Source organism: Canis aureus, chromosome X, assembly GCF_053574225.1.
Source record: "Canis aureus isolate CA01 chromosome X, VMU_Caureus_v.1.0, whole genome shotgun sequence".
Lineage (NCBI taxonomy): Eukaryota > Metazoa > Chordata > Mammalia > Carnivora > Canidae > Canis > Canis aureus.
Genome location: NC_135649.1, coordinates 49,675,491 through 49,747,579, shown reverse-complemented (window position 1 = coordinate 49,747,579; position 72,089 = coordinate 49,675,491). Strand labels below are relative to the sequence as shown.

Genomic DNA, 72,089 nt, shown 5'->3' with positions numbered 1-72,089 from the left:
TTCAGATTCAGCACAATTATTTTAAACAAGTTTCCTAATGATGTTGATGCTTCTAGTCCAGAAATAACACTTTGAGTACTGTGTTAATCTTCTCTATACATTTTACAGATAAGGACATTGAGTCCCAGAGAGAAATAACATCTTCACTTTGATGATGTGAAAACTAATGAGCAATTTAGTTACTTGCCCAAGGATACACAACTAGTAAGTAGTACTGACTTAAAATGTGGCAGTCTGGGATGCCTGGGTAGCTCAGTGGTTTAGTGCCTGCCTTCGGCCCAGGGCGTGATCCTGGAGTCCTGGGCTCAAGTCCCACTTTGGGCTCCCTGCATGAAGCCTGCTTCTCCCTCTGCCTGTGTCTCTGCCTCTCTCTCTCTCTCTCTCTCTCTCTCTCTGTGTGTGTGTGTGTGTGTGTGTCATGAATGAATGAATAAAATCTTTTAAAAAATCTGGCAGCCCAATGCTAGTCTCAACCTTTCACTATGCTAATGCTATCTCTATCAGAAAGGGAGACAGAACATAAAGACTCCTAACTCTGGGAAATGAACTAGGGGTGGTGGAAGGGGAGGAGGGCGGGGGGTGGGGGTGAATGGATGACGGGCACTGAGGGGGGCACTTGACGGGATGAGCACTGTGTGTTATTCTGTATGTTGGCAAATTGAACACCAATGAAAAATAAATTTATTATAAAAAATGCTATCTCTAAGGGTATGGCTTTTGGAGTCAATGTTCAAGTCCTAGCTCCACCATTTCCTAGCTATATGACCTTGGGTAGGTTACTCCATACATAAAATAGAGATAATAATGATGCTTATTTCCTGAGATTATTGTGAGAATGCAATTAGAGAATATATGTAAAAATACACGTGTAGACACTTTGCTCCATGCCTCACCATAGTAAGTGCTTAATAAATGGCAGTTGCTATCATCATGGCTCAATTTGTTTGTTGTTAGTTAAAGAAGGCTGGGGACACCCTTTCTCTTGACTTCCATGTTCCCAAGTGGAGAAATATCAATTAGCCTAACACTGTTGACCTCTCAACACTCTCTCATTTTTTCCCTCTCAGGAGGAAGGAATTCTGATTGGTAGATTTGGGAGCAGGAACAGTGTAGCCAGTAGGGATGTATCTGTTTTTAGAGGGAATGAGCACAGTTCTATTTGCTGCCACAAAATCCCCTTTCTGGGCAAGACCTACAGCTTTCTTGAATTTCTTTATTCTGGGTGGGTATCTCTGCCTAATTCTGAAGTTCAGAATTAAGAAGCCTACTTGGTAAACATATCTAAATCACTTTCTCTAGCACTTCCACCAGAAATAAAGCTATTTTGATCGCCTGCTTTACTTCTTTGTCTCTATCACCTCAGAACTGAAGGAAGAAAAGATGTAATTTATTGGGCTACTTCAAACCCCTGCATTATTATTATTCATTCATGTGAGTTAGTGGAAGAGCTTATACTGGACCTAAGTCTCTAAACTCCTACTGCAGTGCCTATTAACTATCCTGGATTTATTATATTGAAAATGCCTTCAAGATTCCATTTCTTTTAGTTCACATTTTGTAGAATTTTATTGAGGTATAATATAAACATAAAAGAACACAAATCATAATTGTACAGCTCACTGAATTTTCACAAATTGAACATATTCGTGTAACCAGTATGCAGATCAATTACTACCATAGCCTCTCACTGCACTTTCTAGGTACAAACACCTTATTTCCTTCTATTTTTCTAATAGGAAGATGAAGTCTTCCACCATTGAGCAAAAAATTTACATATCCTACAATCGCATAGTCTTGGGTTGATTTAAGAAATCAAATCAGTCCTCTCAATCTTTGTTTGAATAAACAATCTCCTCTCCACAAGCTATGTAATTCGAGCACCATGTAAATGCTTCCAGCATCATGTAAATATATCCTGTGCATTCACTGGAATTGCCAATGCAAGATTCAAATCCATGCAAACATCTTCCCTTCTTTTTCACTGGAAGACATCATTTCACTCAGGAGGGACGCAGGGAGGTAGACCAAGAAATAACCACAGGCACCAAGGAAAAGTGCTTATGGTTCCTTAAGCTGGAGATGAGACTGGCTGAGGACTGCTGAGGTCTGTGGGTATTCCCACCCACCTCCTGACCTTCCAGGTCTTGTAGTCATGCATACCACACTTATCTCTACATTCTACACACACACACACACACACACACACACACACACACACACAGATAAGGTAGCAACTACTGAACTGAAACCTTGTGCTATATACAAATTGGCATTTAATAACTTGTTTTTGTCATGAAGGATATTGATTAATTCTGAGAGGTAGCTAAGATTTACACTCAGAATCTGTAATCACCAAGTTTATTATCAGAAAATCCTTCCATTAAAACCTGGGTGGGGGTACCTGGGTGACAGTCTGTTACGTGTCTGCCTTCAGCTAAGGTCATGATACCAGGGTCCTGGGATTGAGCCCCACATCGGGCTCCCTGCTCAGTAGAGAGCCTGCTTCTCCCTCTCCTTCTGCTGCTTCCTGTGCTTCTCTCTCTCTCTCTCTCTCTCAAATAAATAAAATCCTTTTTAAAAGAAGACCTGGGTGTAAAAAGTAGTTGAGGATACTAGTGACTCACCATCATTCTTAGAATAAAAGCTAAATCCTTCATTATGATCTAGTTATCTATATCTCCTTCTCTCTTTCTCTCCTCTCCAGTTAAGCTGGCTCCCCTCCTATTTCTTGCTGTACTCCTGTCTGAAATTTCCTTTTTTCCTATCTTTGCAGGCGAGTTCCTGAGTTATTCTAGAGTCAGCTTCAATGGCACTTTCTCAGAGAAACCACCTATGACCACCTCCCAATTTCTCCCTATTTAATTTTCTTCAAAACACTTATGGCTACCAGAAAATTATATTTGGCTACTTGCATACTTTTTAATTATCTGATTCCCTCACTAGGAGGCAGGTTTCTAGGATGCAAAAGTAGGTATTTCTTCTGACTTGTTCACAACTGTATCCCAGTATACAGAACATCTCTTGGAACATGTTAGATACACAATAAATATTTCTTGACTGAGTGCATGAATGAATTGTTTTAAACTATCTATATGCCATGAAATCACCAAAGGTAATTTATGACATTATTCTTTAGCAGTCTCTGGAAAGTATAGACTTTGAAACTAGCTAAACCTAGATTCGCATGCTGTTTTTTTCCTTTACTGATAAACCTGAGTGAACTTGGACAAGTTTCTTAGCCCCTCTGAGCCTGTTTCCTCTTCTTTAAAATTATAATCTCGGGCAGCCAGGGTGGCTCAGCGGTTTAGCGCCACCTTCAGCCCAGTGCGTGATCCTGCGGCCCTGGGATCGAGTCCCAGTCCCACGTCGGGCTCCCTGCATGAGGCCTGCTTCTCCCTCTGCCTGTGTCTGTGTCTGTGTGTGTGTGTGTGTCTCTCATGAATAAATAAAAAAAATAAAAAAATAAAATTATCATAATCTCTACCTCACAGAGCTGTTGCGACGACCAAGTTCTGTAACATATATAAAGTCCACAACACAGTGGCCTAGAACATGATAGATCTCAATGGACAGTCTCACTGCTTTATTCCAAACCATGCCTTGCTATTATATGCCTCTTCATATGCCTTGATTATTCTTTTTGTCTAAGTGTGTATAAATATTCTGCTACTTCTTTATTCTTCCCAGTCTCACAAACTCTCCAAAGCAAACAACTATAGAAACAACAAAAAATTCTGATGTCTGCCAAGACCACATAGAAGAATCACCATTTAAGTTCTCATTTCTACAGTGACTGGTCTTGTTTCCTGCCTATTATCTGTCTCCTTTCACTGCCTCCTGTTGTGAAGAAATCAAGCTGAATTGCTGTAAGTATGGACTTTAAGTCATAATAAATCATTCAGATGTCAAGAGTCCTAATCTGCCAATCTGAGGGTAGAAAGATTGATTAGAAGGCTTAAAAGCTTCACTTATCATTTGTAAAAGCTTGTTCTTTCTCCTTCCTCCACTCATCTCTCCTCCTCCTTCTCCTTCTTTTTTAATTTTAGTTTAGTTTTGTTTATTTTGTTTTTCTTATTTTCTTTCTTAAGGAAGATTGGAGATGCATCAGTCTCCTTTCCACGGTCCTGAGATAGAGCCCTGTTGGGCTCCCTGCTCAGTGGGGAGCCTGCTATTCCCTCTCCCTCTACACTTCCTCCCACTCCTGCTTGCTCACTTTCTCTCTCTAATAAATAAAAAAATTCCTTAAAAGCAAACATTATATGGTCTCATTCATTTGGGGAATATAAATAGTAGTGAAAGGGAATAGAGGGGAAGGGAGAAGAAATGGGTAGGAAATATCAGAAAGGGAGACAGAACATGGAAGACTCCTAACTCTGGGAAACGAACTAGGGGTAGTGGAAGGGGAGGAAGGCGGGGGAGGGGGGGTGGGGGTGACTGGGTGGCGGGCACTGAGGCGGGCACTTGATGGGATGAGCACTGGGTGTTATTCTGTATGTTGGCAAATTGAACACCAATAAAAAATAAATTTATTATTTTAAAAAAATTCCTTAAAAAAAAGAATGTCTGCTACAACTATACCAATTAAAACTTCAGTCACTGTGGGGTAAGCACCAGAAGTTACTGTGGAAGTCATCTGATTAAATTCCTTCATTTTACAGAAGAAGAACTGAGACCTACAGAGGAGCCATATCACTTGCCTAAGCTCAAAGAGTTATGGCAGAAGCAGAGCAAAACTCTGTCTTCTGACCCATTTGTTTTATGTTCTTTTCACTAGATCAAACTGTCCCCTCATTAGAGCTCAGCATCTCAAAGGAAGGACTGGGACAGGTAATTCAGGTGTTTATAGACAGATTGAGTACATTTGTCTTCCTTCTATTTGTCATGGATATTTAGAAATTGTAAGAGAATGTACCAATCAGGGTCTCAGCAAGAAATAGGAAGGCATGCTCAAACTAAATAATTTGAGGAGAATTTATAAAGGGGCTATTTACAAAGGTGTGGTAAACCACAGAAAGAGATAACAAAGTATTATGATCTCAGCCTGAAAGAGCAACGAAGAAAAGAGAGTGTTCCAATGAGTGGTCTTCCTAACTGGAATAGTGACCCTTCCTTGAGGAATTTAATCAGTCTATGGGCCTATGGCATCCTGCAGGATAGAATAAAGGAATAGATATCCCAACTTCACTTTCTTCCCTCTGACCTCTTACTATGCTTTCCATTGTTCTAACTCAACAGGAAGCCAGAGAACAAGGAAACCCAGTGATGGAATCTATACAAGTCAGTCTTCCAGAGCACAGAGTAGGATAGAAAAGGATAGAGAGGCAAAGGGAAGATGTCCAACACAATTCGACAGAGGATAGGGAACAAACGCTTATGGAGCAACTGTTACATTGTTACATTTCAGATATTATTCTTTAAAAAAATTTTTTTTGTTGGAGTTCAATTTGCCAACATATAGCATAACACCCAGTGCTCATCCTGTCAAGTGCCCCCCTCAGTGCCCGTCACCCAGTCACCCCATTCCCCCTCCCACCTCCCTTTCCACCACCCCTTGTTTGTTTCCCAGAGTTAGGAGTCTCTCATGTTCTGTCTCCCTCACTGATAATTCCCACTCACTTTCTCCCCTTTCCCCTTTATTCCCTTTCACTACTTTTTATATTCCCCAAATGAATGAGACCATATAATGTTTCTCCTCGGATTGACTTATTTCACTCAGCATAATATCCTCCAGTTCCATCCACCTCGAAGCAAATGGTGGGTATTTGTCATTTCTAATGGCTGAGTAATATTCCATTGTATACATAGACCACAGCTTCTTTATCCACTCATCTTTCGATGGACACCGAGGCTCCTTCCACAGTTTGGCTATTGTGGACATTGCTGCTAGAAACATCGGGGTGCGGGTGTCCCGGCGTTTCACTGCATCTGTATCTCTGGTGTGAATCCCTAGCAATGCAATTGCTGGGTCGTAGGGCAGATCTATTTTTAACTCTTTGAGGAACCTCCACATAGTTTTCCAGAGTGGCTGCACCAGCTCACATTCCCACCAACAGTGCAGGAGGGTTCCCCTTTCTCCACATCCTCTCCAACATTTGTGGTTTCCTGCCTTGTTAATTTTCCCCATTCTCACAGGTGTGAGGTGGTATCTCATTGTGGTTTTGATTTGTATTTCCCTGATGGCAAGTGATGCAGAGCATTTTCTCATGTGTTTTTTGGCCGTGTCTATGTGTTCCTCTGTGTATTTCAAATATTATTCTTAAAAGTTTTCAGATTGCACTTATTCCCTACACCAATACTTTGCCATACATAGTATTTCCCCCATTTTACAGATGAGAAAATTGAGGCTAAAATGGGCTAGGTCATTAGTTCAAAGTGATATAGCTAGTATTTGAATCCAGGCTTGTCTGACTCCAAAGTCTGTGTTCTTACCTACTTCATAGTATTGCCTTGATAACAAGTCCTCTCCTGTGAATGAAGAACTGAGTGATAAATATTATCTAAGCAACCTCAGATATATAATGAAAACTATACCTACTTCACAATTCCTTCATTTTTAAACATTTTGTTTATTTATTTGAGAGAGAGAGAGAGAGAGCACAAGAGAGAGCATGAGTAGGGAGAGGGGCAGAGGGAGAAGTAGAGTCCACGCTGAGCAGGGAGCCTGAGGCAGGATATATCCCAGGACTCTGGGATCACAACCTAAGCAAAGGCAGATGCTTAACCAACTGAGCCACCCAGATGGTCCATTTCTTAATTCCTTCTTAACCACCTTCTTCAAACTGCCTAGTCTTTATTATCCTCCCAAACCTCTACTGAGATGTTAGTGGACAACTATTTTGTTAACTCATAATTTAGTATTAGTTGATAAAATTTTAAGGTGTGACTACTTCCAGAGGAATGTGCATTTTAATAAAGAACCTGTCTCTTGTCATTTCATTACCCTTCATACTTTTCCCAGAGTAATTATATAAAAAGTAAGACTTTTGAACTCAGAGAAGCACAGAGGAATGGTGTTTCCAAGGACTAGGGAGAGTGTGGTAAACAGATGTCGGTTAAAGGGTAAAAATTTCAGTTATAAGATTAATAAGTTCTGGAGATCTAATATACAGGATGATGACTGTATATACACAGCATGGTTAACAATATTGTATACCTCAAATTTGCTAAGAAATTAGATCTTAAGTGTTTTAACACAAAAAAGTAATTATGTGAAGTGATGGATGTGTTAGTTTGATTGCGGTAATCATTTCACTATATATATATATATATATATATATATATATATATATGTAAAATCATTACACTGTATGCCTTAAATGTGCATATTTTTATTTGCCATATATACCTCAATATAACTGGAAAAATAAATATAAAGGAAGACTTAGAAAATAAATAGAAAGTAAAACTTAGTGCTGAGTTGGAAAGGCAGATGAGTCTTGCCTTAGTTTAGAAAGAATCAGAGAGTGCATTTGTTAGAGGAAGTACAAACTTACAAATTGACTCAGTAACAAAAAAAAATCAACCTAATGTTCTATATCTGACTTCATCTTGTTTGGGAGCCCTAATTCTCCCAGTATCTGTCAGGTTAATATTTAATCAATTTAAAGTTCAAACTTCCTAATAAGGCTGCCTCTATTTTCTCAGAATAGCTTCTCCTCTCCTTCCTCAAGATGGCATTGGGGTACAGAGGAAAGTTTATATAAACCTCACTGCACTGGAGAAGGAATCTCTGTATTGCATGTTGGTCTCTGGTTCCTTTGTGACTTCTGCTGAGTTTGCCTCTAACCATACCTGATCATTGTGAGTCTTGTATAAGTGACCACTGCATAATGTCTCAGAGCCACCTGGCTTTTGAGAAATCATGTTGGAAGCTACTGCTCATGACCATAAAACTTGCATTACTCTGATGGTAAGATTCCTGCACTCAGCATCCATTTCTTCTAACTCCAGGCCTCTTTTGAGCCACTTATACTTTCTTTACTCTTTCATCCCTGATCAGGGCACATGAGAACTTAAGATCTTCTTTACAGCCCTTCAGGACCAGGTACACTATCCCCAGACCTCTGCTTTATCATGCCATGGTGCCATCTCTACTCAACTGTGGCTACTTTGTGTTGATACAGGGCACCAAGTAATCCCCTCCAAGAATCATAAACAGGAAAAGCAATACCAGCCCCTTCTGTGGCCCAGATGTGGGATCATCATCTCAAGCATAAGTACATCCTCCCCAAATATATTTCCAATCTCCTCCAAGCACCACAATGGTTTTGGTTTCCTGAATGGCAGAAATCCCCCTTATGTTAGGATCTCCCATCCTCTCTACACAATGGCTGATGGTAAACTTCTATTTTCACACCAACACATTTTTATCTTGGTATGTAAAGGGAACCTTTACCTTCATCAAAACCCAGCTTTGGAAACTATCCTCTCACAATACACTAAAAAAATTACAGTTTGAAATTCAGGGATGACCAATGATACGTTTGTTCTAGGCCATATCTGTCTTCCCCTGAAGCAATAAGTTCAAATGATTCAATGAGTAGGAGCACAAGACAAAAAGGAAACAGATTATCAGGAGCAATTGATAATAAAATAGGTTTAATATATTTAAAATATATAGGATATACATTCATTCTTGTATTTAGACAAAAAAAATATTTTTAAGCACTTACCATGTTAAGGTCACCCAACTGGTCTGGGTGGGTGAATATACTGAATAACAACAAACACTCTACATCAGTTTCGAGTATCACAAATTTACTATAAAACAAAACCATTTCCAAACCATGGGCAATCATTTTTGGCTACTTTCAATGCAATAACACATCATCATGCCCAATCCTTTTTTCACTGGGTTTGAGTATAGCGTATTGTGACTGTTTTTTGTCTGGGTACCTGAAAAATAAAAACCGTATTATTTTTCAAAATTTATGGCTGGAAATCCTATGAGTCCAATTTCCTTTTTTTAAAAAAAAGATTTTATTTATTTATTCATGGTAGATACAGAGAGGGGCAGAGACACAGGCAGAGGGAGAAGCAGGCTCCACACAGGGATCCGGATGTGGGACTCGATTCCGGGACTCCAGGATCAGGCCCTGGGCCCACGGCGGAGCTAAACCGTGGAGCCACCCAGGGATCCCCGTGAATCCAATTTCCTGCCTTAATGAGTGCAGTATAGTAAGTTACATTAATGAACAAAATTTAATATTTGAAGATTGAAGATACTGTTGGGTCTCGGAGTCATCTTCCCAGTCATCAATGGCATTAGCCCAGACTAGTGAGGAGCTGTAAAGAATTAAGACATTGTGTTTAACCCATAGTGGACCCACAATATACTAGAAATGCTATTTTTTTAAAAGACTAGAACACACTTATCTTTTGTTACACCTCATTCTGTGAAAATATAATTTAGAAAAAGATTTGGTTAATGATGCTGGTTAAAGAAAGCTGTAGGGACGCCTGGGTGGCTCAGTGGTTAAGCGCCTGCCTTCAACTCAGGGTATGATCCTGGAGTCCTGGGATTGTGTCCCACATTGGGCTCCCAGCATGGAGCCTGCTTCTCCTTCTGCCTGTGCCTCTGCCTCTCTCTCTCTCTCTCTCTGTGTGTCTCTCATGAATAAATAAATAAATTCTTTTTTTTTAAAGAAAGAAAGTTGTATTAGTCACTTGGATACTTATTCGAAGCTCACTGAAATGAGATTTTTAACTACATCAAATGAAATTTTATTTCAAATGATGCTGTAAAATTCTTAGACATTCCAGTAAGCCTTCTTCTTACTGAAGGATCTTTAAGATTGTTCATCATTATCATTTTGCCTTACTGAGTCTAGAATGCAATGGCTTTTATATTTCCAAATAAGCTTTATATAAAGTACTTACAAGTTTCACAGCAGAAAAACTACTTATTAAGGCAATGATGTTATTCTTAAATTTTTCCTGATTTGGGGGCACCTGGGTGGCTCAGTGGTTGAGCATCTGCCTTTGGCTCAAGTCATGATCCTGGAATCCTGGTATCGAGTCCCACCTCAGGCTCCCTGCAGGGAGACTGCTTCTCCCTCTACCTATGTCTCTGCCTCTCTCTCTCTGTGTGTCTCTCATGAATAAATAAGATCCTTTAAAAAAAAGGCAATTTATAAAAATGTCCTAATTTTATGGTCCTGCCCCTATATTGTTCAGAATCAGTACAATTCTTGCTCTCATTTGATAGAAGCTGTCATTAGTTAAAGGGGTACTTTAGACAGGTCACTAGGAGCATCTTGCCCTTCCTCTCAATAAGCATATTTTCTACTTAATAAAAAGCTTGTAGTTTAAAAGCACCTCCAGTAATAGCCAGGCAAAAACATGAAAGGAAGAGCTACTTACATGAATATATGAAATTTCAAATCTCTTAATTCCTAAACAAATTTTACAGACTTGAAAAGGGCTAGTTTGACAGCCTCGGAGCAAAAGCCCTAGCTTATTAATAGTTGTAACCTTAACCTATTGAAAAACAATATGAGCCCAAAAAAGAGAGCAACTCAAGGGTTTCTTAGGAATGAGAGTGTAAGAGGTGGAGAGTGAAAAACATTGTGTAGCAGGTAAGGCAATTACCTCTGTCAAGGGGAGAGCAAAGTATCCCTTTTTTTCTTCTTATTCCCTCCCCCAAAGCTGGTAGAAATTGTCCTTACATCATCAATAAGAGAGGCTTGGTGATTAGAGCAGAAATATTCTCATCCAGCCCAACCACCACTTCCTCTTCCCAGAATTTCTTGGGGAAAATTATAATGATTGATTTGTATGCATAGGAGGTGGCCACTCTCAGATGACAATTAAGGAAGGTTTGAGAATGTACTAGAGAATGTCTGAACACTAACAGGGACATTTCTAGCAGTAGCAGAAACAGAGAAGGCTGGCTGGTGTATGGATGAATGCCAGCCAGCAGAAGCCAAGGGGCCCAGCGCAGGGCTTGTCTGCTAATCATATTCAAACCTACACCTTGCCAGAAAGCCACATCCCAAACTCTAAATAATGCTTGCTTCAGGGGTCAATTTTTCCAAGAGCTTTCCGTGAAAAGACTTTAGGTGGAAATATAAGCTTCATGTGAGCAATAAGGAAAAAACATGTAAATCTCTTCTCCACCTTGCATTTGCTTTTCCTGCTGTATTTTAGGCAAAAGAAAAATTCGTCAGAAATGACTCCAGAGCCCAGATTCTGACCTCCTCAGATCCTGCTCCCTCTAATCAGGCCACCCGTTGACTGACAGTCAGGAAATAAACCGTTCTTTGAAGGTACAGCCGGAGCAGGTTTACAACAAATGACTAATATGTTCTAATCTTCCAGCAATTTCAACAGTTTTCAATTCTGGAAGATTCACATGTGTCTGTTTAACTTCCCAATTCTGTCCTGTGACTGCTCATTGAATTATCCTTCAAGATTCAATCTTCTCAAATATTACAACCTTCTTCATTATCTAACTCAAGTATAATATCAGGATACAAAATTTGCCCAAACCCCACAATATCAATCTGGACACATTGAAAAGCCAAAGAAAAGGCTTAATAGCCAAAGCCTTATTGGTAGGAGGGGTAGATAACCATTCATCAAATTAGCAAATTCTCCTTGAACTGCTATTAGGTATACTAGCCATTCTTAAGTATTCGAAATGGCACAATCATCCATCAATTTCTGAAATGCCTACGGTCTGGTGCCAAAATCTACCTTCCCCATAAGCCGAATGAGGCCTGAATTCTCCTTAATAAGAGACAAAGTCTTTAATTCCATAATTAGAGATAAGCGTAGAAGAATGCTCCATATGAGATGGAAGAAAGTTGATTTATACCCTTACTAAGTCATAAATGATTGATATTAGAGTGATACCTCAGGGCAAACTGCAATAGGAAGGAAGGAAGATAGAGAGTAGGCAGTACTAGATGCATGGGAGGGGTGGAGGAGGGCAGATAACACAAAGAGAAAGTTGGAGACAGTAAGGAAGCTGGAGGAGGGGTTCGTCCAAAAACTGTCTTACCAAAGGCCATCCAGACTATAACTCAAGTAAGCAATTCTGAGGCTTAAAAGGGAAGATGCAAGGGGCACCTGGGTGGCTCACCAGATGAATGCCTGCCTTTGGCTCAGGGTGTGATCCCAGGAATCGAGTCCCACATCAGGCTCCCTGCATGGAGCCTGCTTCTCCCTCTGCCTATGTCTCTGCCTCTCTGTGTGTCTCTCATGAATAAATAAACTACAAATCTTTTTTTTTTAAGCTTAAAAGGGAAAATACAAAATTCAGGTGGTGTTAGCCAGACTTTGCAAGAGTTTTACATTTTCTTCTAAACCTAGTAATAAATTATATACCCAAAGGGTCCTGATTGAAATAAAAAATGCTGCTTCAAGTGGAAAGCAGGATAAAATTGAAATCTTAAAATGGCAAAGGGTATTAACATATAAATTAGCTATTCCTAAAAGATTTTAAGACTCACCTGTGCATATGGCTCATTTTTTTTGGGGGGGGGCACTTTAATTACCTTTTTACATTTGGAGCTCCATTTTATTTTATTATTTTATTTTATTTTCCACTATAAAACTTTATCAAGGGAATAATTCGAGTTTTTAGAGGTTTGGTTTAGCAAAGTAAAAGACTAAAAACCATGAAAACACTTTAAATTCTTTTTTAACCTACCAATTAGGATGTAAACTAAATAAATCCTCTATTACTTTAGGAAAAGACTGCTTTTCTAAGTCAGAAAAGTTGATTTCCAAGTCATGCTCTCTACCTCTACTGCCTTGTAAACTGAAAGAGAACTGAACCTCACCAGGATGGATTCTCTGTAAGTCAAAGTGAGAAGAATAAGTAACATCCCAAAACAGACTAGGTTGAGACTCCAAGCCAAAAGCAGAGTCTGTGATACAGAGTGTGATCAACCAACCAGGGTACTTTTGGGAGTGAAAGGGTACTGCTAATTACTTCAGAACAAAAGGCATAAAATGAGACATGGGGTCACATCAGTGAGAAGGCAGTCCGAGAGAGTACATTTTCCTGTATGCCCTGACCCTTGAAAGCAAAAGGCTGAACTAGAGCAAAGCATCCTGGGATATGTGTTTAGCACCATTTAAGAGGCAAACAGTATAGGGCTGAGTTTGACATAGAGGCTTGTCTCCTTCCACAAGAAACTTAACCAGACACAGAACACAATAGTGAGGTGAAATTTTAATAGATATTAAGTCTAGGGTGGAGCCTCTCTCTCCCTCACACCTCAAGCTTGCAAAGAGGTGGAGCTAGTAGAGCTGTCCAACTGGTCCACAGCCCTGTTTCTTCTGGGTGCAGTGCTCCCTCTGCCTCCCCACATTACCAGTGTCCCCACTGCTGCTAGTCTTTTGGGGGATCGTGGGCCAGGTGCTGTTCCCACTCGACTTCAACCAACTTGTACAGCTCCATAGTGGCCTGAGCATGTTCCACAGAGGAATGTCCACTTTGCCCAATCTAGATGCCCTGGTTCAGAAGCTTCTTGTTGAGACACTTCAGAGACATGGTGGCATTCTTCAGGCAGTTGGACTTCTGGTTGGGGAAGAAAGGGGTATGGGAGGTGTCGTGAGTGAGGGACTTAGAGTGAAAGTACTGAAGAGCTTTGAAGTTGTGGATGGCATGCCCCCTCTGTCTTTCCTGTATCTTCAAAATCTGGCTCTGATCGATCTTGAAGGGTGTAGCATTCAACATGTGATGCTTCCAGATACTACTCCATCTGGTCCAGTAGTCAACTATGTAGCAGGGTGGAAGGATGTACTCATCATAAAGTACATCTCCGTGGTAGTTGACAGTGCTACATCCAGCCAAGAAACTGACATGCCCCTTGGGTCCTGTACCCACCATCTCACAATTGCCACCATCTTTCTTGGCATCTTCTGGGATGCTCTGGAGGATTTATTCACCGAATAAGATTGGGTGGAGTTCTGTGGGGTCATTATTCTTAGTAGGGTTCTTCTAGGGGGCCCTTCTTCTAGGGGGAAGTTGGCTCCTAATCTTTGGAAGGGCATTCTGGAACTCCCATTTTGGACTTCACTATTAGATCAGATTTTGTATTTGTTGTGTTTACAATTTTGATACATAGGACTCTGAAATTTCCTAACATACAGATCAGGCCCCATCTGTCTGTATTTCTATTTTAATTTTCAATGGTTTATGCAAGGGTTGTGCTTTCATAGCATGAAGGTTCAGCTCGAGAGGGAGTATGTGTATGTGTGTCTAGTGGAGACAGGGGTTTCCAAATTCTCACTGAATACATCTTTCAATGTACATAAACATAGTTACAAAGCAGGAGACCACATTCTACATTGATGCGGGAGGCTCTCTGAAACTCATCACCCTACCAAAGAGGAGACTAGCTATAGGGTTGACACACTGCTGCATTCATGATTCCATTCCCCTCTTAATTAGGAGGTGTTGAGACTGTAGTATTAATTCATTTGAGAATGCCCAATCCTTCCCAAAAGGCCTTTCCAAGCAAGGTCCATTTGACAAATCAGTTCACAATCCACCCAACTCACCTGAGATTTCATGCTCCTTCACTATCCTGAAGAAATAGCAGAAATGTAGGAGTTAGAGATGTAGGGGTCTATGTTTGGCTCTGTGAGCAAACCATGGCATGCCTTTTTTTAGGATTTTATTTATTTATTCATAAGAGACACAGAGAGAAAGGCAGAAACATAGGCAGAGGGAGAAATAGGCTCCTGCAGGGAGCCCAATGTGGAACTTGATCCCAGGACCCCAGGATCATGACCTGAGCCAAAGCAGACACTCAGCCTGTGAGCCACCCAGGTGTCCCCCATGGAATGACTTTAATGGGTTTCAACTTTATGGTCTATACAATAAGTCAAACAAAGCTACTTGTACACAATAACACTTGAGCTTTCTGTTCCAAATGCAGCCAAAGGAACAAAAAGAATACCTTATATATACAGGAATAAAAATAAGAATAAGTACTGACTTCATGTCAGAAATAATATAAGCTGGGAAACAATTCTATATCCAAGGGGGGGATACTTCAAAAATAAAGACCAAGTAAATACTTTGTCAAGCAAACAGAAGCTGAGAGAATTTGTCACCACAAACCTGCAAAAAAGAAGCACTACACCCAGTGCACAAATCTTGTTTTCTAATATCATTCTGCAACAAAAGGAACCAGGGCTCCTTGGAGAAATGGCAAACTCTAAGGCTGAAGATGAAAATAGACGGGATGAGCCTGGAGCATCTTGTAATACCAAAAAGTAAGGAAGTGTTAAAAAGCATGATGGGGTCATGTCAAAGAGATACAGCAATCAATTGAAAGAGCTCCCAGTGGCCAAAGTTGGAGTGATGTGAAAAAGAAATAAAGTAGTATTTGATTATAACCCAAAGTATAAAATAAATATCCATAAGTTCATATTGGTATAAATAAATGATTTAGTAAACAAATAAATAGAGGATAATATACCCATAATAAACTTCCCATATAAAAGAATTCCAAATAATTTATGTAGATGATAGTCTACCATCAAGGAGGTGGAGCATAATTCCCCACTCCTCAAATGTGGGCTGCACAAAATAACTCCCTTCCAAAGAGAACAAAATAGAAAAAGAGGAGAAAGAGTAACTTTATAGCGGAGAAACCTGACAAACACTGCCTCAGACAGATGATCAATTTAATAATATCATCGGTGATAAATCATGCTGATAACATGTACCCATGATATGATGTGATGAGAAGGGCACTTTGCGACTTCCTCTCAAAAACACATAACCCAGTCTAATCATGAGAAAAACATCATACAAATCCAAATGAAGGACAATCCACAAAATACCTGACCAGTCTTCCTCAAAACTGTCAAAGTCATCAAAAACAAAGTCTGAGAAACCATCACAGCCAAAGGGGGCCTAAAGAGATATGATAACTAATTGGTGTCTTCAATGTGTTTCCAGGAATGAAAAAAGACATTAGATTAAAAACAAAGGAAATCAAAAGAAGTATGGACTTTAGTTAACAATAATGTATCAATATTGGTTCATTAGTTGTGACAAATGTACCATACTAATGTAAGACGTTAACAGCAGGGGAAACAGAATACAGGATATGTTTAAACTCTCCATTCTATCTTTGCAACTTTTCATAAATCCAAATCTATTCTAAAATAAAAATATATTTTTAAAAAGAAGTGATAAGGGCCTATTTTCAGGCTGAAGTAAAATGTTATTAAGTGGAAACTGAGATCTGCACAAAGGAATGAAGAGTGTCAAAAATGGTAACTATAAAAAAATGGTAACTATATAGATAAATATACATTTTAATGGCTAATATTTTTCATTTGATCTTTTAAAATTATTTTATTTCATATCACTAATTTATTACCTAAAATCTTTAAATTTACCTAATATATTTTTTTTTAATTATTTTTTTAAAATTTTTATTTATTTATGATAGTCACAGAGAGAGAGAGAGAGAGAGAGAGAGAGGCAGAGACACAGGCAGAGGGAGAAGCAGGCTCCATGCACCGGGAGCCCGACGTGGGATTCGATCCCGGGTCTCCAGGATCGCGCCCTGGGCCAAAGGCAGGCGCCAAACCGCTGCGCCACCCAGGGATCCCACCTAATATATTTTAAATTATTAGCTCATCTGTTCCAATTATTCTGCATTGAATGGTATATGTTTTATTTTTTTTTAATGGTATATATTTTCAATTTGTTGTTCTTTTCTATGGTAGTCATTCATCCTTCTCAGAAGTCTAGGTATACTTATTCCTATTTCCTGGGGGTATTAGCTACTTCATCTAATAAATGTATATTGAAAAAGGGCCAAAAGCCAGGCCCTAGTCTAGTCCTCAGGAAGAGTCCCAGATACCATAGAACTACTGTTATTCCTATATCTTGCCACCTTATGAGGCAACTCTTCTGGTCAGTTACCTTGAGTTGCAAACTATCAGATCTAAGAGTTTGGAGGGGCAGAATTGGAGAGAATGTCAGAGGACAACTGGTTAGTCCATCCCTATGCTCATCAACTCACTCCAGTAAGACTTGCATTGCCCTTGCACCAAGCTACAACCATTTACCTTTTACACACATCAGTTGAAGGCAACTTTCAATATCTCCAGGACTTCTCACAGTGGTATTGTTGTAGTGGTTGCTATTTTTCTGGGAATCTATGCTTTTCTTTGGCCTCTATCTCCAGGGTTGATTTTGGGTACGAAGCAAAGATTCATTTGTCGAAAACTGTAAATATAACTCTTGTTAGGTGCTTATTCTGTGCACAGAGCTTTACTTGCATTAATCTCATTTAATCCTCTCAACATCCCTATGTGGTACATACTATTATTATACCCATTTTACAGATGACGAAACTGCAGCACAAGTACATTAAGAAACTCCCTACATGATCACAGTGTAAGAGATGGAACCAAAATTCAAACCCAGTCAATCTTACTTCAGAGACTAGGATCTTTGTTTACCCTCAGATATCCAGTGATTAGCATATTGTAGGTGCTTGAAAATATTTATTGAATGTTTTTAAAATAATGAACAAATGGAATGGATGGTTAGAAGCATACTGCCAGCTTCCTCAGCAGTCTTATTTCCTCTATGTTTTCCTCTGTTCGATTGTTTTAGTTTCTGAAATATACTATGAAGCCTATCTGTGTATCTTTTACAGAGTGATGCATTCTACTTTCCTTTCAGCCTTTATTATTTAAAAAAGCATATTTATATTTCTAATAAAGGGAAACACTTATCTTCTTATTTTTCTGCATAAGTATAGGTGATGTACCTTTCTCGTTACCAGAGCTCTGTCACAAAAGCTGTCTTGTTTTCCCTCTGTAATTTCTGGTGAAAATAGGTCTTGCAAAAGAAAGAATATAAATGGCCATGAAACATGTGAAGATGCTGTGCCTCACCAACTATGAATGAAATACACATTAAAACAACACTGAACTGGCAAAAACTTTTTGCAAACCTGCAAAAAATTAAAGCATTAAAATACACAGTATTGGTAGGAGTTCTAGGAAACAAGCCCTCTTATATATTGGTAGTGAAAGTTTAAATTGAACTAGCCCTTCTAAAGGAAAATTTAGCAAAAATCTATCAACATTTAAATATGTAGACATTTTGACCCCAGATTTCCATTTCTAATAATTTATGTTACCAAGTAAACCTTGTGTTGTACAATCATATCCGTTGTAACATAATTCATATAGAAAAAAACTGGGATAAATGAAATTTCTGATGGTTAAATAGACTGACAATGGGATACTATAGAATTATGCAATGAGAGAAATCTATATGTATTTATGTGGGAAAGTATTCAAGATATATTGATAAATGAGAAAATATAGAAAAGTATATAAAATATCATCCAATTTTTATAAACAAAAATAACATATATCTGATTATACATGTTTATATATGCATATTAAGATCCTAAATTTATACCAATCTGCTAACAATTGTTACCTCTGAAGAGTGGGATTAAACAGAGAACATATTGGTGGTTGCCAGAGGCAATGGGTGGGGGAAATGGATGAAGAGGGTCAAAGGGTACATGCTTCCAAATATAAGATAAATAAGTTTTAGGAATGTCATGTATAACATGGCAACTATAGTTAACACTGTATTTGAAAGTTGCTAAGAGAGTACATCTTAAAAGTTCTCATCACAAGAAAAAAAATGTAACTTTGTGAGGCAATGGATATTAACTAAACTTATTGTGGTAGTCAGAAACAGGGGGGATGGTGAACCTTTACTTCTGGAATATTTGAATTTTTTCAACATAGAAGCACTTTCATAATTTTAAAATATGTACATGTGGAATCAAAAAAGGAAAAATGGAAGGAAGACCAAGAGGAAAGAAGGAGGGTTAACATTTACTTGAAATCCTCACTCAAATGAAATGGGACTGTATTTGAAAAATAGCCAGGAATAAGAAGGCCCTTGTTTTATTTGACTTCCTCTAGGCTTGAGCTTATAGGGAAAGCACACTAGGACACTCTAGGAAGCTTCTAGTGAAGAACTCAGTCCCTCCTCACAGAAAACTGGTGTATTTTTAGGTTGCTGTGCAACCTAAAAGATTAGGGCAGTCTACACACTTTAGGTAGAATAGAAAGCGTGAGAGTTGCTCTACCCCTTGAATGAAAAATTGATTTAAATACAAAAGCAAAATTTTCTCAATTCCTCCTATGTTTTTTATTTTAATATATACATCTACATATATGTATATATCAACAGAAAACCTCTTCCCTCAACTACACATGAAAGTGAACTCCCAGATGGTCAAAGGTTGCTGAACACATCTTGCTAGTCTCAGAGATTAAATTTAGGTGGATGAGGACCTTATAAAGTCATACTGAATATCTCAACAGATGGATGTCTCAAACACTGAGAGAAGAGAAAAGGCAAGGGTTCAGGTGGAAGGTCAAATAGATGGCCTCTCTTTGCTTCCAGTTTCCAGCCTGTGTAAATATCTCACTGTTAGGCCTAAGTTTCCTATAAATACATTTTTTGGAGAGAAAAATTCTAGTATTACCCTAAAGACTGGCATCTTTTTCGACAAGACTGTAACCATGTACTCAGGCCTTTATCCCTGCAGTGCAGCTGAAATATGGCTAGGTGGTATTGCATAATTAACTTGAAGTCAATTAATATATGCAACAATTTACTATTACTTTCATTTTCATCATGGAGAACGCTCCTACCAATCCTGACGTTCATAATGATAGGAATCAATATTTTTTATTTTATTTTATTTAGGAATCAATACTTTCAATGGATCAGTTATTTAATTAGGTTCTATGAAAAAATTATTTATTTTAATTTAAATTTTAGTTAGTTAACATACAGTGCAATAGTTTCTGGAGTAAAATTCAGTGATTCATCACTTACATACAAGACCCAATGCTCTTCTCAACAAGTGCCCTCAGTAACAGCCATCACCCATCTAGCCCATTCTCCACCTACCTCCCTCCATCAATCCTCAGTTTGTTCTCCATTATTCAGGGTCTCTTATGGTTTGTTTCCCTTTCTTATTTTTTTCTTTTCCCTCTTCCCATATGTTCATCTATTTTATTTCTTAAATTCCACATATGAGTGAGATCATATGGTATTTGTCTTTCTCTAAATGACGTATTTCACTCAACATAATACACTCTAGCTCCTTCCATGTCATTGCAATGTTAATTTTTTGTTAGGTGAGTAATATTCCATTGTATAAATATACCACATCTTCATTAACCATTCATCAGTTTATGGACATTTGGTCTCTCTCCAGTTAGGCTATTGTTGATAATGCTGCTATAAACGTTAGGATGCATGTACCCTATTGAATCTGTATTTTTGTATCCTTTGGGTAAATTCCTAGTAGTACAATTGGTGGGTCATACAGTAGTTCTGTTTTTAAATTTTTAAGGAACCTCCATATTGTTCTCCAGAGTGGCTACACCAGTTTTCATTCCTACCAAATGTGCAAGAGGGTTCTCCTTTCTCCACATCTTCACCAACACCTGTTGTTTCTTGTGTTGTTATTTTTAACCACTCTGACAGATGTGAGGTGGTATCTCACCATGATTTTTTTTAATTTTTATTTATTTATGATAGTCACATAGAGAGAGAGAGAGACAGAGACATAGGCAGAGGGAGAAGCAGGCCCCATGCACCGGGAGCCCGATGTGGGATTCGATCCCGGGTCTCCAGGATCGCACCCTGGGCCAAAGGCAGGCGCTAAACCGCTGCACCACCCAGGGATCCCCTCACCATGATTTTTAAAAAGATTTTTATTTTATGCATGAGAGACACAGAGGAAGAGAGGCAGAGACATAGGCAGAGGGAGAAGCAGGCTCCATGCAGGGAGCCCGATGTGGGACCCAATCCCGGGTCCCCAGGATCACACCCTGAGCCAAAGGCAGATGCTCAACCACTGAGCCACCCAAGTGTCCCTCACCATGGTTTTGATTTGTACTTCCCTGATGACGAGTGATGTTAAGCATTTTTCACGTGTCTGTTAGACATTGGATATCTTCTTTAGAAAAGTGTCTATTTATGTCTTCTGCCCATTTCTTAACAGGATTATTTGTTTCTTGGGTGTTGAATTTGATAAATTCTTTATAGATTTTGGATACAACCCTCTGTTAGACATGTCATTTACAAAAATCTTCTTTTATTCCATAGGCTGCCTTTACTTTTGTCGATTGTTTCTTCACTGTGCAGAAGCTTTTTATCTTGATGAAGTCCCAATAGTTCACTTTTGTTTTTGTTTCCCTTGCCTCTGAAGATGTTCTAGTAAGAAGTTGCTAAGGCCGAGGTCAAAAAGGTTTCTGCCTGTGTTCTCCAGGATTTTGATGGTTTCCTGTCTCATATTTACGTCTTTCACCCACTTTGAATTTCTTTTTATGTATGGTGTAGAAAAGTGGTCCAGTTTCATTCTTCTGCATGTTGCTCTCCAATTTTCCCAACACCATTTGTTGAAGAGACTTTTTTACCATTGGATATTCTTTCCTGCGTTGTTGAATATTAGTTTGCATATAGTTGTGGGACCATTTCTAGGTTCTTTATTCTGTTCCATTGATCTATGTGTCTGTTTTTGTGCCAGTACCATACCGTCTTGACGACTACAGATTTATCATATAGCTTGAAATCCAGAATTGTGATTCCTTCAGTTCTGTTTCTTTTTCAGTATTGCTTTGGCTATTTGGGACCTTTCATGGTTCCATACAAATTTTGGTTCCTTGTAAGAAATTTAGAACATCAATTTGTGAGAATGAACTCCATTTGTGAGATAAAATAGAGTGAAAGTAACCCTGAAGTTGAGGAACACCTTTGATTTTTGACAGAATGTGTGAGTCCACAGATTTCTGACCAACTTTGTGTTGCTCTGTAATTTCATATTTCTACTTCTCAGTGTTGAAGATCTCACCTTCCTGGTGTATGAGTTAATGCAGCTTCTCCCTCTTGAAGTAAGCATCAGTAAGATATTTTGGGATTTTTAACACTGCTGGTATCAATTTTAGTGGAGGAGGCAATGACAAATTTTTTGTGTGTTCTATATAGAGGAACTCAACTGAGGGCCAGCCAGACATCCAGTCACAAGTAGCAAGACACTGCTCAGTTGCTTCAGGAAAACCACCAGTTTGCCTTTGTGGCACCCAGTGAGGATGATCCAAATGGCCAGGAGTGAGTCTAATCCACAGTTTTTTCACATGCAGACTGAAAGTTTTTTTGCCGTGGCTCAACAGTTTTCAAGGCACATTTTCAGTAGGGTGATACACAGGTATTTTGCGAAGTTTACTCCGATACGACCATTCTTGCCACAACCAGCTGGTTTTGTGACAGTAGTAAGAACCTTCTCCTTCTTATTTTCAACCCTGGATTTAGCTGTTGAACACTTCCTCTTATACATGATCTTTCTGAAATACATAGCTGATAAGGATTATCTGCCAATGCCTCTGACTAAACAGGGTTTCTGCTGCAATGGGGCTTCTCCTTCTTTAGCATTTTGGCCTTCAGATTACCTTCCTTAACTTTGCCACCAGCATCAGCCTTCTTGGCTTCAGGTGTCTTCTCCTTAGTACCCAGCTTCTCAGCTTTTTCACCCTCCATGTGCAAAATGGGAAAGAAGACTTGACAGGAGTCAATATTAAGCTCATACAGCTGAGCCTGCTCAAAGAATGAGAGAAATAAAATAAAAATAATAAGCACCCAGAAAAAGCACAACTTATGTTGTTGCAGCCATATTTCCTTATATAAAATAATCATTTTCAAAATAACAGTGACTAGAGTTTGACTCTCCCCATGTGAGCTATTAGCCTGAGAAACATAGGCTTGTAAGGAAGGAAAGGAAGGAAAGAAGAAGGAAACAGGCATGGGATATAGACAGAAGGGATGGTCTATCAATAGATAAGTTTGTATTTGAAGAGGAAAGACTTACCCTTTTCAAAAATTGACTAGATTACGTCCTGAGTCCAACCAGGTAGAACCATACTCATCGATTTTTTTAAAAAGATAGATGATAGATAGATAGATAGATAGATAGATAGATAGATAGATAGATTTGAGAGAGAGAGAGCACCTACACATGCAAGCAGAGAGGAGGGGTAGAGGGAGAAGAGAGAGAATCTCCAGCAGACTCCCCAATAAGTATGGAGCCTGACACAGTGCTCAATCTCATGACCCTGCAGTATCATAACCTGAGCCAAAACCAAGAGTCAGATGCTTAACTGAACTGAGCCACCCAGGCACCCCAGAACCATAATCATCTAAAAAAATTGTTTTAAATGGCATGGAGTAGATACCATCAGTATAAATATACTTCAACAATTCTAGTGGCAGAAAATCTTCACAAGGTACTTTAAATTGTAGCTTTTCCATCAACTAAATTAATGAAGAACGCTTAGTTCCATTTAGGAGTCTGGAGTCGCAAAGGTCAAGGAATTGTGGTAGGGAGCCTTCAAATCCTTGCTATTAATGTTGGGTCCTCAGACTAGCAACATAGACATCACTGGGGTATAATCAGAAAAGCAAGCTCACAGGCCCCACCTCAGCCAGCTGAGTGGAATCTGCCAGGATCTGCACGTACACAATCCTTAGGTAATTCATATTAAAGCCTGAGAAGCATTGCTCTGGTTGTTAGCTGGGAGTCTGAGTTGCTGATTTCAAGCACCAGAATCATATTTCTAGTATCTAAATCTCAGCATCCACCCTCATTCCTACTTCTGACAGCCAAACTCCTAGGAGATATATGTGCACCCCTACTGTGTACCCAGCCAAGTACCAGGCCCTTAGAGAGGAACAAAAGACAATGACACACACCCCCATATTCTTAGGAGTGAATCCTCTGGTTGGAGGAAGAGAATAGAGGCACATAAATGCCAATTCACTTCTTTCCCACTTTCTCTTCCACTCTTTTCCCTAATGCATTTCATACTCTAGCCTGATCTTTACTCCAGGCTAGAGTATAGTTCTACTTTAGGACTGATCCCTCTTTTCTAAAAGTGCCCTGGGCTTTTGTGCCTTCATTGTCCATGTTTTTTTCTGCCTGGAACTTTTGCTGTCCACCCACAACTTTGGCTGTTGAAATCCTACACGCCCATCAAAAGTCAGTGCCTGTCTACCCAAAATTACTCTGTCTACCATTCCCCAAGTGTGCATTCCCATATGCGCACCTTCACCATTATCCAGTAACACTTGGCTTCAGACTAGCTGTAAAGATTAATGAAGTTTTCTGAAGCATAAAAGAAACTTCAAGCATGATTTCATCTTTCTCCCAGCTAAACACAATAACCCCCTTAATTCTTGTACTTAGAGTTGCCTTTGCCCTCCTTTTCTCCCTCTAAATGTTTTCATTTCATTTCCAAAACACTGTTGAGGTAAACCAGTGCCAAAATGTCTCTCCTAGTTTGAAATCAAATTTTAAGATTGTAGAAATTTAATGTTTCACTCAGGGATCAAACTATCAGTCCACAAACAGTGGACTGCACTGAGAATACTTCTCACCCTCCTACATGTCTTACACAAAGCAATACACAAACACATGCATGAACCCAGACTCCTAGTTTCTTGAGCAGATCACCTGAATTAATAGCAAACTGGGTGTAATTTTCAGTGGATACTCTAGATGGTAGCATTGTGCATATTATTCTTTCACTTCTTTTTATTGTTTCCCTAATTTTATTCATCAGGAAAGGCCTACGTGTGGAGGGGAGTTTAAGGTCATATATTAATAGGTATCCATACAGGTGAAAATTAATAACAATGTTAAACATTTCCAAAATTCTATTGTTTCTCAAGCCAGTTTCACATCTCTCTTTTCTCCATTGCCCAAATTTCAGAATTGCAGTCCCAACCATAGACTCTACCTCTCACTCAATATGCCAACCTTAGCAATCTGACTTTACCTCCTCTCCCAATTAACCCTCCTGAAATCATTATTTCTTTAAGATCTCCTGCAGTCTTCTGGTCCCTAGATTCAAATGCCTCTTCTCAGGGTTCATCCTAATTTATTTCCCTGAAACATTTACAAGGTGATTGCCTCTTTTTTTCTCCTCACAATTTTCCCAAATCCTTTATTTTGAAAAATTTCAAAATATAAAATATATTAAGTTGAAAGAATACTACAATGAGCAGCCACGTAGCTTTTGTTTCGTTTCACAGATTAACATTTCACTACATTTTCACCATCCGTCTTTCCCTCTCCTTCCTTCTTTCTCACCTTATCACCTTCTCCCCACTCCTATGTTTCTCTCCAGACATCATGACACTCTAAATACTTCAGCATACATTTTCCAAGTTGCAGATATCATTACACTTGAACCCTAGGTTTTTTAACCTGCCTGTTCTAAAAATAAAATGATCTTTCTTTGACACTCTCCATGAAACTCTGAACTCTCCTTGCCCTCTCTTGGTTCTCCTTCTAACCTCTGACCACACCTTTCTAGAAGCACAAAGCAGAGGGCAGGAGGACATGAAGAGTCTGGTCCTGGTTCTGCTACAAACCTGCTCTGTGCTTTTAAAGAAAAAGGAAACATTTTCTTTAATTATCAAAGTAATATGTGCTCATTGTAGAAAATAAGGAAAATACAAGGTTTAAGGAATATAAAAAGCATCTAAACCTACCATCTAGAGATTTCATTTTTTTAGTATGTCCCAATGCATAATATATTTTATATAATTGAGCTGATGAAATAGATACAACACTTTATCCTGTTTTTGATTTAACATTGAAAAGAAGGATTAAAATTCTTCATAATCATTTTTATTGGTTGTATATTATTTTATTGGATATAATCTTTTTTTAATAATAAATTTATTTTTTGTTAGTGTTCAATTTGCCAACATACAGAATAACACCCAGTGCTCATCCCGTCAAGTGCCCCCCTCAGTGCCCGCCACCCAGTCACCCCTACCCCCCGCCCTCCTCCCCTTCCACCACCCCTACTTCGTTTCCCAGAGTTAGCAGTCTTCCATGTTTTGTCTCCCTTTCTGATATTTCCTACCCATTTCTTCTCCCTTCCCCTCTATTCCCTTTCACTTTTATTTATATTCCCCAATGAATGAGACCATATAATGTTTGTCCTTCTCCGATTGACTTATTTCGCTCAGCATTATACCCTCCAGTATAATCTTAAAGAAAAGGTAATCCTTCCATTTCTTAAGTGAGCAAAGGGTTAAACAGACAATTCATAAAAGGATACAAATAGCCGAAGTTTCAATTTAAAAAGTGTTCAAATTAACTAGTAATCAAAAATAGTTTCAAATTAAATAACACACCATTTTTACCTACCAAACTAACACAAATGTTTTAAGAAAAAAATAATAACCAAGGCTGGAAAAAGATAAGAGAAAACAGATACTCCACAAACATTACTGGTTAAAGTACAAATTAGTATAATTTTGGGGGTAAACTTTACATATACACTTTAACCAGCAAATACACTTGTAGGAACTTATTCTAACAAGATAATTTGGCAATTGCACCACCATATATGCACAAATATGTTCATAGCAGGATGATTTATTAGAGATTGTTTCCAATTTATTGCTAAATAAATATAACATGGAATTAACTCAGTAAATTATGGTACAGTCACATGGAAGAATACTAAGCAGCCATTAAGTATATTGTTGTAATAACTAGTAATAGAATTCTGAGGAAATAATAAGACTATGTGAAAAATTTCATTTTCTGTGTTTGACATCTCTGTATTCTTTGAGATTTTTTTCCCAAAGAATATGCATTACTTCTGTAATAAGTAAGGAACAAAGATTTTTTAAATGTTGTAGAAATTTATTTATTAGCATGAAGTATATTAACAATGAACTGATAATTGAATAAAGTCATTTATAGAAAACATATATGATGCTATCATTAATAGCTTTGATAAGATGAAATTTACATACCATAAAATTCACCCATTTAAAGTATAAATCCATGGGGTGCTTAGATGGCTCAGTCAGATAAGTGTCTGCCTTCAGCCCAGGTCATATCAGGGTCTGGGATCGAGCCCCACATTGAGTGGCATCAGGCTCCCTGCTCAGTGAGGAGTCTACTTCTTCCTCTCCCTCTGCCCTTCCCCTCACTTGTGCCTATTCTTTCTCTCTCTCTCTTTCAAATTAATTAATAAAATCTTTTTTAAAATAAATTATAATTCCATAGGTTTTGGTATATTTTCAGAGTTGCGCCACTATCACCATATTCTAATTTTAGAACACTTTCATCATCAGTAGTTTATTCCTTTTATGACTGAATAATATTCCATTGCATGGATATAACACATTTGTTTTATCCTTTCATCAGTTGACAGACATTTGACTTCTTTCCATTTCTTATCACTTATAAATAACACTGTTATGTGCAAGATTTTGTGTGGACATATGTTTTTATCTCTCTTGAGTAGATAACTAGAAGGAGGGATCCCTGGGTGGCGCAGTGGTTTAGCGCCTGCCTTTGGCCCAGGGCGCGATCCTGGAGACCGGGGATCGAATCCCATATCGGGCTCCTGGTGCATGGAGCCTGCTTCTCCCTCTGCCTATATCTCTGCACCTCTCTCTCTCTCTCTCTCTGTGTGACTATCATAAATAAATAAAAATAAAAAAAAACTTCCCTTTAAAAAAAAAAGATAACTAGAAGGAAAATTGCTCAATCCTGTGGTTAAACTGTATGTAACATTTTGCAAAACTGTCAAAGTGTTTTCCATAAAGGCTGCACCATTCTACATACATAACAGCAATGTATAAGGGTCCAATTTCTCCACATCTTCACCAATACTTGTTATCTATCTTTTTTATTATAGCCATTCTACTGTTTATGAAGCCACTTTGCAGCTTTGATTTGCATTTCTTTTTTTTTTTTACTAAAGATGTTGAACATCTTTTCATGTTTATTTGCCATTTGTATATGTGTTGTTTTTTTATCACTGAATTTTAAGAGTTCTTTATATGTTCTAGATATGAGTTCCTTGTAATATATATGACTCCACAAGTATTTTCTTCCAGTCTGTGGATTGTCTTTTCCTTTTATGACCGGTGCTTTTGGTGTCATATCTAAAAAAAACAATGCCAAACCAAAGGTCACAAACATTTACCCCTATGTCTTCTTCTAAGAGTTTTAAACTTTAAGCTCTTATATGTAGGTCTATGATTCATTATGAGTTAGTTTTTATGAATGGTGTAATGTAGGAGATCCAAGTTCATTCTTTTGTAGGTGGATATCCAGTTGCTTAGCACTATTGGTTGAAAAGTGTATTCTTTACCCAGAAAAATGTCATGGCTCCCTTGTCAAACATCAGTTCATCATAAATATTAGGGTACTTTTATGGACTCTCAATTCTATTCCATTGATTTATATCTCCATCCCATGCCAGCAAAACACTGAGTTTCTATTTTTAACCATATATACATATAAAGAGAGAAACAATCTAAAAATAAATATTTCAAATTATTAAAAATGAAATATTCTATTGTATAAATGTATGATATGTACTTAACTACTCTTTTCTTGTGGTATTTTAAGCTGTTTCTACATTTTCACTATTATAAGTAGCATTGTGATGAGTATCCCTCCACAAACACTACTCTATTTCAGATTACTTCCTTAAGGTAGATTCCTATCAATGGACTCAGTCAAAAGTAAGAATATTTTTAAGGTTCTAAATAGCCAAGAAGGAAGGAAGGAAAAAAAGAAGGAAGAAAGAAAGGAAATAAACATGCTGAAATTACAAAAAGGCTGCATTGATTTATACTCCCAACAAGATATGTTACTTAGAGCAACTCAATTATCTTCTCTGTGCGTCAGGTTTCTCATCTGTCAAACAAGGTTAGGAAAGCTAGCTCTCTTTTGTTAACAAAGATGCTGTGAGAATCAAATGAAATCTTCAGTACAACAGGGCTTTAACAAGTTTTAGAAATGCTACAGACACATAGGGTACTGATATTTTCGTTTATTTTGTCCAAATATATTCAACAAGCATTTATTGAACACCTACTTCCTATAGAGAACTATAAGAGACACAAAAATGAAAAAAATCCATTTTGGAAATGGAAATTTATTAACCAGACTGGAGCAGAAACCATATCTGGTAAAGAATATAAGAAAACTTATAGTACAAGGGAATGATAGTAGCTGTTATAATAGATGTTATAAACAAAATCCTTTTATTCCCACAAGATGATGAGATTAATTTTACATGGGGAAACAAGGAAGACTTCTCAAAAGATGTAGTATTTGAGCTAGGAATAAAAATTTGATAGGGGTTAACATGTTGTATTCTCATTCTTTATTGAGAAGATAACAATTTTGTAGAGATGTTTCTTATGTCTTTTCTATTTCTGAGTCTACTTCTGATTTGTTTTTCTTATTATTTTTCTCCAGAGTTAAAATTTTATTCAACTAACTATAAAGGTAAGGCTACTGTATCAGATCTGGAATGGTTAAAGACACCTGTTGACTGTCAAATAGTGAGAATAAAGAGACTTTGATATGCCTTCCACAGCAATTCAACTATAGCTTTTTATACAACGGAAAACGTTTATTTGTATAGTTTGACCTTGTCCACCATATCAGGAGCTGTCAAAATTATTGACTTTGATCAGATGTTTTTATTTTTTTTGACCCTAGTCTTATTACTATCATAATCAAAATATACTTGTTATTCAGTCCTATCAACATTGTATTGGGAGACAATTATTCATTTCTGCATGTCTTGCAAGCAGAGGCTCTGACTATATTTTCAAGAATGTTCATGAAGCACACATTCATGAAAGATAGAAATAGTGTCTTCTTCTGAAGTAAAGGATGGATTTGTTTATTGCCTGGTATACTGTAAGTTTTTCTCCCACTCTGCTCTCATAGATAAGCTCCTGTAGGCATACAACCTTCCTTATCAAGGGGAAAAAACAGAGTTCCTGCTTTAGTGCCCTGTCATCCCAAAGAATTATTCAAACAAACCAATCACATCTTCCCACAGGAACCAAGGGGCACTTCACCGTGCAGATACTACAAAACTTGCCTTCCACAGCTCTGGTTGTTAACTTAGTTCCTGTGTGCAACTCTGTGTGCCCTGCAAAGCATGTGGTATCCTCTTTCTCTGGGCTGTGAGTATATGTGACTAATAAACTGCTATGGATCACATCTATCTAATGTCATGTGTCATGTGTTTGGCCATCCCATATCCCTAGAGTAGGACTCCTTTACTCATCAATAGGGGTGAAGAAAAGGTGATTAAAACGTCTAGTATAATAAAAATAATGTTTTCATCTAAAGCAAAAGTTGAACAGGTTAATGTATAGCGCAATATAAAAGATTCAAGCTCCCTAAGTGCAGGATTCCTCAGTTATGATGCAAACCCACTGTGTACACAGCTTCAATCCAGTCCTGTCTACATCACTCAGTTGGAAGAGAGGGGAAGGCATGGCAAGAGGGATCTGATATGAACATGAAGCTCATACTGCTTGCTGTGCAATGAGTAGTGGTGTTCTCTGTGTCTGACCCAGGAATTTCCTATCTTCTGCAAGTATCCATGAAAATAGCATGCAAGCAAAGTCTCAGATAATTCATAGTTCTTGACACTTTGTACAGCCCAATACAGCTACCTTACACTGTTTTCCTGAGTGTCTTTTCTTTATTAATCAATCAGTGCAAGCCCAGTTTGCAATGGTTCTGAGTGGCACATAGTCTGGTTCAGTTCCAGTTAAAAACTTTGGTCAATCTGGTTCATTGATATTACAAGTTTTCTTTCTTATATATTATTAAAACCACAATATTGATTTCTACTGGTTGAAAAATGTCGTTGATACCACTGAGGCATTGAAATCATTGACTGTTGCCCACAGTAAAAGAGTCCTGATTAAAGATGGAAATTATTGGGACATACAGAGATCTTATTGTTATCCAAGTATTCATTATCAGATCTACACAGTAGGGACTAAAGTTCCCATAACACAAAAAATATTCACTAGTGAACTAACTGTATTAAAATTAGGCCCCATTTAAACATCCTTCTTGACTAGTTTTAGTGTCTATCCCTGACCATTGTAGCAATGGTGCTTATTTACTGTAAACATCCAACAATGCACAGTGCAAATTTCAAAGTGAAATTGAAAAATTTGCAAAAGACATAGAAATATGAAATAGATAAAAGACGCTGGTGAGCTACTCAAATAAGTCACAAAATAACTCACAAAGTCACTGGCAAATGATGATGTGGTAAAGTTAAATCACTTAACAATTGAAGAGGAGAAAATGGACAAGGATGATGAAAGCATTGACGTTTCAAAAAAGAATTATTTGAATAATAAAAGCTTAAGAGAGTTCCCTGGAAAAAAGGACACAGCTCTCAAACCGCAGTTTTTGCAAAAATGACCCTTTTACGAAAGTCAAATGTGAAGTGAAGGTTATTATGATAATGCAATCACATAAGTTTTTCAGAAAATTATACCCCAGAAAGTAAACATTTGTTCTTCGTTTTAAGAATTAGAAAATAGTTGAACTTGAATCTGAATTAAGTTAAATGTAGATAAACCTTCTTTCATAATCATTTGTTTCACTTTTGAATTAAAATCCCAATAAAACCTTTTATTTTTCCACTATTCATCATGAAATGTCCCTTATTTCATGTACATTTACTTTAAATGCCTTTTCTGATATCAGTTTCTCCGAGATAATCAGAACTCCCTGTGATTAGTTAGCAAACCATAAATCAGACTTCCTTTGATTCCCTAGCATATATTCCACTAGCACAGTATTTCCTAAGCTGCCATCCACACCACTGATAGTATACTAGATGGTAATAGATGATTTGTGAATGATGCTTAGTCATTTATTTTAAAATTCATTAGAAAAAAACTATATAACCAATTGATTAAGCCCAAGTTTTCATAGACTATTGTGGCTTAAGACAAAGCTAAACTTTTATTTTTAAGATTTTATTTATTAATTCATGAGAGACACACACACAGAGAGAGAGAGAGAGAGAGAGAGAGAGAGAGAGAGGCAGAGACATAGGCAGAGGGAGAAGCAGGCTCCCTGTGGGGAGCCCGATGCGGGACTCAGATTCCATCCCAGGAACCCGGGATTCTGACCTGAGCCAAAGACAGAGGCTCAACCACTGAGCCACCCAGGTGCCCCCAAAGCTAAATTTTTAAAGGTGAATTGACTTAAAAGTAAGTTAAAGGAAATGTTATTTTTGTGTAGATGGTAGGCATATATGGCAAAATTTCCAACTGCAGCTCATGAATGACTCAGTTTAGAAGCATTACACTAGCATAAAGTTACCAGGCATAAAACTCAGGCACTTTCAAATGATGACATCCAGCAGTTAAGAGTACGCTGAGCTGGATAGCAAAGCCTCACAGCAATGATGAGAGACCTTTTCACATCACAATTGTAGAACAGGTCCTAACTATTCAGACACACTTAAAACTCTCCAAGAACAAATAGTTAAAAGTAATAAAGGATAGGGTGTTTTATTTCTTTAATCCCCCACCTCCCTTTTCTGTATGTTACTCATCTCTATCTACTTTCTGAACATCATACTCCCTACCCCTGAATCATTCTTACCATTTTTACCTGAAGCTTTGGCCCTATCCTACTTATACTAATCCAGTCTGGAGTCTTGGATTTCTTTAAAAGCCTCAACATTGACCACATCAAACATCAGGGAAGCAAAATGCTTCTTCCTTTCAGTGTAGGCATCTCTCTCTCTCTCTCTCTCTCTCAACTTCTCTGTGTGCACGTATGTGTGTAATGCTTCTAAACTGAGTCATTCATGAGCTGCAGTTGTGACTTTTGCATTGTGGGAGGTAGTGGAGGCAGTTAGGCAGTTATACTCATGGGTTTCTATCTTTATTCCCATTTCAAACACATTTTCTAGTAAGCTAGCTCTTATATTAAAAGATGGAGTAGAAGGAAACTCTGTTAAAAAATTAACATTAAAAAAAAATTAACATTAAGGTAGTTGAAACATTAGTAAGGAAGAGAGGAAACCCAACTTTAAAGCTTCACAATTTACTGCTTTCAAGAGGTAGGGATCTTTGGAATGGACTATGGTTTTTCAAACTTCAGTCATCTACCACATTCCCAGTTTTTGCCATGTCCTATTACAACCTATACTCTAGTTTACTTAAGATTTTTCTTTAAGTCAATTAATTTTCTTTACCTTGCCTTTTCTTAAGCAATGACACTTGTAAAATTATGGTTTTATGTCCTAGTTACATTTTTTCTATACAACTTAAAATGTGTAATATGCAACATTTACTGAATAAGTACTATGTGAACCAGATGCTGTGCTAAGTGCTTATATGGATTACCTCATATAAGACTCACATTAAGCCTATGAATTAAATACTACCCTATTCTCATTTTACAGAGGAGGAAACTGAGACACAGAAGATTAACATGCTAAAAGCCACATAGCTAGAAATCTTTAAGGATGAACAAATTCAGCAAAGTTGTAGGATATAAAATCAACACACAAAAAAATCAGTTGCTTTTCTATAGACTAACAATAATCTGAAAAGGAATATATGAAATAAATCTCCTTTACAATAGATGGAAAAGAATAAAATATCTAAGAATAAACTTAACCAAGGAAGTGAAAGACTTCTACAACTGACAATTACAAAATGATGCAGAAAGAAATTAAAGAAATACAAATTAATTGACAGACATCTGTGTTCATGATTTGGAAGACTTAATATTGTTAACATGGCAAGACTACTCCAACTGATCTATAGATTCTATGCAATCCCTATAAAAATATCAATGACAATTTTTTTAGAAATAGAAATGTGCATTTAAAAATTTATATGGTATTTCAAGAGACCCCCAAAATAGTCAAGGATTGGTATTTCAGAAGAGATTTTATTTTAATTTCTCTGCTTGGGCATATTTTTATATTTTTAAGGGATATATGCATTTCTTTGAAATGTCTATTCAGGTCCTATGCTGATTTTTTATAGTTGTCTGTCTTTTCCTTTTCAATTTTATGAAAGAGTGGTTCTTTTTCTGTGATATGAGTTACAAATATTTTCTTAGTTTTTTTTTAATTTGTTTTAATTTTTATTTATTTATGATAGAGAGAGAGAGAGAGAGAGAGGCAGAGACACAGGCAGAGGGAGAAGCAGGCTCCATGCACCGGGAGCCCGATGTGGGATTCGATCCCGGGTCTCCAGGATCGCGCCCTGGGCCAAAGGCAGGCGCCAAACCGCTGCACCACCCAGGGATCCCATCTTAGTTTTTCTTATCTTTTTAATTTGCTTATGTTTTTTCCAATAAAAAAGTATTTTTTAATGTAGTTAAATTTCTCAATCTTTTTAAAAAATGTCTTCTGAATTTTGAGTCATAGTTTAAAGGCCTTCTTCCACTTCAAGATTATAAAGGAATTTGCCCATGTTTTCTTTTGGTACTTCTGTGGTTTCATTTCTCTTTAAATTTAAATCATTGATACATTTGGAGTTTAGCCTACTATGTAGCATGGTATATGAATCCAACTTTATCTTTTCCCAGCATCATTCATCAAAAATTCCATCTATAGCACATTGATTTGAGATACTACATACTATATACTATATACAAAATTCCTGTGTCTATTTTAGTCTATTTCTGGGCTATTTCTGTACCAATACACTTTTTTTTAACTTCTGAGGCTTTATAATATGTTTCAATTTTTTATTTTTATTTCCAAAAGTTTCCAGTTATTTTGACCTGCTTATTTTCCATATGAACTCTAAAATTCCCTTCAAAAAATATTATTGACATTTTGTTAGGATTGCATTACATTTATAAATTAACTTAAAAAGAATATCTTTACAATGTGAATTTTCCCTACTCACAGAGTATATCTTCCCATTTGTTCAGATATAGACTTTTGTCCTTCATTTGTGTTTTCCTCATATGTTTTGTACACTTTTTGCTAAGCATTTTGTCTTTTTTGTTACTATTGCAAAAAGGATCTATTCCAATGTATCTTCTAATGAATTGCTTGTATGTAATAAAGATATTGATTGATTGATTCCTGTAAATTAACTTTATATTCTACCATTCTATTGAATTCTTACTCTGTCTCTTTATGTCTCTCTCATTCTGTGTGTGTGTGTGTGTGTGTGTATGTGTGTGATTGCAGAGAAAGAGAGAGAGAGAAAAGAGGAGGAGGGAGGGAGGAGAGTAGAAGGGAGGGAGGGAGAGAGGTTTTCCAAGTGATTCTTTCCCTTTAGAAAAGAGGTTTTTTTTAAGCAAAAATTAATATCCTCAGAGAATTAAAAAATTATTGAATCCATAGAGTAAGAGTAGGATTATATGGAAAAATAACAAATAAAAAAATATACTTTTAAATTGTTTTAAAAAATAGGCAATTTAATCAAAATACTGGGAGATAAAGTAGAGAGAATCTTCTTAAAAAGCAAAATAGCCAAAAGCTACACAAGAAAAAATGGCCAATTTGAGTCACCATATATCTATTGAACCGAATTAATAATTCATAACATTCCAAATTAGAAGGCACCAGGCCCAGATGAATTCCATCAAACCTTAAAGGAAGAAATCATACTAATTCTCTATGATCTGTTCCAGAAGATAGAAACAGAAGGAATATGTCTTAACCCATTCTAGAGGTCTGCAACACCCTACTACAAAAACCAGACAAAGACATTCCAAGAAAAGAAAAATAGAGACCAATATCTCTCATGAACACAAATGTACAACCCCTCAGCAAAATATTAGCAAGTTAAATCCAAACAATGTATACATAGGATTTTTACACAGTGGCCAAGTGGGATTTATCCCAGGTATACAAGGCTGGTTCAACATCCAAAAACAATTCATGTAATCCATCAAATCAACAGGCTAAAAAAGAAAAATCAAATTATATCAATAAATGCAGAAGAACATTTGACCATATCCAACAGCCATTCATGATGGAAACTAGGAATAGAGGGCAATTCAATGAAAATATCTGTAAAAGGCCCATAGCTAACATCATATTTAATGGTGAGAAACTAGAAGCTTTTCCACTAAGATCAGGAACAAGACAAGGATATTATCCTTACAACTCCTTTTCAACATTGTACTGGAAGGTCTATTTACCAATAAGACAAGAAGGGGATATAAAAGGTATATTGATTGGGAAGGAAGAAATAAAACTGCCATTGTTTACAGATGACATGACTATGTAAGAAATCCAAAAAATTGACCAAAAAATTCCTAGAATTAATAAGCAATGATAGCAAGGATGCAAGATATAAGGTTAATATACAAATGTCAATCACTTTCCTATATATCATTGATGAACAAGTGGATTTGAAATTAAAAACATAATAACATTTACACAAGCATCCAAAAATGAAATACTTAGGTATAAATCTAATAAAATATGCAAAAGATCTCCATGAGGAAAACTACAAAACTCTGATGAAAGAAATCAGTAAAGAACTAAATAAATGGAGGGATAGTCCATGTGTATGTATAAGAAGACTCAATACTATCAAGATATACGTTTTTCCCACCTTTCTCTGTAGATACAGTGTAATTCCAATAAAAATCCTAGGACACTGTTTTGTGGATATTAAAAAACTGATTCTAAAGTTTATACAGAGAAACAAAAGAATGGCTAACACACTATTGAAGGAGAACAAAGTTGAAGGACTAACACTCTCCAACTTCAAGACTTACTAATAAAGCTACAGTAATTAAGACAATGTGGTTTGGTGAAAGAATAGACAACTAGATCTGTGGAACAGAATAGACATGAATAGACTCAGATAAATATAGTCAACTGATCTTTGACAAAGGAGCAAAAGCAATGCAATGAAGCAAAGATAATGTCTTCAACACATGGCACTGGAATAACTGGGCATCCATATACCAAAAAGAAGGAGGAGGAGGAGGAGAAATAAGAAGAATCTAGATACAGACTTCACAAACTTCACAAAATTTAACTTAAAATGGATCATAGACCTAAATGTAAAATGAAAAACTATAAAAATCCTGGAAGATAACATAGGAAGAAACTTAGATGACCTCGGATATGGTAATACCTTTTTAGATACAACTCTGAAGCATGATCCATGAAAGAAATAATTGAAAAGCTGGATTTTATTAAAATGGAAATCTGCTATGTGAAAGACATTGTCAGAAAAACAAAGAGACAAACTACAAACTGGGACAAAATATTTGCAAAATATATATCTGATAAAAGACGATTATCCAAAATACACAAAGAACTTCTAAAATTCAACGATAAGAAAACAACTCAACTTAAAAATGGGCCAAAGACCTTAACAGACCTCACCAAAGAAGATATACAAATGGCAAATAAGCATATGAAAAGAAGTTCCACATCACATGTCACTTAAGTAATACAAATTAAAAACAATAATGAGATATAACTACACACCTAATAGAATGATGAAAATCCAGAACACAAATAACAGGAAATTCTGACCAGGATATGGAGCAACAGGAACACTTATTCATTACTGGTGGGGATGCAAAATGGTACAGCTACTTTCGATGACAGTTTGGCAGTTTGTTTGTTGTTGTTGTTGTTGTTGTTGTTGTTTTTGCAAAACTAAATATGCTCATACATATAATCTGACAATTGCACTTTTAGATACTTACCCAGCAGAATTGAAAACTTATGTGCACACAAAAATCTATACACAGACGTTTTTTAAATTTTTATTTATTTCTGATAGTCACAGAGAGAGAGAGAGAGGCAGAGACATAGGGAGAAGCAGGCTCCATCCACCGGGAGCCCGACGTGGGATTCGATCCCGAGTCTCCAGGATCGCGCCCTGGGCCAAAGGCAGGCGCTAAACCGCTGTGCCACCCAGGAATCTCTGTACACAGATGTTTATAGCAGCTTTATTCATAAAAAGACATGGAGGAATCTTAAATGTATATTATTAAGTGAAAGAAGCCGATCTGAAAATGCTACATATTATATGATTCCAACTCTATGACATTCTGGGAAAGGCAAAACTATGAAGATAGTAAAAGGATCAGTGATTGTCCACAGTTAACAGAGAGGGAGGGATGAATAGGTGCAGCAGGGAGGATTTTTAGGGCAGTGAAAGTATTCTGTACGATACTATAACAGTGCATACATGTCACTGTATATTTGTCAAAACCCATAGTATGTACAACATCAAGCATGAATCTTAATGTAAACTATGGGCTTTAGATGATTATTTTTGTCCATGTAGGCTCGTCAATTGTAATAAATGTACTGCTTTGGTGTAGGATTTTGAGAGTAGGGGTGGTTATGGATATATGAGGACAGGGAATCATTGTACCTTCCACTCTCTTTTGCTGTAAACTTATAACTGTTCTAAAAAACAAAGTTTTTTTTTTTTAAAAAGCTAAACCAAAAAGTAAAGATCTAAAAAATGAGAGAGAAAAGATAATAAAATTTGAGCATTGATCTGGGGGGTCTAATATCCACCTAATCAGAGTTCAGAACAACAAAACATAAGGATGAAATTATCAAATATATAGTGCAAGAAAATTTTCCAGAACTGAGGGATACAAGTCTCTAGTGTACTTAGTGAGTCCACGAAATGCCCAGTAAAATGAATAAAAAGAGACTAACCGCTCAATTTGCTTATTATCAATGGGAACTGGTCTGTAGTAAGCTTATGTCATGAAAGATACTGCTCTTTTTCAGTAGCTCTAATTTAAGCCTTGGGAATCCATTATAGCCACTTCATTGGGGTTTTCATTAGAATCAATTGTCTGAGCCAAGGTGCTAATAAGGCCCCAGTGACAGGCCCAACCCCTGGGTGGGCCATTCAATTTATTCTGTTCCCTGGCCAGCCTTTAAGCACTGAACATGAGGAAGGCAGATTTAGAAAGTACAGATGGGTGGGTGCAAAACCAACCCCAGTATGAGAAAAAATACTCCAAATATCTGTCCTAGTGGAAGTTCTGTATCTTCGTATAAAAAAGGCAGCCTCCTCAGTTTGGAAAACCAAAATTTATAAATTATTTTTGTAGTTAATTACTATCTACAGAGTAGGCTAGATCTGGACTTTGAAATATTCTCTGGAGAAGGAAATTGTTGGATTCTGTGTGTTTTTTGGTGGATTCCTAGTTTTCTTTGTTAACATAAAAATTCAAGCAAAAGCCCAAAAGTAATTTTTCAGGCTAGCATTTCCAGGCACATGAATTTTATATGCCAGTCAGATTTATTGTAATAGGAATAGAATTAATTAAGTCAGCTGCTTCTAAATGATGTTTGTGATTGATTTTCCAGAGCACCTTGGAGACTGCCCGTTTATCTCCTACTGTTCTCAGAAAAAAAATTTTTTTGAACTTTTTGGTCAGGCACATGCTATTTTCCACCCATCCTCTTTGGCAACTGCTACTACACAGCACCACATGTTCTTTTCACCCAAATTGCTGGACTTTACCATGTCTCTCTGGGTTTTTCTTCCTCCCTACAGTTGTTACTTTTTGGTTAAATTCTCTTTGAATGATCTCTTTGTTTTCCTGTCTCTCTCTTTCATGTTCACTTTCTAATGAATCGTTCAGTAAAATCCAATAGGCTTTTTACAGGGAAAAATCAATAGGAAGAAAAACATCTTCTTTTACTCCAGATTTTTCTTCCATTTTAAAATGTGATATTTTATTTATCTTGGAGATGTTTTTAAGTTTTCAAAAGTGAATATTAAACAAGCCACAGTATGAGACAGTGAAGAGTCCATTAACCTTTCTTATCATTTGTAAAAGGCAGTCACTAAGTTGCCCAGAGAGAATGCCACTTTAATATAAGTAACTTCTTTTTTATAAAGCAACTGCTTTCTCATTGGTCTCTGTCTAAGCACTCTGAGTAGAATCCTCCTTGTAAAATGAAGAAACTGAGAGACAGTCTCATCATGATTTGATGAGGGCCACATGGCTGGTCTGTGGCATTCAGAAGTAGCCTGGTAAACCCAGCACTCCAGACAGTCTTCCCACTCAAATGTAAATCATTTAAACTCAGATTTAAGTATAATACCTTGCCTTGGTCTCAGTGCCATAGCAGTCATTTTATTGTTTCTGGCAGAGAAGAGGGGGGAAAATGAAAACTAATATAGTGGTTGAAAGTTAAATCTTTTTAACAGACTCAAAAAGAAATTCACTATTTTCCTTCAGTTCTTCCTTTTGCACACCAGACTTGGTCCTACTTGAAGAACATATGAAAAATCATTAGTTTGTCTTCTCTTGGGATAACTATCCCTGCTCTAGTGGTACAAACGATGGAAAAAGGATCAGAAGACCCAGGTGCTGGTACTAGCTGGGTCACTAAACAAGGTGTGTTACTGTAGGCAAGCTGTCTCATGACTCTCGCCTTCAGTTTTCCTCTGTAAGAATAATAGTTGCAGCAGAAAATCTCTAAGTTCATTTTAGTCCCAAATTTCCTTGATGCTATGATCAATAAAAAAAAACACTCTGAATAAGCACATGAAGTAAATAGAAAATTAAGAACAGAGAATGGTCAGAACAGAAGATAATGCATAAAGAAAAACTCAAAGAGGCATGAAGCAAAGTATGAGATGCTATTAGCAACCTAGGAATAGATTTAGATATTGTTTGATATAAATCAGTCCTTTTATAGAAAACTTGAAGACTTGGATTAGATGGTCAATCCTCCCAAAATTGTTAATTTTTTTGTAGGTTGATATAGTTATCGATCAAAAGGGGTAGGCCAAAAGCAAGGAGTCTTGACCTTAAGAGACAAAGAATATAGAAAGATGGAACCTGACCAATAAAAGATCTTAGCACTACTTATTAACCCACACAAGATGGGCATCATTATTTTAACCAAACACTAATGACATCATTGGAAACATAACAGAATGTTTGACATTTGGCAAACATTTTATGAAGCTCTGTACCCTTGGACCCAAAGGTAGCCAACTAAACTCATGTTGCTATAATCAGTATCTCTGTTAAGTATGTCTCTTCTGTTTTGCATTGTAATAAATGAGTCAGCTTAACTAACTTTTAGAAAGCTCTTCTTCCAGGACCATGATTCTCAAATTTAGGTGTGCATAAAAATTATCTCAGGGAAGTTGTTAAGATGCTGATTCCAGGGTACCACTCCTGAGATTGTGATTCAGTAGTTCTGTAATGAAACCAACCAATGTATATCTTTAGAAATATTCCTGGTGATTCTAATGCAAGTCAAAGCATATTTTGAGAAACTCTGGCATAAAAGAATAGATCAGACTTCTTCTACGTGGAACCTAATTATAGATGATCCATTAAAACAAGGTCTTCCAAGCAAAGAGTTTCCTATAGTGAGTTTTCTACTACCTCAGAAAGCATAAGCAATACACAGAAAATTCAGGAAAAATTCATATCCAAAGATAGGATTTACTGAGTGAAATAAATATAGGTTGCTTATTATCTCCTCTGTCTTTAGCATCTTCACTGTCACCTTTACTGGTTTTATTCCTTAAGCATTTTAACATGGCCTAATCTATCCCCAGACATTATTTTACTAAACTTTTCAGCAGCATTTAGAACATTTCATGTCCCCCAGACTAATGACTGCTCTCACTCTTTTGGAACTCTTTCTTCCCTTGACTTTTGTAACACCATGCTCTCAAGATTTAACTTAACTTTCTGACATGGACTACTCAATTCCTTTGTGATTGCCTTCCAATCCCCATTATTTATGGGATACTGACCTTGTTCTAGGCCCTCTTCTCATTCTAAACACTCTTCTTGGGCAAGGTTATCTTCTCAAGGGATTCAATAAATATCTTTTTGTTGACATCTACTAAGTCTGAATCTCCAGAGCAGATTTTTCTCTTAATATAAATAGCTAACTATCTACTTGACTTTGCCTCTTAAATGATACCTGAGCATCTCTACCTCAGAATGTCTAAAACTGAATTTGCAAAACTCAACAGATCTATTGGAAAATCTAGCCAGGAAAATTAGGCTAAATAAATAAATAAATAAAAACCATCAGATATGGAAAAGAATAAATAAAACTATCTTTATTTGCAGCTAACATGATTCTATAATGGGAAAAACCTAAAGAATCCACTAAAAACTATTGGAGCTAATAAGCAAGTTCAGCAAGGTTTTAGGATACAAAATCAATATACAAAAACTATATGTATTTCTATACACTGGCAATTAATGATCCAAAGATAAAATTAAGAAAACAATTCCTTTATGTTTCAACATATAAGAATATCAAAAAGAAAGAAGTTTAGGATATGAATACATTTAACCAAAGTAGTGTAAGAATTATACACTAGAAACTAGAAAACATAATTGAAAGACATTAAAGAAGATACAATACAATACAATACAATACAATACAATACAAATGACCTAAATTTAAAAATGAATGAAGAATTTGAATAGACACAATGGCTAATAAGCACATTAAAAATCGCTCAACATCAGTAATGATTAGGAAAATGTAAATCAAAACCACAGTGAAATACCATTTCACATCTATTTGGATGGCTATCACTTTTAAAAAGGAAAATAACAATTTCAGGCAAGGATGTGGATAAATGGGACCACTCATACATTGCTGGTGGGAATGCAAATGGTGCAGCCATTGTGGAAAGCAGTTTGGCATTCCTCAAAAAGTTAAATATCTATATTGAGAGATACCAGATGACTCAGCAATTCTACTCCTAGGTATTACCCAGGAGAATTTAAAAACATATGTTCACACCAAAATTTGTACATAAATGTACATAACAATATTATTCATAATAACCAAAAAGTGGAAACAAACCAAATGTCCATCTACTAATGAATGAATAAATAAAATACAGTATATTGACACAATGGAATATTGTTAGGCAATAAAGAAGAATGAAATGCTTGTACATGCTACAATATGAATGAACCTTGAAAAGATTATTCTAAATGAAAGAAATCAAATACAAAAGTTCATATAACATGCAATCCCATTTATATGAAATGTCCAGAATAGGCAAATCCATAGAGACAAAAAGTTGATTAGTGGTTGTCAGATGCTGGAGGAAGGGATACATGGTAAGTGATAGTAATGGGTACAGGGCTTCTTTTGGGAGTGATGAAGATGTTCTGGAATTAGATAGTGATGATGGTTCCACAACTCTTGAATATATTAAAAACCACTGAATTGTACAACTATAAATGGTGCATTTTTATGGGCATTAACAATTCACAGAAGAAATACTAATGGTACTACAGTTAAAATATGTAATTTTTCAGCCTAAATACAGTGGCTGCCACCTTCATGAAGAAAGGGAGATTTGGAGATATACAGATCCTCACACAGAAGGAAGAAGTCCATTTGAAAGCAGAAGCAAAGATTCAGTGATGCATCTATAACCCAAGGATTGCCCAAAGCCATGAGAACCTGGGAACAGGCCAAAAAAAAAAAAAAAAAAAAGACATGCGAGAGAATAATTTCTTGTTTTTAAGCTACCAAGTTTGTTGGTTATTTATGGCAGTCCCAGGAAACTAGTATACTCTACTAAGAATCTATCCTATGGAAATGCTTCTGAAAGTGGGCAAAGATACTTATAATGTAGTAGTGAGCTCATTGCAACATTCTGTATAATCTCAAAAAACAGAGGTAACTTAAATGTCTGTCAATACATAATCTGTAAATAAATTACAGTACAGTCCATTGTATGTGGTATGTCATTCAGCTATTAAGAATGAATTCTTGCACTGACAGAGAAGGATATCTATGATATACTTCTTATTTTTAACGTTTTAATTCCAGTTAGTTAACATACAGTGTTATATTAGTTTCAGGTGTAAAATAAAATGATTCAACAATACCATACGTCAGCCAGTGCTTATCACCTATTTCACACATTCCCCCACCCACCTCCTCTCTGGCAACCATTACTTGTTCTCTATAATTTAGAGTCTGTTTCTTGGTTTTTCTCTCTCTTTTTTTCCCTTTGCTGATTTGTTTTGTTTCTTAAAGTCCACATATGCGTGAAATCATATGGCATTTGGCTTCCTCTGACTGACTTATTTCACTTCGGATTATACTTTCCAGCTCCATCCATATCACTGCAAACGGCAGAATTTCATTCTTTTGTATTGCTGAATGATATTCTGATACATATATATATATATATATATATAATATACCGAATATATCTCTTTATCCATTCATCAGTTGATACACACTTGGGCTGCTTCCATAATCTGGCTATTGTAAATAAAGCTGATATAAACACAGAGGTGCATGTATCCCTTTGAATTCGTGTTTTGTATTCTTTTGGTAAATACCCAGTAGTGTAATTACTGGTTCATAAGATAGTTCTATTTTTAACCTTTTGAAGAACCTCCATACTGTTTTCCATAGCAGCTGCACCAGTTTGCATTCCCACCAACAGGGCAAGAGAGTACCTTTTTCTCTACATCCTTACCAATGCCTGTTGTTTATTGTATTTTTTATTTTAACCATTTTGACAGGTATGAGGTGATCATTTCACCGTAGTCTTGATTTACATTTCCCTGATGATAAGTGATGTTGAGGATCTTTTCATGTGTCTGTTGGCCATCTGTACGGCTTCTTGGAGAAATGTCTAATTATGCCTTCTGCCCATTTTTTAATTGGATTTGTTTTTTGGGTCTTGAGTTTTGTAATTTCTTTATATATTTTGGATATTAACACTTTATTAGATATGTCATTTGCAAATATCTTCTCCCATTCTGTAGGTTACCTTTCAGTTTTTTATTGTTACCTTTATATGCAGAAGTTTTTCATTTTTTTTTAAAAAAAGAAGTTTTTCATTTTGATGAAGTCCCAACAGTTTATTTTTGCTTTTGTCTCCCTTGCCTCAGGAGACATATCTAAAAAAAAGTTGCTAAGGCTGATGTCAAAGTTGTTACTACCTGTGTTCCCTTCTAGGATGTATAGTTTTAGGTCTCATATTTAGGTCTTTAATCAATTTTTAATTTATTTTTGTGTATAGTGTAATAAAGCAGTCCAGTTTCATTCTTCTGCATTTTGGTGTCCAGTTTTTCCAACCACCATTAGTTGAAGAGACTGTTTTTTTCCCATTGGATATTCTGCCCTGCATAGTAGAAGATTAATTGACCATACAATCGTAGGTTTATTTCTCGGTTTTCTATTCTGTAATGTTGATCTGTGTGTCTATTTTTGTGCCGATATTATACTGTTTTGATTACTACAGCTTTGTAATATAACTAGGACTCTGGAATTGTGATGCCCCCAGCTATGCTTTTCCTTTTCACAATTGCTTTGGCTATTTGAGATTTTAGAATTTTAAAATTTGTATTTTTAGAATTTGTATGGAAACGAGAATTATTCTAGTTCTGTAAAAAAAAAAATGTTGGTACTTTTGGTAGGGATTCCATAACTGTGTAGAGTGCTTTGGGTGGTGTAGACATTTTAACAATATTTGTTCTTCCAATTCATGAACACGGAATATCTTTCCATTTCTTTGTATCATCTTTGATTTCTTTCATCAATGTTTCATAGTTTTCAGAGTACAAGTCTTTTACCTCTTCGATGAGATTTATCCTTAGGTACCTTATTATTTTGGGTGGAATTGTAAATGGGATGGGTTTTTTTTTTATTTCTCTGCTGCTTCATGGTGTACAAAAATGCAATAGATTTCTTTACATTGATTTTGTATCCTGCAAATTTACTGAATTCTTTTATCAGTTCCAGCAATTTTTTGTGAAGTCTCTAGGATTTTCTATAGATGTATCATGTTATCTGCAAATAGTGGATGTTTTACTTCTTCCTTACTGATTTAGATGCCTTTTATTTCTTTCTATGGTCCGATTGCTGTGGCTAGGACTTCTAGTACTGTGCTGAATAAAAGTGATGAGAGTGGACATCTCTGTCTTGTTCCTGACTGTAAGGGAAAGGCTCTCAGTTATTCCCCATTGAGGATGATGTTAGCTGGAAGGTTTTCATAGGTGGCCTTTATTATGTTGAGGTATGTTCCCTCTAAACCTTCTTTGTTGAGGTTTTTTATCATGAAGAGATGTTGTATTTTGTCAAGTGCTTTTTCTTCATCTATTGAAATGATCATTTGGTTCTTATCTTTTTCTCTGATTGATGAGATCTATCACATTGATTGATTTGTGAATATTGAACCAACTTGCATCCCAGATATAAATCCCACTTGATCATGATGAATGATTTTTTAATGTATCGTTGCATTTGATTTGCTAGTATTTTGTTGAGGATTTTTGCATCTGTGTTCATCAGGGATATTGGCTTGAAGTTCTGTGTTTTAGTGGTGTCTTCGTCCAGTTTTGCTATCAGTAATGCTGGCTGCCCTCCTAGAATGAATTTAGAAGTTTTCCTTCCTTTTCTTTTTTTTGGAATACTTTAAGAAGAATAGACATCAACTCTTAAAATGTTTGGTAGAATTTGCTGTGAAGCCATCTGGTTCTGGACTTTTGTTTGTTGGGAGTTTTTGATTACTGATTCAATTTCCTTACTAGTTATCAATCTGCTCAAATTTTCTATTTCTTCCTGTTTTAGTTTTGGTAGTTTATATGTTCCTAGGAATTTATCCATTTCTAGGTTGTCCAATTTGTTAGCATATAGCTTTTCATAATAGTGTCTTAAAATTATTTGTATTTCTGAGGTGTTGATTGTTATTTATCCTCTCTCATTTGTGATTTTGAGTCCTTTTTCTTTTTTTCTTGATATGTCTGACTAGAGGTTTATCAATTTTATTCATTTTTTTTCAAGGAATCAGCTCCTAGTTGTATCAATCTGTTCTATATTCTTTTCAGTTTCTCTGTCATCTACTTCTGTTCTATTCATTATTATTTCCTTCTTTCTGTTGGTTTTAGGTTTTGTTTGCTGTTTGTTTTCTAGCTACTTTAGGTATAAGGTTATATTGTCTCCTTGAAACTTTTTTTGCTTCTTGATGTAGACCTGTAGTGCTATAAACTGCCCTCTTAGAATCATTTTTTGTTGCATCCCAAAAGTTTAAGAGCATTGTGCTTTCATTTTCATTGTTTTCTATGTAATTTTTAACTTTTTCTCTGATTTCCTGGTTGATCTATTGATTGTTTAGTAGCATGCTGTTTAACCTCCTTGTATTTGTGGTCTTTCCAGATTTTTTCCTGTGGTTGACTTCCAGTCTCATGGCATTGTGGTCAGAAAGGATCCATGGTATGACTTCAATCTTTTTTTAATTAGTTGAGGCTTATTTTATGGGCTAATATGTGATCTATTCTGAAGAATGTTCAATATGCTCTTGAAAAGAATGTGTATTCTGCTGTTTTAGGATGGAATGTTCTGAATATATTTATTAAATCCATCTGGTCCAGTGTATCATTCAAAGCCATTGTTTCCTTGTTGATTTTCTGTTTAGACTATCTGTCTATTGATATAAGCAGGGTGTTAAAGTCCTCTAATATTATTGTATTATTACTGATTACTTCCTTTATGTTTGTTAACTTTTTAATGCATTTAGGTGCTCCTTTGTTGGGTGCATAAATATTTGCAATTGTTCTATATTCTTGTTCAGTTGTCTCCTTTATAATTAGATAGTGTCCTCTTTGGCTCTTGTTACAGTCCTTGTTTTAAAGTCTAGTTTGGGAATGCCTAGGTGGCTCAGTGGTTGAGCATCTGCCTTCAGCTTGGGGTGTGTTCCTGGGGTGCTGGAATCAAATCCTATGTTGGGTTCAATGCAGGGAGCCTGTTCTCCCTCTGTCTATGTCTCTACCTATGTCTCTGCATCTCTCTGTGTGTCTTTCATGAATAAATAAATAAATAAAATTTTTAAAAAAATAACTTCTAGTTGGTCTGATAGAAGTATTGCTTTGCTACTCCCGCTTTCTTTTGACATCCATTTGTGTGATGGATGTTTCTCCATCCCCTTACTTTCAACTCTCAGGTGTCTTTGGATCTAAAATGAGTCTCTTGTAGGCAGCATATAGATGAGTCTTGCTTTTTTTTATCTATTCAGTCACCCTATGTCTTTTGATTGGAACATGTAGTCCATTTACATTCAAAGTAATCATTGATAGACATGTATTTATTGCCATTTTATTACCTGTTTTTTGGGTGTTTCTGAAGATTTTCTCTGACCCTTTCTTGTCTTTCTCTTTTTCATGTTTTTCTGGTTTTCGTTAGTGATATGTTTGGATTTCTTCCTCTTTATTTTTTGCATGTATATTAGTGGTTTTAATTTGTGGTTACCATTAGGTTTGTGTATAACATCTTCTGCATATAGCAGTCTATTCTAAATTGATGGTCATTTAAGTTTGAACCCATTTTTATTCCTCTCCTCCCCATGTTTTAAGTATATGGTATCCTACTTCACTTTTTTTTTTATTTTGTGAGTCTCTTGACTGATTTTTACAAATATACTTATTTTACTGCTTTTGTGCTTCCTACCTTCCTTACTCTTACTTACAATCTTTCCACTCAAAAAGTCCCTTCTAACATTTCTTACAGGACTAGTTTAGTGGTAATGAACTCCTTTAATCTTTGTTTGTCTGGGAAACTCTATCTCTCCTTCTAATCTGAATTATAGCCTTGCTGCATAGAGTATATTCTTGGCTGCAGATTTTTCACATTCAACACTTTGAATATCAAGCCACTCCTTTCTGGCTTGGAAAATTTCTGCTGAAAAATTGCCTAAAAGCCTTACAGAGGTTTCCCTTGTATGTAACTCTCTTCTTTTGTCTTGATGCTTTTAAATGTTTTTTCTTTATCAATATATTTTGGGTTTTTTTAAAGCTTTCATTTATTTATTCCTGAGAGACACAGAGAGAAGCAGAGATATAGAGGAAGAAGCAGTTTCCTCACAGGGAGCCCAATGTGGGACTCGATTCCTGGATGAGGTCATTCCCTGAGCCAAAGACAGATGCTAAATCACTGAGCTACCCAGGCATCCCTCTTTATCAATATATTTTGCTATCTTAATAATGTCTTGGTGTGTATCTGCTTTTGTTGACCTTGTTAGAAGTTCTCTATGCCTCCTGGAACTGGATATCTGTTTCCTTCCCCAGATTAGGGAAGTTTTTCTCTCTCTTTTTCAGCTTGATTACTTTCCATTATTCTGTCTTACATTAATTCCTCTGTTTCTTTCATCCTGCTGTTAATTCTATCAAGCATATTTCTCATTTAATTTATCGAGCCTTTTATTTCTGCTATGTTATTCCTTATCTCTCTGTTAATGGTCTCACTCATGACTTCCACTCTTTTCTCAAGTTCAGTGAGTATCTTTATGATAATTACTTTAAATTCTTTATCAAACATTTTACTTATATCTTTTTCACTTAGACCTCTGGTTATGGCCTTGTCCTGTTCTTTCATTTATGACAAATTCTTCTGCCTTCTTATTTTGTCTAAGTCTCTGTTTCTGCTTCTCTGTGTTAAGAAAGTCGGCTACTTCTGTTCTTGAAGGTAATGGCATTAGGAGGAAGAGGTCCTGTAGTTCCCTGTAATGTAGTGTTCCCTGCTCCCCAGGGCCTAGGACTACCAGGAATGTCTCCAGTGCATGCTACATGGGCCCTGATGTTGTATCCTGGCTGCTTTATTTTCTAGGCTACCTCATGTGCAGAGGTTCTCTTTGCCTGTTGTGGGCAGTGTTTGATCCCTGGCCTAAATGTGGTGAGTTTTAACTAGGTGTGTTCTTGTCTGATTGAGAAATGAGACCTGCTGCCACTGTCACCAGATCCGAGGTTCTGCAAAACTTCTGGTTAGGAGATAGAGTGTGAGCAGAGATTTTGTCCAGTCTTCTAGTGGAAGAAGCCCACCTTGCTGGGACTGAGGCAAGCATGACAGGGAAGGGCAGCTCCACTGGAACATGAGGGACTGCGCTTGGTGTAAGCAAGTTAGCACACACAAGTTCTATTCTGGTTCCCGCAGATGGCCCTGTATGTATACTGAAAGGCAGGGAGGGAAATGGTGCCTTCATCCTGGGGGGGGTTGTTCTGTGAATGCTGCCCCTCTGGGACATGCTCTGAGATAAGCAAATAACTTCCCTACTCTGTGCCTTAGGCACTCTTCAGATTGCTGTTTCTATGATGTATGTCCACAGACTGTTTCCCTTGCCTTCTTTCAAAGAGCAGCCCCAGTACTTCTGTGGCCTTCCCAAGCCAAGCTTGCTGAACTTCAAAACTGGACTTTACACCCTACTGGTTGCAAAAATTCACAAAATTTGACCCTCTCAATTTCCAATCTAATTACTATGGGGATTCATTTTCCCTGTGCACTCCCCTGTCTGCTAGCCTGTCTTTTGTCCTTCTCTGCAACCTCAGCTCCCTCCTCCACTATGGTGGCCGTGTTACATTTTACTCCCAAACCTCATCTCTGCACCTCCTGTCTTCTTCATTGTGACTTCCTGTCTACCTTTAGCTATGGACTTTGTTCTGCCATTCTCCAGATCGATTTCTGGGGTATTTAGGAGGATTTGACAGTTATATAGTTGTATTCACAGGACAAAGTGAGCCTAAGGTCCTCCTACTTCACTGCTATCTACCTTTCTGTCTATGATATATTTCTAAGTGGCAAGATCAAGTAGCAAACATATAAACGTTTTTGTATGATAATATATATTTTTTAAACTACTAATATATACATACACACAAATATATATTTGAGCACATATTTTTCTCTTAACTAGCAAAAGCTATGGAATAATACTTATTAAACTAGCAATGATTCTTTTTGAGGACTTGTGGAGAGGGGACTTTGATTTTTTTACTTTCTACTTTGGATAGATTATTATATGTACTTATTCTAGGATAGAAAAAATATGTATAAATACTCCTTCCACACTAAAATTCTTTCAGTTGCTCAAAAATTTCATTCTTTTTACATTTTCAAGATTTTCTCCATGATTTTCCATTGCCTAGAACACTGTCTCTGCCAACACCTTTACCTGGTTGTTCATCTTGTAAGTCTCGATTTCTTCATCTTTCTCTTAGAAGCCTGACCTGAGGACCCCTTCCTCTTCCTATAACCTTTCAAAGCTGAGTTAGATGCCCTCCTCTGTGTTCCCAAGCATGCTATACTGCCTTAAGAGAACACCACACACTGGCCTATGATCCTTAGTTTGCACCTTCCTCACTGCACTTTTATGTACTACAGCAAACCCAATTGATATTCAAAATCTATTGAATTTATTGATTCATGAATAAAATATTACTGAAAATCCAATTCCTTTTACTCTAAAAGAAAAGCTAGAGAAATAGGGAGGCCATTAAAGGAGAGAGCAAAAGAAACATAATTTGGATATTTTTCTTTTATCCAGATGAAGAGCTACGTGGAGAGGTAGAAGGAAAAAAGAAGGCAATCTAAAAAAGAAAGAGATCTGGGAAACTTGATCTGTTATAACTCTATATCTCCCATGCAATGAATATTCTACCCACAATGGATTACTTAGTACTCCCATACCCCAAACACATACTTAGACACCTATATAACTTTGCTCATGTTATTCTTGCAGTCAAGAATCCTCTTTCACATTCCCCCCCGCTAAAAAAAGTCCTATTTTTCACAGTCCTTCAGCTTTGCAGAAGCTTTTGTTAGAGCTCAACACTACCTTCTTTTTCAAACACTCTTTTCTTGGTTTTTCTCACACCTCAGTGTTTTCCTCCCATTGTCCTGGCCACCCTACTTCGGTCTCACTTGCCAGCTCCTCCTCCTCTATCATCTGACTTCTTTCATTTTAAAGATTTTACTTGTTTATTTATTTGAGAAAGAGAGAACGTTGGGAGTGAGAGAGAGAGAGAGAGAGAGAATCCAAATCTGACTCTGTGTTCTGTGATAAGCACAGAACTGGATGTGGGGCTCAATCTATCAACTGTGAGATCATGACCTGAGCTGAAACCAAGAGTTGGACAGTTAACTAAATGAGCCACCCAGATGCCCCTATCATTTGACTTCTAGTGTTGGTGTTTTTACAGTGAAATCTTGCCAGCCAAAGAATAAATAGTTAAAGGACCAGTGTAACCCACAACACCAAAAGGCAGTGGAGCAATATCAAACTCTTGAGAGAACCAAAGTGTGACCCAAGAATTTTATATGCTATTGTTTTTCCCTTAACAAACATAGTCTCAGGTAGCTTGGGTGTTTCAGCAGTTTAGTGCCACCTTTGGCCCAGGGTGTAATCCTGGAGACCTGGATTGAGTCCCACGTTGGGCTCCCTGCATGGAGCCTGCTTCTCCCTCTGCCTGTGTCTGTACCTCTCTCTGTGTCTCTGATGAATAAATAAGTAAAATCTTTAAAAAAAATAGTCTCAAGCATGCAAAAGTTCAACAAATGCAACATTTATGAGTGCTCCTTTTTAAAAAACCTAGTAAATGAAAAAATATAGCCAACCAAAAAATATATCAAAACAAACTCAAGTATAATGAAGAGTATTAGTAAGCATTGAATTCATTTAAACACAGAACCAAGACCAAATAACTTAAAGAATTTGGGGGTGGAGGAGAGAACAGAAGGTAAAAATTATAAAATAACTAACAAAAATCAGGAGATGGGAGGGGAAGTGCAAGGGATCTCATTTTTTCATGTTTCATAATGATATTTATAATGATAGTTTATTATGTACCAGTCACTATGCCAAGTATTTTATATGTATTAATTCTTATTACTCACAGCTCAATGAAATAGGCACTTTTTAATTCCCATTCTAGAAATAAGAAAACTGAGGCATGTAGAGATTAAATAATTTATACCTAGTTAAGGGGCAGAACTGATTTGAACCTATGTAGACTATCCCTAGAACCCATGCTCTTAACCAACTACCCAGGGAAACACTATTAAAAATTGGAAATATAATGACTACAACCTCTTTATATTTTTCAAATCTTTGATCTTAACTTTAAAGTAGTCTTTCAGAGACTTCTATTTTTTTGTTTTTTGTTTTTTTTTAATTTTTTTTTATGATAGTCGCACAGAGAGAGAGAGAGGCAGAGACACAGGCAGAGGGAGAAGCAGGCTCCATGCACCGGGAGCCCGACGTGGGATTCAATCCTGGGTGTCCAGGATCGCACCCTGGGCCAAAGGCAGGCGCTAAACTGCTGCGCCACCCAGGGATCCCCTAGACTTCTATTTTTTTGAAAGGGAAGAAACATTTATCTGAAGTATATCAATCCCTTTCACTTTGTTTTTCTCTTGTTCAATTCAAGCAATTTTAAAAATTTCATACTTTTGAAAATAGCTTATTACTTCTATTTAATTTTTTCTATTCATTTATTAACCTTATATAATAAAGTTGATGCCCAAAATAACATTCATTAATCTTAGCAACTAATGCTTATGAAGTGTTTACTATCTTCCAAGTAACAGCATAAGCATTTTAAATGGGTTATCTCATTAAATTATCACAACAATCTTATAAATAGGTACTCCTATTTTATCCTCCTTTATTTAGATAAAGAAATTGAGGCCCAATAATGGTTATTCTTGGTGCAGATTTGTACGGATTTTCCTCCTTTTTGGTTTTTCTATATTGCTTGTATATTTTATAATGGGTACATATCTTTTTTTATAAAAATGTAAAAACATTCTAAAAGCACATTTTTAAGTAAATAACTGAAGATTCTCTGGGACTTAGTCTTGAGCCTTTTTTTCTTTCTATTCTGCACTCTTTCTCTATACTATGTCATCAACCCCCATAGCTGTGAATACCATCCACAGGCAAATAGCTTGCAAATCTACAATCATACCTCAGAGATATTGTGGGTTCAGTTCCAGATCACTGCAATAAAGTGAAAGTCAAATAAAGTCAATGAAATGAAGTTCTTGGTTTCCCAGGGCATATAAAAATTATGCATACACTATGCTATAGTCTATTAAGTGTGAAATAGCATTGTGTCTAAATGTACGTACCTTAATTTAAAAATACTTTATTTCTAAAAAATGTTAACCATCATCTGAACTTTCAATGAGTCATAATCACTGATCAAAGATCACCATAAAAAATATAATCTTGAAAAGTTTGAAATAGGGCAGCCCCAGTGGCCCAGCAGTTTAGCGCCGCCTTCAGCCCTGGGTGTGATCCTGGAGACCCAAGATTGAGTCCCACGTCGGGCTCCCTGCATGGAGTCTGCTTCTCCCTCTACCTATGTCTCTGCCTCTCTCTCTCTCCCTCTCTCTGTGTCTCTCATGAATAAATAAATAAAACCTTTAAAACAAAAGAAAAGAAAAGTTTGAAGTATTATGAGAATTACCAAAGTGTGACACAGAGATATAAAGTAAGCAAATGCTATTGGAAAAAAATGGCACCAACGGACTTGGTCAATGCAGGGTTGCCACAAAACTTCAATTTGTAAAACATGCAGTATCTGTGAAGCTCAGTAAAGCAAAGCACAATAAAATGAAGTATGCCTATATATTTCCATTCCAGAGACTGTCTTCTGAGCTCCAAACACATATGCCCAACTGCCAACTCGACATCTTTTGTATGCTTCATACACACCTCAAATTCAACATGTCCAAAACCACATTCACTATCCCCAAATGGTCCTCCGATGTTTCCTGATCCCAGTGAATGACACCACACTTCACCCAAATGCACAAATCAAAAATACATGAATCATTTTTATTCTTCCTTTTTTCTCACTCTGTATGTCCAATATATCACCATGTATAAAATATATCCCAAATCTGTCTACCATCTCTATTATCACTTCTTTAGTCTAGGCCAACATCATCTCTTGCAATTGCCTCCTAACTGATCAACATTTTAAAATTCTTGCTTCCTTACAATTCATTCTACTCATAGCAGTCAGAGAGATGCTAATAAATGAAAAAGGAATTGTATATCTCCCTTGCTTAAATCCTTCAATGAATTCCCATTGCTCTTTGAATAAATTTCACTCTTACTATAGTCCTTGTGGCAGAAACTGAGTTTTTACACAGTATGTTTCCTCATTCTATAAGAAAACCAGCATTTTGTTATGGGTAGTAATCGGCTGAATTAAAAACGCAACCTCCCCAGACTACATTATAGCTAGAGTTGGCCATCCAACCCAATTCTAGCCAATAAGCTAAGCAGACATCTACAAGATAGGGCTTCTAGGAAAACTATTTTCATGATGGAAAGAGACAGATTCAGTTTTCACATGTCCTTTGTTTTTTGCATTCTCTCCTTTGTCCTGACTGGGAGTGAAACAATCATCTTTGAAAAGAAGATGGAAGCCATGCTCAAAGGATCACAAAACAAAGATATGGAAGCTTGGGTCCTAGAACTTGCACAAGCCCTGGACTGTTGACACTGAGGCTGTTATGTCAGAAAAATAAATCTCTTATTTTGTTAAGCCACCATATTTGATTTCTTTTATGTGCAGCCAAAAACAGTCCTAATAGACACAATCTTGTATGGTATTGTCCTTGTCTATCTCTTCATCCTTATCTCAAGTAACTTTCCTAGTCATTCACTGTTTTATAGCCACACTGACTTTCTTTTTACTCTTCAAATACAGGATCTCTTCTGCTTCAGGGTATTTGCATGTGCTGATCCCTCTGCCTGGAGTAATCTTTTCCTCACTCTTCATCAGCTAACTTCTACTCATTATTCAGGTCTGAGCTTCAGAGACATCTCAGCTTGGACTTCCCTGACACCCCCAATTCAAATTAGATGATTCCATAGCATCCTGAACTTTTCTTTCTTAGCAAGTTCATAACTTATATTTTTTTTTATTTATAGGATTTTTTCCTTTTAGTTTAACTTCTGTCTCTCCAGCTACACTTTGAGTTCTGTAATGTCGGGGACTGTGTTTGTCTTGTCTAAATATATGTCCAGCCCCTATAACAGTGCCTAGCACATATAGGACACTGAATAAACAATGCTAATAAATGAACAATTTACTGAAATTCCATATGCTTTGTGCCATTTTCCCTGCTCTCATTAATTAACTGCCTCTCATCCTTCCATGTGTGGTATATTGCTTTGACCTCTATTTTAATTAAATACTTTTAACAAATAAGGCATGGTTTTTACAGATCTCAAAGCATGTTCAGGAGAAAAACAAGTACAAATGAACTATAATGCGGTATAAGAAATGCAAGATTTAAAGTATGAGTAAGACAAAAAAAAGAACAAGGAAGGGAAATCCAAGCAAATAGTCTAATATGTGTAAATGCCCCATAGTGTGAAAAAGTGGGGAATGCTCAGTATCAATAAAGGTAAAGTACAAGGAAGGCATTGGGGGCATAGTGTAACACTGTGAAATGGGACACAGTAAACATAGTTTCTCAATGAGACTACTCTTATGATTTTCTTTTTTTTTTCTAAGCTTGATTAAATAATTGTAAAACAAATAGAACCTGACCTATACTTCATAAATTACATAATCAATTTCATGCATAACTATGCCTGCAACAGTCTGAAAATTATTTTTCTTTGAGACATTAGGATGTGGATGAAGTCACATGTACATGCTTCATCCCCCTGTCTATCTGACTCCCAGTTGGCTCCATCTTCATGAAAGAAATTGTTCAAACTCAAGCCTGGAGAGATAAGCAGACTCCAGACCATGAAATGCCTGTGATGTTACTATAAGTAGCTTTGATTTTATAGGCAATGAATAGACATGAAAGGATTTTAAACAGGGAAATGATTATCCTCAGATTTGCATCTTAGAAAGATCACCTTGAGGTAATGGATTGGAGGCAAAAAAAAACCAGTAAGAATTCTAATGCAACAGTAAAAGTAATTGTTAAAACCTCAACTAAAGCAGAGGCAATTGAGGATGGAGAGAATAGAATTAGAGAGATAATTCAGAGACAAAACTGATGGGGATTTAATAATTAATTAGGCATGGGGGTGAACAAGAACAAAAAAAACTAGGGATCTTCTGGAGATTTCTATTCTAAAGACTAATCATTGTGTCATTTAATGACGGAGATAATACAGAAAGAAAAGTATGTTTGGAAGGGGAGATAATTAATTCAATTTGAGACATGTACTATTAGAGAGGCCTATGAAATATCCATCCAATGAAGAGATTAGGGTAGATAGACACATGGGTCTAGAGACCTAAGAGAATAGCCTGGATTAGAGATATGGATTTGAGACCCCTCAAAGATAAAGACTAAGTTTTAATGGTCAACATAGAGAGGAAAGAATGGCTTTGAAGGATGTAAGAATTTAGAATACATAAGATTTCATAACTGATTAGATCAAGGGAATGTGAAAAAGGGAAGGGAGTCTCAGACAAACCTCAGTTTCCTGGTTTTGGAGCTTCAGTGGGTTCCACTATTATGGGCTGAATTGTGCCCTCCACCTTACCAAACTCAGATGTTGAAGCACTAATACTCATTATCTTATAATGTAACTATATTTGAAGATAAGGCTTTTAAGGAGGTGATTAAGGAAAAATAAGGTCATATGAATGAGCCCTAGTCCAATAACACTCTTGTCCTAATAAGAAGAAATTAGGAAATAGACATGCATAGAGAGAGGCATCTGGGTGGCTCAGTCAGTTAAGCAGCTAGCTGCCTTCGGCTCAGCTCATGATCCCAGAGTCCTAGGATGGAGCCATACATCAGGCTCCCTGCTCAGTGGGGAGCCTGCTTCTTCCTCTCCTTCTGCCTGCTGCTCCCCTGCTTGTGCTCTCTCTCTGTCAAATAAATAAATAAATAAATAAATAAATAAATAAATAAATAAATAAACAAACAAATAATCTTTTTTAAAGAAGACATGAAGACCTGCATAGAGAGAGAATGCCCTGTGAGCTTGAAGAAGGCCATCTAAAAAGCAAGGAGAGAGGTCTCAGCAAGGTGCTAACACCTTGATCTTGGACTTCCAGCCTCTAGAGCTGTGAGAATATAAATTTCTGTTGTTTATGCCACCCAATCTGTGGTACTTTGTTATGTCAGCTCTAGAAAACTAATATAACCACCAACCAAGATTAAAAATATGGGGAAAGAGTAGGTTGGGAAAAGGGAGTTTCAAAAGAAAGTTTTATGTGGGACATGTTGAGTTTCAGGTTTCTTTTTTTTAAGAGTTTATTTATTTATAGAGATAAAGAGTGAGCACAAGCAGGGGAGAGGGAGAAGCAGACCCTGCTGGGCAAGGGGCCCAATGAGGGGTTTGATCCCAGGACCCTGGAGTCATGGCCTGAGGTGAAGGCAGATACTCAGCTGGCTGAGCCACTCAGGCGCCCAAGTTTGAGGTTTCTGAGGCATATCTTGGTAGAGGTATTCAAATGGCTTTGAAATTCAGGAGATAGAAAGAAAGCAGTTACAGATACAGATTTAAAAATCATTGATATGCAGCTGACACTTTAAACTATAGGAGTGGGTGAGATCATCTAAGAAGAGTATATAGAGTTAGAAGATCATCAAGGATAGAACCATAAGGAATATCAGCATTAAGAAACAGGCTGAGGAAGAGAATTTAAAAAGGAAAATAATCAGAGAGATAGGATGAAGAGAGAGAGAAAACTTATCATTAATCTTTTAATCCTATTTTTTAAAGATTTTATTTATTTATTCATGAAAGACACACACACACAGAAAGAGAGAGAGAGAGAGAGGCAGAGACACAGGCAGAAGGAGAAGCAGGCTCCATGCAGGGAGCCGACGGGGGACTCGATCCCAGGACTCCAGGATCACGCCCTGGGCTGAAGGCGGCACTAAACCGCTGAGCCACCTGGGCTGCCCTTTTGATCCTATTTTTAATTATAATTAGTTGAGTACATATTGATCTCAGTCCTCAAAGGGCTTTATCATAATAGAGGAGACAGTACCTTACTCATTTCTGAATCTCTGACACCAAGTTCAGTGCCTGACATTTAATATTCCTGCAAAAAATATTTGTTAAAATAAATGGGATTGAAATCAGGACTTCATTCCTTTTTTGTTTTGTTTGCTTATTTCTGGAGTGTGCAGCATGTGTTGCCACTGATATTTTAAGTTCATGGTGAAAAATCATTTCAATGTGTCCTAGGCTTGGTCCCCTTCCAAACCAACCCCCAGGACAATAGTTTTCATTATAACCTTCTGTCTTTGCCATTCTGGATGGAATTCTTTGTACAGAAGTTATATACATATATGGGTATATCTATGTAACAAATCGCAGCACAGGAGCCCCCTGGGCTCCCTCAGGCTCTGGAATGACATATTTGAGCCATATAAATTCAGCTTCTCCTCTGGCATCTGTTAGCTGACTCACTTGCAACTCCACCTCAGCAGTGGTCTCTCAGTCCTCTCAAAGTAGGAAAAGAGTACTGTGTGCTGAGAGAGCATGGCAAAGAATCCTCCAGAGAACTGTGAGGACTGTCACATTCTAAATGTAAGTTGATTCATATTTTTCCCTTTTGAGCATAAGCATGGTTTCATGGATTTATTGTATTGCAATGTGAACATTAGAAAGTGAAATCAAAGGTGATTTTGAATTATGGCTTGCTATTTTAAGAGCTATTGTGTATTGTTTTATTCTCTCTGTTCTTTGCTTAGGCAGAAGCTTTTAAATCCAAGAAGATATGTAAATCACTTAAGATTTGTGGATTGGTGTTTGGTATCCTGGCTCTAACTCTAATTGTCCTGTTTTGGGGGGGCAAGCACTTCTGGCCGGAGACACCCAAAAAAGTAAGTAAATGCACTTTATTATCTAATGCTTCTGTTTTCAGTTTGATTGAATTTAGTGCTTTACATGTATATTACTCTGAAAATGAAAATCATTAAGTCCCTTTTGCATATATTTTCTGGTAGTATGAAAAACTGAATCAATATTTTGCTTTCTTTTATTTGCTTAATTATTTTGGTAAGGGAAAAATATATTTTCTGTATTTTAGTTAGTAATGATAGGAGTCGAATTACCCACTCTTTTATAATGATTGGCTTTAAGAAGTTAAGACTCCTCCTAGAAGCAAAATTTTTACTGTAAGAAAAAATACTTTTCATCTTTCTTTCAATTATTTGGGCAGAAACTGATGGAAAAGTAATTATTCCACCACATAAGAAGAAATCACCAGAAATGGTAGCAAAGGATTTTCAGGGATTATGTTTCTGACTTAATGCATCTGCTCTGAGGTCAGGCAGCAAACTTCTTTTCAGAAGAAGCAATTTTTATATCTGACTTCACATGTTTTTATGACTTAAAAACACTAGAGCTTTTCAGCTCCTCACCAGCCACAATCGTCACTGACCCACTGAGATTATAATACCACAAGGTTGAAACAAAGGACACCAAGTCATTAATCACAGGTATCTCAGAAAGCTTCTAATATCATTCATTCATTTGGTATACCTGGCTGGCCACTGTAGTTGATATTAGTGTACCTTAATGTTATTATTACTCCAGACTCACACACAACGGGCAAGTTTAGATGTGACCCAAAGAAAATCATAGTTCCTTCATGCTCACAATTTCTATTTAAGAGAGAAGTAATAAATATGCAAGCTACAAGGTGTGCAGATGGTTTTCTGTCTTTGCCACATTTTTTTTTCTCTGCATGTAGGTTGTTGTTACTTTTGCTATTAATTGGTTACCATGAGATGCTCATTTCTATTTGATAACAGATGTAGGAAGAGAAAGGCATATATCCAGGAGGAAGAATGAGAGACAAGAAGAAAATGGGTTGGCATGGACTACTGGGAGCCAAAGGAGTGATAGGAGCAGAGAGGAAAGAATATGGATTGATGAAAAAGGAGAGGCAGGGGAGAGAAAATAGAAAATTAACTGGACAAGTGTCCAAAAGAAAACAGAAATAAGACATAGTTACCCTTGGATTCTTCACTTCTATTGCTATATCCACTTTCATTTAGTCCCAGAGGCTATCTTAGCAAGTTTAAATAGGAAGGAGAGAGATTCCTGAGGGGTGGCTTAGCGGGTTCATCGCCTGCCTTTGGCCCATAGCGTGATCCCGGGGTCCTGGGATTGAGTCCTGTGTCAGGCTCCCTGCAGGGAGCCTGCTTCTCTCTCTGCCTATGTCTCTGCCTCTCTCTCTGTGTCTCTCATGAACAAATAAATAAAAATCTTAAAAAAAAAATAAATAGGAAGGAAAATGAAAAAGCAGAGCAGCCCATCTTGATTATTTTCCTATTTATTTACACCTTGTTCCAGAAAGGATTTCAAGCATCAACTAATGCCTATAGCCGTTTCTCTCTCTCTCTCTCTCTCTCTCTCTCTCTCTCTCCTTATCCCTTGCATTGTGCCCTGTTTCTTAACTACTTTCTGTTCACATATCTTTCTAGAGAAGCCACCTATAGTCAAGCTATCACAGTGGGCAAAGAAATAGAGATCAAGAAGGAAACAGCAAATGAATAAAAATGCCAAAATGCATTCCAGTCCAATTCTGTTACCACTAATTCCCTAGGTGATGTTTTGTCCCACAAATTGAATATTAGATCCATTTGACAATTATAGGTGAGTTAAAGGACAATAAACCCTTTTGTTCTCCATGGCCATAATGTACTTAACTGAGTGTGGTAAATAGCTAGCCCTTTGACCACCTGTACAAGCCTAACTAAACATGGGGCCAGATGGCCTTTCTTGTTTTATTGTAGCTGTTGGTACTGCAAATGCTATTTTGAAAGAGTTTATGTGTTTTTCTAAACTTCCTATGTTATTTGCCTTGGTATAACTATAAATGACTAAGTAAGACCTTGCTTTTATCTTGCAAGGTGCCAAACTCTTTAACAGGGCCCATGATTCCCTCTGCTTCCATATTTATCATCTTTACATCTCACTTCAGTTCTCTTTTTAATGCATTCTCTTTTTAATCATTAGAATGTGATTCCTCAAACAAAAAGTAAAACCTTGTCAGCGTATGCATAGAAGAGGTGGGGTATGCTACCAAATAAAGTTGACCAAGAATCAAGTCTGCCATGAAGTAATTCATCATGGGATGTGCTTTTCAGGAAAGGATTCTGAGAAATGAACAAAATTATTGTGAAGCAATCTGGTAAAAGACAATAGCTGTCTCCTAGGTCAACTTTTCCCACCGTGAACAAAGGTTATTTATTCTCCATTCCAATTGGGAGTTGTAATTTATTGTCTTTGATATTTAAGTCCTGGCCTTCACCACAAGACCAGGCTGGGTCCATTGCAAACTAAGGAACAAGGTGGAGATGTGAATGCTTCACTCAGTCTACCACTACCTTCAATTTCCATACAGATCCCAAGAGACCATCTATTTTTCCAATGACTAAGACTGTCAATAAGCCTGCCTCAGAGCTGACTTATGAATCCTAGGAAGAGAAAAGTAGTCGGATTAGTCTTGGAAGAAAATTTGCAAAGGAAAAGAATCCAGGCATCTTGCACAAATTAAAGACTTCCCTTAAGAGTATGGCCTAGCAACAAATAACAGCAGATTAAAATCCAGGCTCTTCTGGACTTTCCTTTATTAGCCTATGGGATCTGTGGGGACCATTGGGCCCTTGGTGGACAGAATTGTTGATGTGGTTGTGCTTATGGATGGAGTGATTTGTCTGCTCTCTTGGGGCTTCCTTCAAGCTTTTAGTGTTTGTTCCTCTAGCCTTCATCATATCTCCTTTTCATTCTGGTTTTTTGTTGGACATTAGTTTATAGTGAACAGTATTTACATAACATCTCACATCTGGTGTTGACATTTCCATGCCAGTAAGTCGTTCCTCTCCTTCCATTACCTCCCACCTTGGTGTGTACAAAAGATGGAGATTCTTGAGCCCAAAGTGGGAATAAGCCATGATAGATTCCCTCTCCTCACCTCAGGTATGAGGACACATGCATGTATGCATATGCACATGCATACACACTCATACACACATTCAAAAAGAGAAATCCATCAAAATGAAGAGAAACACGAGGAATTAACTCTGAGAGAGCTGCTGCCATCCCTTAAAGGCTACAGACCCCTAACCCACAACCACATATAGGAACCACTTGAGCTGAATGAAAGCCAGACCATCAAATTCTGTATTCGGTTTTCTCAATCCAGCAGAAGGGACCTATTTGGTTCCAGAGATTTTGAGAGTGCATCACAATGAGGCTCCACCTCCAGGCAATGACTGCTCAGGGATTTTTTTTTAAAGATTTTATTTATTTGTTAATGAGAGACACAGAGAGAGAGAGAGGCAGAGACAGAGGCAGAGGGAGAAGCAGGCTCCATGCAGGGAGCCCGACGCAGGACTGGATTCGGGGACTCCAGGATCACGCCCTGAGCTGAAAGCAGCGCTAAACCACTGAGCCACCCGGGCTGCCCTGCTCAGGGATTTTTGAAGCCAATTCCCTAGAGAAACATTCTTCCTCAAACCTCCCTTCATTACACATTTAACTTGAAACAAAAGCCGACTCTCCAGTTAATTAATCCAACATGGAGAAAATAAGTCATAAAAATACCGGCCATTAAAACAACAATTTATAGATGCAGCACAGACCTTGTAACCTATCCCCTCCAATCCTTTGAAGAATGAGGCAGAAGGATGATAAATTAAATAAATGAAATTCTGTCCTTCCTGCCATATCCAGGAACTGCCTGGTGACCTTAGTGCTCTTTAGAAACCATAATTCCTAGGGCCCACACAACAATCAACAAATGACTGGGGCATCCTCATAGCTCCTATATACTACCAGGATGAGAAGTGGTAGGGATAGGTGGGCATCCTTCTGCCCTCCCCACCAATTCAACTCAATAATCATTAAAATAGCCTCACCCAGGATTGCAAGCCCCAAATCATTATGGACTGAAAATTCTTTGCTTGGAAAAAATACTTTCTTGCTAAATCTCGATATAGCTTTCTTGTGTCTATTTCTCTAATGCTAACATTGGTCAGAGACCCACTTTCTTCTTTTATTCCTCTTCTAGGCACATAATTTTTTTAAATGAAATGTATGAACCTTATTTGAATCCTGATTGGAACAAATCAACTATTAAAGAAATTTTTTAAAAGACTTTATTTATTTATTCATGAGAGACACAGAAAGAGAGAGGCAGAGACACAGGCAGAGGGAGAAGCAGGCTCCACGCAGAAAGCCTGACGTGGGACTTGATCCCAGGCCTCGAGGATCAGGCCCTGGGTTGAAGGAGGCGCTAAATCGCTGAGCCACCCGGGCTGCCCTAGGCACATAATTGATACAACTCTCCTTCCTGAGTTCCCTGGGCTTTCCTACACAGCAGTTTGGTGGGTAAAATGTGGATCTGGAGAAATATTCATACCCTCAAGGAAAAAGTTAGAGTTGTAGCTGAAATCTCTTTAGCAGAGGGACTGAGCTTCACCAGATGTTGCCACATCAGCATTTTAAAAAAGAAGATTTATCTTCATTTTATTTTCCTCCCAAACCATTGCAGGAGCAAAGTCCACCCTTATACAGACAGCAACTCTCACTGGACCAGCTCTTGCTCTGGCCTATCAAGAGGCAGCACCAATTATGTATACCAGGACTCTGGCTACTGTGGGCACATTCTTATTCAGTCCCTTCATTCTCCTAAGGCAGCATTTGCTGAGCAACTTACATGTCACCAGCAAGGAAAATAAAGCTCTCTTTTAGAGGCTGAGAGTGGGATTGGGGCTCTGTAGGGAAAGCAGCCCAGGTGATCAACAAGTACTAGCAGTCTGATCATCAACCTAAGAGGTGTCAGCCCAAATCGAAGCAGAACTAATTTTGTTAACTATTCAATATTGGACCTGGCAAGAAGTGGGAGTTAAATATGGGAACTGAACCTCCAGAGAAATTTGATGACTTGCCCAAGGTCAAACAGCTTTTAAGTGGCAGAGTTGAGGCTAGGACTAGAACCTGGTCTAAGGATTCTTTCTATTATTCTTAACGTTGCATTTAAGAACACGGGGTGGCAGGGATAGTGGGTATGGGAAAACTTCCCAGCCAGCTTGAGTCTGTTGATGAAAGAAATGTTTTTTTCTTGTTGAAAAAGAATGTCTGTGCTGCTTATGCCAATTTTTTTCAGGGCTGAGAACTGGTGATTGAAGATGCAGAAGTCCAACTTTGCATAAGAAACAATCTGTCTGCTCTGTGTTGGTAAAGAAATACCCAGAGGCCCTTTAATTCCCACAGGCTAGGTTGATAATAAAATGGTACAATGCATTCTCTTCCCTTCCTTCCAGACTAACACCTGCCAGCCAGCTATTCTGAGCATGTATTTACCTTTGGAGAGTGTACCTCATAAACTATAAAGGATGAAGATGGAGAGAAGAGCAGCTAGGTTAATCACAGGCTTCAGGAAGCAAACCTAAGCTAAATGTCCTCAAAATCCTTTTAGGAATGGCTAAAAGGTATTTGTCCCCAAAATAGATCCATCACACTGAGGTCTGAGGCAATATTACTTTTTATAAAAAGCTTTCTTTTTAAATCTCAGAGATTGCCACAAATTGAGGCAAAAAAAAAAACAGGGAAAATTGTGAAAGCGGGATGTTAAGGCTCATTTGCTACCTGAATGGAGGATTCACCTGGATTAAGGAAAGAATTTCTGGGTAGGGAAGAGAAATGATTTTGGTTTTATTCCATGTTTTCTCAGTGTGGTCTTCTTACATCTCTCACTGCCTCAACTTAACCATATATTCACTTCTGAGTCATATTCCACTCCATAGGTTTCCCTATCTCATTCCAGTGTTCTGGTCCCTAGTTAAGACAAGCCCTATGTGTGGGTTAAATAGGAACCTATTTGAGTGATGCAGGAAGAATGCCCTTGCTTCCAAAATATCTCTTATTCCTGATGTCATTGTGCTTAAAATCCATCATTAGTAATTCATTCTTTGAGTTAATTATTGCACTCATTTTTTTAAGCGACCAATACCCATCACTATCATCTTGGTATGAAATCATTTGTCAAATTGATTTCTTCTTGGACATAAAGGAGCACCATGAGATTCCTACATGTCTAGACAGTAGACAGAGGGATAGAGAGAGGTGAAAAGAAGGGGAAAGACTAGGAGGATACAAAGTGAATAGGATATGAAAAGAACAAGGTTCCCTAGAAACACCAATGATTAACTTTCCCTATTTGCCAATTTGACAGAAGTGTACTCCTTCTCACACCCTGTCCTTGCTCTGTCCTTCTTGAAGTAAAGCTGAGTTAAGGAACAGTGTGAGATAAGCTACTGAGAGTCCAGTCATACCTCTCTCAGGCCAGTTATCCTATCTTTTCTTTAGTTTGTTCCTAGAAAGGACAGTTTAAACCTTTTATTCCTTCATCACCAGAAAGACCCTCAGCCCCTGAGCCAATGAGCTTAATAGACAGAAAAGTATTTCTGAGGCCAAAGGCATGAGCTCAGTCTTCATATGGGCCAGTGGAGCTTGCATAGCAATTATCCAGGCAATATACTCCACAGGGACCTGGGCGAGACAGTATGTCTGGATTTGCTCAAACCCATCCCCAAACAGTCCAAAGTGGGCCACCGGCATCATCTTCCTAGACAAGGACAGTCTGTTCCTAAAGGACACCTTTGATAGTAGAATTCCATCTGGGTGAATATATAGCTTTCCACCCCCACCGCCCATCCAGAATTCACACATATGTGAAGTCATTCTGATCTCATCCCATTGAGTAGCCTATCACTGCTAAAAATAAGCCAATAACCTGGGTTAGTGAATACAATCAGAATGGACCCCTGCTCCCCTAACAAAACAAAAACCCAAACAAAACAAAACAGAAAACCTCTTTGAAAGAATGTTGACAGTAATCAAGATCTGCTGAGCTTGGCAGTTTCCAATAGTTTTCATCTAGCAAGGTGTCCAAGTAAAGTGCATTGCCAACAGTGCAGGAAAACTCATTCCACAGAAGTACACTGAAATTCTAAATGTCATCGGTATGGTTCCATAGTCTTCTACCAATGATTGAAAATACAGCCTGTACTTTTTCTTTTGCACAGGTAGGCAGCATTCCAACATCCCCTAGTCTCTAACCTTATTTTTCCATGCCATAATCCATCAGTGGTGCTACTGGTGAAACAAACACCCCACCCCACCCCCAATGACTGGTAGTGCTGACATTTGTCTCAACAATGGATAGTATTTCTAAAGAAATTCCTTCCTGTTAGATCTGACAAGACCGGATTTGAAGTAAATGCCTCTGTCCTCTACTTAGGTCAGGCCAACTGAGAGTTCAATTTGTTGCCACAGGTAGAAGTTTCTCAAACTGGCTGCAGAGCTGGAATTGAGGACATATTTATAACTAGAAGCAAATAACAAGCTTAAAGGAATTTGTTTGCTGTCACAAACCAAGCGAGACTTCCTGAGTTAACTCTGTAGTTGCTGGAAGGTTGTAAATACCATTTTCCCTCCCCTTTTAAAGTATGGTCTCTTAAAAGACCTTGTCAATGTTCAAAATGTCTCTTTATGAAGATAAGATTTTGTCATTGGTGGGAAAAACTTATGTTACATACTTAATAATTGAGTACACTCAAATTGACTTAGGCACTGACCCTAAGACACTGCAGGTGTCTACAAAGAGGTAAATGACATTGTCTTTTCCTATTCAGCAGCTACATTGACTTTCCACATTGGAAGTAACATTGTTTCTACAAACCCTTCCAACTTGTTTCTCTACTTGAGCTGGGGAAAATTTGACCAGGTTAAACTAACATTCAGTTGCAGACATTAGCAGACATTAAAAACAATCCTGCCCAGTACCAGCTCTAAAAGCTTTCATCCGGAGCCATATGATTAGAAATCAACCTTGGCTCTCTATATTACTTGTTTTAGGGGGATTTCAGTTTACCAAATTTTTTTCCTAAGGAAAAATGAATATGAAAAAACTTGATAGGGGGATCTCTGGGTGGCTCAGCGGTTTAGACCCTGCCTTTGGCACAGAGCATGATCCTGGAGTCCCGGGATCAGGTCCCATGTCAGGTTCCCTGCATGGAGCCTATTTCTCCCTCTAACTGTGTCTCTGCCTCTCTCTCTCTCTCTCTCTCTCTCTCTCTCTCTCTCTGTCTCTCATGAATAAATAAATAAAATCTTTTTTAAAAAAGGAATAAGACAGGGTTGTCCACTCTGACCATGTTATAAAAAAAAAAAAGAAAAAAAAAACTTGATAGCATAAGGCATCCTAACAACAGGGATAAGACAGATTTCCACATGGCACCATCAGGTCGGGCTTGGTTTGTGACAGATAGTGAGTTACTTTAGGTTTGTTATTTGCCTCCAGCTACAAATGTGTCATCAGTTATAGGTAATGGGCTTACTCTTAAACTGGGACACTTGATGAGACTGGTCCTCTTGGTTCTAAGAAAAAAATGTCACTTTTAGAGGGCTAGAGAGAGTCTAGAATTTTGCAGCAACCACTCAAGAATGACCTGATAAGAAGCCCTGCCTAGGCACTATTCTTGGAAGATACCATATAACTTAGTGCAGGGCACTTGACACAGTTGTTGAATTCTATACACAGGAGAACTTGAAGCCAACTGAATTAGGTTTGGAAAACAGAACTCAGGAATAAACTGAGTGGGTTTGATTAGCCCATAAAAGAGAAGGTCAGGGAAGGCAATAAATGATTCCTGAAGTTGAAAGGGGAGAGAGGAAGCAATTGAGGTCAGGGTAAGACTGTTACCTAATATTGACCAAGGAGAATGGTCTTTAGATTCTAAAAAAGACAGACTCAAAATTATTGAGGCAATATTAAAGCCCTCCTTATCTAAGGATATAAAGAACAATACCTAAGCATTTTAAGTGTGTTAAAATCTCTTTCTTAGCCCCAGTGAATTTCAAGAGGAGAGAGGGGTGAACACAGAGCACTTGAAAGGGAAGTGGTAACTTAAGGCAGCCGCATCAGTTTTATGTGATCCCTCTGTTTAACATAAGGGGAAAATAATTTAGAGGCTGGTTTGAAAAATATCATTCGCTATTTTGTCAAGGCTGCCAAGAAAACTGTTGGAATTTTAGTGATTACTTCAGCAACTTAGGCTGAATACAAAACACTGGCTCTGAAGGGATTCCCCATATCAGCTCCAGTGCCAAAATGCACCTCACTTTAATCTTGAGTCTCAGAGAAATCCCAATGGTAAACTGCTGAAATGGCACCTCACCACAAAAGCTCCAGAAAAAGGTGCCCCAGATATTATTCAATTAAAGTGTCTTATGAAGGGACATACCGAGTATCTTAGCTTGGTTTCCTCTGTTCTTCCAGACATATGACATGGAGCACACTTTCTACAGCAATGGAGAGAAGAAGAAGATTTACATGGAAATTGATCCTGTGACCAGAACTGAAATATTCAGAAGTGGAAATGGCACTGATGAAACATTGGAAGTACATGACTTTAAAAATGTAAGTTGGATATTCCACTCTGCAAGGATTCCCACTTAAAATATTAGAACAATTGAGTCAAGTTATAAATAGTCTTTAGCCTCCACTTAATTTATAAAACAAAGCTTTCCTTTGAATTCAAATTTTGCCATCCTGAGGCCTTAACAGATCATGGAACTCATTAACTTTGGCTATTTCAGGAAGGTTTTTTTTTTTTTGTCTGTTTATAGGGTTACACTGGCATCTACTTTGTAGGTCTTCAAAAATGCTTCATCAAAACTCAGATTAAAGTGATTCCTGAATTTTCTGAACCAGAGGAGGAAATAGATGAGGTATGTAAGAATATTAGTAGTGGTAGGAAAACTCTTAATTTATTGGGTGTTAATTATGTGCCAGATACGTACTAAATGCTTTACTCTATTTGAGTCTCACAAGGACACTATAGGTAGGCACTATCATTATCCTCATTTTCCCATGAGGAAACTAGCTTCAAAACCAAGTGATGTGCCCAATTTCACAAAGTGAGGAGCAGAGTGGGATCTTGCACTCAGGACTTTCAAAAAACTAAATTTCATGCTGTTAGATGTAACACTATACTTTTATACCTGGGTATCTATTAACATTACGTACCTTTGCTTTCAAACCAAAGATTTCTAATAAGAGAGGTAAGCCAGAGGAACATAAACAATCCTGCTTAAAGATAAAGTCTTAAAAACAAAAGTCCCAAGGCCACCTGAAATCCTTGCCACTTTTATCACACTGTGCATTCACCTATTTTAAAGATTCCAGTTCATTCACCTGACCATTGTATGCTGGGATCTAACGGAATAATCTGCATTTAGCCTCACTTGGAAAGGCAAAAGCAGAGAAGTGAGAATTACAGTGTAATACAAATTCTCTGAAAACAAACTGCCAGGCCAAGATAAGATAACCTAAGTTATCTTATTTAGTAATTGCTGGTGCACCAGCAATTACTAAATGGCCCCCAAAAGCCTAGTGGGAGATGAAGGATTATGGCCTAAAACAGAGCCATCACCAAAGCCCTTGAGGCTCTTAATGTTTCCCTGATCTTCTGTCTGTAACTATAGTATGTTGCTATCAGTGAAGCAATAAGGGGAACCTTAGCTAAGGCTAGATTGTGGCAGCATATTCCCACTGTAGTCAGGAAGAAACAAATATTTGTTTGGTTTGTTTGGTTTTTAGTGTTGAACTGGCAAATCTAAAATGAAATTATGGCAATGGCACAGTGGCCTTTCTATATACTGTAAAGACCTCTTTCTTCTGTCTCTCCCATTCTTTTTACTGTTTTCCTACACAGTACTTTCCACTTTAATTCTCAACTACCCATTTATCTTTTGCTTTTGCTTTTCTTATTGGGGGGCGGGGGGTTGAGGTGAAATAGGAAGGACTTTATCCTTGCCTTTACCCAAGTCTCAGAGCTATCATTGGCTCCCCCAAACATGACACTGGTCTCCTTATGGCCAATTACAGACCCTTGTTACTAGAATTTCCAAGAAAAAGAAGCAGCTTTCCCAAAGATAATGCTGTGCTCTCAAGGCCTCTGGTAATGAAAAACTTTGGAAATTTTTTTTAAATAAGCATAAATTCAATGCATCTGAGGAACAGAACAACTTCTAGGGTATTAGGAATTACTGCAGGAGGCAAGGATAAGATGAAAGGAGAATCGATAGGATTAAAAGGTACTATATGCTGCTTTTCACATAAAATAATGTAAACATTTGAATAGGTCCAGCCAGCAATGAAACTCTGAACTAAAACAACAGGATTTATTTTTCTTACAAAGATATAGGCAAAGGCCCATGAGATCTCATTTTGACCCTAATTTATTCTTCAATTAATTTTGCCATATCTTTTAAAAAACATAAGTATTTATCTTGTGATAGTGAGATTACTTTATCTTCAAGAAAATCCTTTTATATATGTATATATATTATACATATATATACATATATGTATATATACATATATATATTCAGGCTACAGATTTTTTTATGAAATAAGTTTGCAGTTCTGGATGACAAAACCCCTCTTATTCTGTACTTTTCACCACTGTATCTATGGTTTGCACATGCTAAACATGCAGAGCAGTTATATAAATAGCCCTGATTTTGCTAACAAAGCTAGTCAGCATATCAACCTCATTTTCTACAGTCCCTTCCAATGCATCCCAAGGTCTTTACAGACTCAAGGGCAAGGAAGCTAAGATTTGAGAGTTTTAAATGACTAGGGGAAAATTATACAAAGCCATATTTCAAAGAACAAATAAAAACACAGAACCCATAAAGCTAGAAAGAAACAAAAAAGAAAAGTAAAAGCCTTATTAAGAGAAGGGGGAAATGTCAAGGCCCAAAAGATAAGTAAGAAGTAGGTATACAAGATAACTACTTACAGTACAAGAAACTAAAGAGAAGGCCGTTCTTGATACTACAAGAAAGACTATCTAAAGAAAAAAACTCTTCGAGATAAACTCTAAGCATCTAGAATGAAAGGAGTAAAATAGCGGTAAGGCCAGTGAAGTCACAAGCTGGAGACTTGACTTTAAGGTATCTTTTACTAAAACTACCCACCATTAACAAGCAAATCTTGTGAAACCCAAATATAAGGTTCAGTTGCTATTTAATTAATCTCACCAGCTTGGATTGTAAGAGTTTTTCCAGCTTGAGATCAAATCCTACTTGTAATCTTAGCTGTAAACGTGGCAGGCACAACATCCATTTAAAAAGCAAAAACAAATGTAAATCACTCACGGTTCCAGAAGCTCAATTAAAACATACATGGCCCAGTGGGAGGCCCAGAAAATGATGGATAGCCTTTCTAGCTGTGAGTGAAATGGTAGCAGAAAAAAACTGTTATGGTGAGCAGCCTTACTGTTAGACCCAAGAGACAGATCAGTTATTAACTCTCCCAAGGGCACCTACTCTATGCACATACTGAGCTAGTTCACTGGCAGCCCTGGGATTGGAATTGTTATTCAGACTCAAA

The 72,089-nt window shown here is 37.3% G+C and overlaps 1 protein-coding gene and 2 pseudogenes across 1 annotated transcript in view; 1 reads left to right on the top strand and 2 right to left on the bottom strand.

Annotated features, from left to right (window-relative positions):
* Window positions 1–13,342: 13,342 nt before the first annotated feature.
* Window positions 13,343–14,529, bottom strand: LOC144308865 (interferon-stimulated 20 kDa exonuclease-like 2 pseudogene; annotated as a pseudogene).
* Window positions 14,530–21,719: 7,190 nt separating this feature from the next.
* On the bottom strand, window positions 21,720–22,579 carry LOC144307724 (large ribosomal subunit protein eL6 pseudogene; annotated as a pseudogene).
* A 36,394-nt stretch (window positions 22,580–58,973) lies between these two features.
* Window positions 58,974–72,089, top strand: part of TNMD (tenomodulin) — a 15,861-nt gene continuing 2,745 nt past the window's right edge. The window contains exons 1-4 of the mRNA XM_077887855.1: window positions 58,974–59,197; window positions 59,362–59,493; window positions 68,967–69,107; window positions 69,317–69,418. Of these exons, the coding sequence (XP_077743981.1) occupies window positions 59,150–59,197; window positions 59,362–59,493; window positions 68,967–69,107; window positions 69,317–69,418 (423 nt within the window). The 5' untranslated portion in view covers window positions 58,974–59,149. The remainder of the gene's footprint in view (window positions 59,198–59,361; window positions 59,494–68,966; window positions 69,108–69,316; window positions 69,419–72,089) is intronic.